This window comes from Sturnus vulgaris, unplaced genomic scaffold (genome assembly GCF_052056855.1).
Source record: "Sturnus vulgaris isolate bStuVul1 unplaced genomic scaffold, bStuVul1.hap1 Scaffold_817, whole genome shotgun sequence".
Classification (NCBI taxonomy): Eukaryota; Metazoa; Chordata; class Aves; order Passeriformes; family Sturnidae; genus Sturnus; species Sturnus vulgaris.
In genome coordinates, this window is record NW_028276709.1 from 8 (window position 1) to 69320 (window position 69313).

A 69313-nucleotide genomic window follows, 5' to 3' on the forward strand; every position below is an offset into this window, starting at 1 on the left:
GAATATTCAGGTTCCAGTGGGATGGACTGGTTTGTTTCCTTGGGGTGTGAATGGCTGGAAGAGAGAAGAGTCACAGTCAGAGCCCGGATCTGTGGGAATCCAAGTAGACCTTCCTGCCAAGGGCAGCCCACTCAGCTCCTGCAATGGCCAGCAGAGAGGAGTTGCCAACGGGATCGGCTGCAAGGTGCAGGCCAAGAATCCCGCCTGTGTCCCAATAAAACACTCGGAGCTCTGCCCACGCCACCCTTCATCCACACAGGGAGCAAAGCCCTCCGCAGCCGGGACAGGGATTGCAACTCCACCTGCCAGCCCCCGCTGCCAGCCCGCTGCCCTCACTCACCCGCACTGAGCACCTGGAGCTCATTCTTCTACTTCCTCATGCGTGCCCCGGCGATCCCTGGGAACACAGAGCCCGTCACGGCTCTGTCCAGCGGCACAGCTCCCTGCCAGCGGCGCTGCCAGCCCTGTGGCCACACGCCCTCGTGGCCCGGCAGGGCTCAGCCCGGGCCCTTGCCGCATCCTGACGCCCAAGGGCACGGCTGCGACACAGGGCGGCAGCAGCCCCGAGGGCAGCCGGGGCTCCACGGCGCCGGGCCCGGATGCCGCGCTGCCGGGGCCGCAGGCGGGGCTGGGGCCGAGCTGCGGCGGGGCGGGGAGGGGAGGGGAGGGGAGGGGAGGGAGCCCGGGCTCACCCATGAACCTGATGGCCGCTAATTGGACGGACTGCTGTGGGCTCTGCAGGTACGGCAGGGCCTGGCGCAGGTGCTCGGCCGCTCGGCTCCTGTCGTCTGCCAGCTGGAGAGAGCGGCGGGAGGGAAGGGTCGGGCCGGGCTTTGTGCCCCTTTGCCAGGCGCTCCCCGCTTTGGCCGGCCCCGGCCTCCCCTGCCCGCACAGCCCTGAGGCGCGGCCAGCAGCCGCTGGGCCGGGGCTCCGTCGGCGCCCGGCTCGGGCCCACAGGAGCCTGGAGAAGAGCCCGTGCGGCTCCTGCGTGCAGCCCTGGGCAGGGCCACAGCTGCCAAGCGCACACAGTGAGCACCGCGCTCAGGGGGCTTGTCCAGGCTGAGCCTGGCGCTTCCAGGCCCTCCTTACCAGGCACTCGGCAAACATCCACAGCTCTTCTGTCTGCAGCGCCTGTTGGAGATCCGTCTTCTTCAAGAACCCCGCCGCACAAAGCAGCGTTTCTCGAGAGGCCTGGAGAGCAGCAGAGATGTGCAGATGGCACCGCAGCTCAGGGCACAGGAGCCGCGTCCCTGTGCCAAGGCGTGCAGGAGGCTGCAGCCCGGGAGGTGCCAGGACCTGCAGGAGGCAGCCGAGCCCCTTCCAGACATCCACCAGCATCACACAAAACTTTACCTTTGCCAGCTCCTGGTTCTCATCATGGCAGTGGAAGAAGAGTGGGAGCAGGCTCTGGCTCACAATTCTCTCCAGGGCCGTTTTTCCCTTGTCCACTACCAAGTCCATCACCTTGCAGAAGAGGTGAACGGAAAGCTGCTGCACATGACTGCTATCCTGGAGGAAAGAAGGAGGAAAAGACCTCAGAAGCAACTTGTACAGCCCACCTGGGCGAAGGCCCAAACATCAGGAAGGCACAAAGTTTCGGGGCAGCAGCCAGTGCTCATGGCTGGGGGCACAGAGCCTTACATTTTCCAGTAGTGACAGGAGTGGCACAGCCAGCTTTGTAGCAGCAGTGCTAGATATCATGAGGTGTTTTTCCTGGAAGATATTTATGAAGACAGAGAGGGACATGCCAATCACCTCTCTCTGTGCATCACCCAGCAGCTCCAGGAGGCTTCAAGACAGGCTGCGTATACGTTTGGCCTGTGTAGAAGACAAGGCTGTGCTGTGAAGCCAAGAACGGCTACAGTGCCACCACTGCCGTGCTGGCACTGCAACCCCACCCTGCTGCCACAGGGCCCAGAGGCCAAAGGCCTGTCGTGATGAACTCAGGGAGGTGAGGCAGGAGAGCTGGGAGCATCTGCTGCAGCTCCTGAAGCCCAGGCAGCCCGAGGGGCAGCTTTCCCCAGCACAGCTTCAGCCGCTGCCCCCTTCTCACCATCGAGGGATCCTTGCTGAGCACCACAAGGCATCTGAGTGCCAGGCGACGTCTCTCCCTGTACTTGCTCTGCAGGTTCCTTGACATGATCTCCAGGATGCTGTCAGCACATTGAGTGAAATCCAAGCAGTCCAGGACCTGAAAGGCACAGGGCAGTGACAGCGGGCCCGGCCGGCAGGAGCGCGCAACCACACAGGGCTGGGCTGAGAGATCAGCACAGGGCACGGGCAGTGTCCCAGGCAGCTGTGGTGACGAGAGGACAGAGAGCTGGGAGGGAGCTCTGGCCAAGAGGCTCACCTCCACAGTGAATGCCAGGAAAGGCAGATCCCAGCGTGGCTCCTGTGTGCTGAGCAGCTGGAGTAGGTGGAGTGCGACATGGGTACACAAGGGCATCAAGCCACGACGCATCAACCTAGCAGGGGGAAAAAGGGAGTAAGACCCTGAGGTGGGGGGAGGGTGCAATAATCTCCCAAGAGTGACTCACAGAGATGCAGTCTTTCCCCAGCATCCCTGGAGGTGATGTGGGCACTTTGGGAGGCTGCCCCTTGTGGGCACCTCCTCTCCCAGCCTGTTCCAGTCTGCTTGGCCGTCCCTCGGTGACAAGGCTCTCTGGCCCATGACCACAGGGACTGTGTGGGGCACGCCAGGCACACAGTGCAAATGTCGGGGGCAGAGGGGAAACAGGGGGTCTCACCTGGCCAGCAGACCCATGGCATAGTGCTGGGTGCCAGCAGAGAGCAGCGTGTCCCAGCCACGCTTGCGCTCCATGGCCATCACCTCAGGGTCATACTGCAGACAGAAGAGCAGAGCCTTCATGGTCTGCACTGCAAACCTGTGTGCAGAGCAAAGCCCAGGTCACACTGGGAGCACTGGCGCTGGCCACAAGGGCATGGGAAGGACAGGAGGACCAGGACCTGTTGGGCTTGCTGGGAAGGTGGTGATCCTCCCGGCACACTCTCCAGAAGTTATCAACTGCCTCTGGCATCTGCTGTGTGGTGATGATGACATGGAAGAGCAGAGCCGTAACCAGAGCGTTGGAAGAATGCATCATGGCCTCATGGCACTGAGGCACCCGGATAATCACCCAGAGCACCAGAGTTGCCTGCAAAAGAAGCAGCCCCAGACAGCGCTCAGTGCCGAGGTGTCCATGGGGCAGGGCCCGAGGGGAGAGGCAGGGGGAGCAGTGGGCCTGGTGCTGCCTGAGCCTGTCCCTAGCCCAGCGCCTGAGGCACAGAGAGGATGGATGGAGATCTGCTGGAGAGGCTACTGGGGAGGAAACCAAGGCCAGTTCCAGAAACTCACAGCCAGGGCAAAAACGTCCTTGTTGTCCCCATCAGAGGTGCACATGCTGTGCAGGGGCCAGGCCTCCATCACACACAGCAGAGTTGGCAGCACCTTCTCCACTGTTGATCCCGATGAGCCTATGGCTCTCCACATCATTGCAGCAGCTCTGTGGGATCAGAGCTCTGTGTCAGGGGTGTCTCAGTCACAGTCCAGTGCCCTGTGCAGCTGTAGGGCCCAGGTGACAGAGCCCCGGTGCCCTGAGGGCCAGGCAGGGAGCGTGGCAGCAGTCTCAGGAGACAGAGGGGCCTGAGGGTCCTGGGCCTGTCTGCCTGTCTGGCAGAGCCCATTGGACAGGCTGTACAGGGCGGTGGGCCCTAAAGGCTGGTGGGCCCTAAAGGCTGTTGAGCCCTGAGCTCTCAAGGCACGTGGGCCTCGTACCTGTCACACGTTGGGGCACAGCGCAGGAGGGTCAGCACCACGTCAGCAGGGTGTTCTCCAGCCAGCCTCAGAATGTCAGTGCACAGACTGACACCCACAGTGGCACAGGACACGAGACTCTGGTGAATGCTTTTCACCATGGCTGGCACCTGGAAGAGGCGTGACGAGGACTTGGAGTGCTGTCCAAGGGACCAGCTTCCCCCAAGAAGTGCTTCCCTTCCTGTGGAGGGAGCAGAAAACATTCATAAAGAAGAAAGTCTCCCTGCATCCTCAGAACAAACTCCTTGGAAAACCATAGCTTAAAGATAAGAAATGGCTTGTGAAATGATGAATACAAAAAGGAATCCAGTTCCCGCCCTTGGTAGATCCTTCGATCTCCAGTATTAGTGGCTCATTCTCTTTTAGTATCCGCAGGCCAGCTTTGAATGTAAAATCCCTCAGGGATTGGTTAGAATGTAGAATTCCCTTGATAATTGGTGCAAACTGTAAAACTCCCAAAAGCTATAAAAACCCCTGTAAAACAATAACCGTTGGTATATGCTAGATTGGATGCCTTCATAGAATAAACTATGGATTTGTGGCTTTCTACATATCCTGGTTTATTTACCCCGCTGGTCTAAGAGCTCACCGCGAGCCAAATTTCTATCTGGGCAAGGCTCGGGAACGTGCTCTGTCGCTGAGGGCTGCAGAAGCGGTCTCAGAGATCCCAAAGGGAGCCCAAAAACCCAGCCAGCGACACCTTCCCACCACACTCTTCTGGCCTCAAAGACCAAGGAGGCACAGTGGCCGTTCCTTGAGGGGATGCACGATCACATGATCCTGGGAGGGCACCAGCCCTGGCCCCAGACTGCTAACCTGCAGCTCAGATGAAACAACACTCTTCTCAACAAAATCGGTGGTGGGAGCATGAATGACAGCGGGAGTGGTGTCAGTATTTGTGATGCCCTGAGTCTCTCCGGTGTCAGCGTTTGTCATGGCCACGTCCTCCGTCACTGCCATGTCAGCCTTTGCCCTGTCATCATTCACTGCTGTGTTGAAGTGGTCTGAGCACTCAGCCAAATCTGGGCTGACATCGGGCTCTGCCTGGAGCTCGCTCAGCCTGGAGTCAGGCTCGGCTGTGCTCTCTGTTGCTGTGCTGCTGGTCTTTCTACGGCGAAGGGGCACAAACTCGCGGAACATCTGCAGGAGAACAAAGGACAGGGAAGAGAGGCAAGTTCCATGGCATGCTCCAAGCGCTGTGCTGGGCTGAGCAGTGACAGCAGGCCCAGCCCAGGTGGGGATGGCTGCAGGTACCTTCAGTGTTCTGCGGAAGCGGCCACGGGTGGGTTTCTGCTCTTGTGTCGGCTCCATGGCTGCAGCACCTGGCAAAGAGCGAGCGCAGCCAGAGCTGAGGGGCTGCGGGAGAGGCCGGAGAACACAGCCCAGCCCTGCATTCCCCAGGCAGGGACAGCCCCGGGATGCCCCAGGGGATGCCAGCACGGCCGCTGCAGGGTGTCTGCCCGGCCCCTCTTCTGTCCTGTCCCTGGGCATGTCCACAGTGGGTGGGCTGGACTGAGACGAGATGAGACGGGATGGGATGGGACGGACGGGATGGGACGGGACGGGACGGGGCCAAGCTGGATGCATGCACCAGCCCTGAGACCCAGGTGTGCCACTCACCATCCTGCATTGGCTGGAACGGCTCTGACTCTTCGGGCTCTTGAGGAGCTGGGGCAACTCTAGAGCCTCTCCTTTTTATTGCCCTGAACACTTTGAACAGATTGAGAAATCTGCCCGCCATGCCGGAGTCTGGCCTCGAGGGCACCTTCTAGAGAGATGTTTTGGGAAAGTTACAAGGCAACAAGTTGTGCAGCTGTGCCTTAAAGGCACCTGCGACAGAGAAGCCTCAGGAAGGCTGCAGGACAGCAAGTCCTGCACTTGAGGCCTCCTGCCACAAGGGCAGCAGACTCCTCGTAAATGATTCAGATCACCACACCCCAAGGTCTGGCTACTAGTGCACCAGCCACAGGGATCAGAGATACCTCAGGAAAGCTCCAAGTCACCAAGTCCTGCAGTCTTTCCACGAGGTCACCTGCAGGAATAACGCCTCGGAAAAGCTCGGGGTCAGGCACGAACGAGTGTGCTGTGCGGGGGCTCCTCACAGCACCGCTCTGGCGCCTCCTGTCCCGTCGCGTGCTCCGAGCACTCTGGTGTGCCCGTGTCACCACCAGCCCCCATGTCACCACATGTCACAAAGGGTCCTTAGACACGGTTCCATGCCACGGTGACCAGGCTGCACTGCATCACAAAGGGCCCTTGCACACACTGACACCTGCCCTGGGGACACCCTGAGCCCACCCAAAGTGGCCCAGGTTGGAAGGAATCCCTTGGCCCAAATATCTAAGAGAGCCCGACAGGAATGTTAGGAATGGCTCAAATCCTATCCAAGGGCTCCGGGCATTTAAGAGCCCTCAATTCAGGAAAGCCTTCCTTCCCCAAATTCACTGGCATGGCCAGAGAGTGTGACAGATTTGGACGTTTGCTTCCCATCTCAAAGCAGCAACTCATTTGCCTTCATTTGTCATCCATTGGAGAGTCACTTTACAAAAGAACACTACACAGAGGCGAATAAAGGCCATTCTTTGCTTTGCAAATGGTTTTCAATGAAGAGATGATAATATCCTAATTCTAGGAAGGAATAAAAGCTCACAAGGAGTGGAAGTGCACTCAGTGTTAGCAAATTAGCCCAAACAAATGAGAAGATTGCAAAATGGCTAATCCTCCTCCTGGTACAGATAGCTAAGTGGCTCTTTGTCCTGGGGTACAATGCAAAAATGTGTATTCTATCACCATCTGTTAAAATGTGGGAGGGGTGGTGATCCTTATCTCTGTGGGAGATATCCTCTGCTGATGTGCCATCTGATAAGATGGGGGGATGATCATCGTTATCTATTCACAACCCATCCTTCCTCCAGAAGATATATTCCGTTAATGGGCCATTAAGTCCTATTGTGTGACTGATAAGATTACATCACCCCATTGGGAGATGCCCCAGCTGGGGCAGGAGCCAAGCCTTTCCTACCTAGATAAAATACTGGGGTTTGGGACCCGAGGGCAGACCTTTCAACTGGATCCCAGAGGAAAGTCGGACCTTTTTCCACATCATTGCTGGATCTTCGGAGGAAAACTGCACCTTCTACAGGAGCACCGCTTCAACAGAACCACATCTGTCATCCAGGAGGACTGCAGCCACCATTTATATGGACTGCTACCAACACCCTGACTGACAGGGTGTCAGGTTGTATTTCTGACTGTGTTGGTGGTTGTTTCTTTTATATTATTGCATGTATTTTATTTTTTTCTCTTTTCTCCTATTAAATTGTATTACTGACTTGGAGTCTCGCACTGGTTTTACTTTCAAACCAACACACTCTTAAAGTACAGCTCTCCCCTCCTCTTCCCTGCAGGAAGATCAGGACCCCTAACAAAAAATCACAGCTAGTGCTTTGGCCCTGCTCCATAACCAAAGCTGTGCCAAAGCACAGATGCTGCCTTCAAGCTGACTCCAATTCCAGCCTAGACCTCTCACCTTCCACACAGCTCCTTCTCCAAGACGCCCACCAACACCAACCCACCTAATCAGCCACACACAAGCCCCCAACAGCCCGCCAGGATCCCCAGCTATCCCCATCCCTCCGCAGAGCTTTCCCAGCCTCCAGCAGACCCCTGGTTCCCTGCACGTGCCATGGGATGGCACTCGGGAGGATCTGCTCCAAGGCCTTTCCCGGTAGCAAGCTCAGGCTGCCAGGCCTATGGTTCCTGGATCATCCTTCCCACCAACTCTCCCTGTGCACGGCTGCTCCATTTGCACATTGGTGCTCAGCTCAGAGTTCTGCACTTGAGCAGCACTGCTGAGAAAGGATGGAGAGCGGCCTGGCAAGCTCTTTCTCCAGCTCCCTCTTGACTCTTGGGGGAGGTAGAACATTCCACAGGAAAGCACCTGGTGCTACAAGGAGTGGGTGACATCAGACAGCTGTGAGGGGAAGCCTCAGGACTGCTGTAATTCTGAGGGAACACCGTTGGCCTTGACCTGTATGCACCTGCAGAAGCTTAAATCCTCAGCTCCCAGGACCTCTCTTGGCCAGCACCCTGATGTGCACGCAGGACTGCTGCGAGGCACTGCTGGGACCCAGCGGGACAGGAGCTGCTGTCTCGTGTCCACCCAGCACCCCCGACAGAGCCAGGGTCACCCCAAAAGCAGACAAACGATCTGGTGTCGGCAGAGAGGAGCAAGGAGCACTGGGCTGCCTCCTCTCAGGGTATCTCAGCTGGCCCTGGGCCAAAACACGCCCCCGTTTTAAGGCCTGCTAATGCCCAGCTGCCAGAAATGCCGACCTTCTTCTCTCCAAGGCGCACAGGAAGAGCCAATGAGCAGGATGCCTTGGGAGGCAAACCTTCCCGGCCTTTGCTGAGGCCAGGGACACACCAAGATCAGCCAAGACTCTGCAGATTGCCTGGCCCGCACAGCCCAGCTCTTTGCTGGCCCTGGCCCGCAGCAGCTTCCACCAAGCGAGAGGCAATTGCATATTGCCAAGAGCCGAAACACAGCAGGCGGGTGAGATGTGAACAGTGTGTGCATCAAGGCCTTTTAATTCACAGCTCTCAAAGAGAGCTTTGGGGCTCGCAGCTGGACAGAGATGCTCCTGCTCACACCTCTGGCCAAAAGGGGGTAACACAGCGTGCTGCAGGTGCTTGGGTTGGTCTCCACAGCTCCAGGCAGATGCCAAACCTGCTCTTCACAGCCTTCTCCCTTCCCCTGCCCCTGTGCCCAGGGCAGCGGGCCTCAAGGACTCAAAGGACCACAGGGAGCCAAAGGGAATGTTACGAAGGGAGAGGGGAGATGAAACAAGTCTTGCCTCTGCCCAGGCCTCTGGCAGTAGTCATTGGCTTTATTGAGGTGGGCAGCACCCCAAAACCGCTCTTGCTCACAAGTTCTTCATAATGGTTGTTTAAGTCTATTACAAAATGAATTGTTTATTTAATAGACACAATTTTAACAAACAAAAGACTTTAATCTATTTCTTTTGACAAAGGATAAACAAAGAACCACTAGTAGGAGATAATATACTTTGCAAAGCAAAGGAATGAGGTGGAAGGGAAAACAGGGATTGGCGTGGTCTGAGGGCTAGAGGGAGAGAGCTATGTACAGGCAGGGAGAGGGCTGAAGCCATGCGAGCTTCCCACAGGTTCAGCTGTGCCAATCATCAGCTGTGCCTGGAGCTCCAGTGAGATATGCATGTGGTGTCCTCTTCAGTGTCTCCTGGTGCTGTTCTTGGGACACTGGTTCACTGTGTCGCTCAGAGGAACCTAATTCTTCAGCTCTGTTGGCAAACTGGTCTTGAATATTCAGGTTCCAGTGGGATGGACTGGTTTGTTTCCTTGGGGTGTGAATGGCTGGAAGAGAGAAGAGTCACAGTCAGAGCCCGGATCTGTGGGAATCCAAGTAGACCTTCCTGCCAAGGGCAGCCCACTCAGCTCCTGCAATGGCCAGCAGAGAGGAGTTGCCAACGGGATCGGCTGCAAGGTGCAGGCCAAGAATCCCGCCTGTGTCCCAATAAAACACTCGGAGCTCTGCCCACGCCACCCTTCATCCACACAGGGAGCAAAGCCCTCCGCAGCCGGGACAGGGATTGCAACTCCACCTGCCAGCCCCCGCTGCCAGCCCGCTGCCCTCACTCACCCGCACTGAGCACCTGGAGCTCATTCTTCTACTTCCTCATGCGTGCCCCGGCGATCCCTGGGAACACAGAGCCCGTCACGGCTCTGTCCAGCGGCACAGCTCCCTGCCAGCGGCGCTGCCAGCCCTGTGGCCACACGCCCTCGTGGCCCGGCAGGGCTCAGCCCGGGCCCTTGCCGCATCCTGACGCCCAAGGGCACGGCTGCGACACAGGGCGGCAGCAGCCCCGAGGGCAGCCGGGGCTCCACGGCGCCGGGCCCGGATGCCGCGCTGCCGGGGCCGCAGGCGGGGCTGGGGCCGAGCTGCGGCGGGGCGGGGAGGGGAGGGGAGGGGAGGGGAGGGAGCCCGGGCTCACCCATGAACCTGATGGCCGCTAATTGGACGGACTGCTGTGGGCTCTGCAGGTACGGCAGGGCCTGGCGCAGGTGCTCGGCCGCTCGGCTCCTGTCGTCTGCCAGCTGGAGAGAGCGGCGGGAGGGAAGGGTCGGGCCGGGCTTTGTGCCCCTTTGCCAGGCGCTCCCCGCTTTGGCCGGCCCCGGCCTCCCCTGCCCGCACAGCCCTGAGGCGCGGCCAGCAGCCGCTGGGCCGGGGCTCCGTCGGCGCCCGGCTCGGGCCCACAGGAGCCTGGAGAAGAGCCCGTGCGGCTCCTGCGTGCAGCCCTGGGCAGGGCCACAGCTGCCAAGCGCACACAGTGAGCACCGCGCTCAGGGGGCTTGTCCAGGCTGAGCCTGGCGCTTCCAGGCCCTCCTTACCAGGCACTCGGCAAACATCCACAGCTCTTCTGTCTGCAGCGCCTGTTGGAGATCCGTCTTCTTCAAGAACCCCGCCGCACAAAGCAGCGTTTCTCGAGAGGCCTGGAGAGCAGCAGAGATGTGCAGATGGCACCGCAGCTCAGGGCACAGGAGCCGCGTCCCTGTGCCAAGGCGTGCAGGAGGCTGCAGCCCGGGAGGTGCCAGGACCTGCAGGAGGCAGCCGAGCCCCTTCCAGACATCCACCAGCATCACACAAAACTTTACCTTTGCCAGCTCCTGGTTCTCATCATGGCAGTGGAAGAAGAGTGGGAGCAGGCTCTGGCTCACAATTCTCTCCAGGGCCGTTTTTCCCTTGTCCACTACCAAGTCCATCACCTTGCAGAAGAGGTGAACGGAAAGCTGCTGCACATGACTGCTATCCTGGAGGAAAGAAGGAGGAAAAGACCTCAGAAGCAACTTGTACAGCCCACCTGGGCGAAGGCCCAAACATCAGGAAGGCACAAAGTTTCGGGGCAGCAGCCAGTGCTCATGGCTGGGGGCACAGAGCCTTACATTTTCCAGTAGTGACAGGAGTGGCACAGCCAGCTTTGTAGCAGCAGTGCTAGATATCATGAGGTGTTTTTCCTGGAAGATATTTATGAAGACAGAGAGGGACATGCCAATCACCTCTCTCTGTGCATCACCCAGCAGCTCCAGGAGGCTTCGAGACAGGCTGCGTATACGTTTGGCCTGTGTAGAAGACAAGGCTGTGCTGTGAAGCCAAGAACGGCTACAGTGCCACCACTGCCGTGCTGGCACTGCAACCCCACCCTGCTGCCACAGGGCCCAGAGGCCAAAGGCCTGTCGTGATGAACTCAGGGAGGTGAGGCAGGAGAGCTGGGAGCATCTGCTGCAGCTCCTGAAGCCCAGGCAGCCCGAGGGGCAGCTTTCCCCAGCACAGCTTCAGCCGCTGCCCCCTTCTCACCATCGAGGGATCCTTGCTGAGCACCACAAGGCATCTGAGTGCCAGGCGACGTCTCTCCCTGTACTTGCTCTGCAGGTTCCTTGACATGATCTCCAGGATGCTGTCAGCACATTGAGTGAAATCCAAGCAGTCCAGGACCTGAAAGGCACAGGGCAGTGACAGCGGACCCGGCCGGCAGGAGCGCGCAACCACACAGGGCTGGGCTGAGAGATCAGCACAGGGCACGGGCAGTGTCCCAGGCAGCTGTGGTGACGAGAGGACAGAGAGCTGGGAGGGAGCTCTGGCCAAGAGGCTCACCTCCACAGTGAATGCCAGGAAAGGCAGATCCCAGCGTGGCTCCTGTGTGCTGAGCAGCTGGAGTAGGTGGAGTGCGACATGGGTACACAAGGGCATCAAGCCACGACGCATCAACCTAGCAGGGGGAAAAAGGGAGTAAGACCCTGAGGTGGGGGGAGGGTGCAATAATCTCCCAAGAGTGACTCACAGAGATGCAGTCTTTCCCCAGCATCCCTGGAGGTGATGTGGGCACTTTGGGAGGCTGCCCCTTGTGGGCACCTCCTCTCCCAGCCTTTTGCAGTCTGCTTGGCCGTCCCTCGGTGACAAGGCTCTCTGGCCCATGACCACAGGGACTGTGTGGGGCACGCCAGGCACACAGTGCAAATGTCGGGGGCAGAGGGGAAACAGGGGGTCTCACCTGGCCAGCAGACCCATGGCATAGTGCTGGGTGCCAGCAGAGAGCAGCGTGTCCCAGCCACGCTTGCGCTCCATGGCCATCACCTCAGGGTCATACTGCAGACAGAAGAGCAGAGCCTTCATGGTCTGCACTGCAAACCTGTGTGCAGAGCAAAGCCCAGGTCACACTGGGAGCACTGGCGCTGGCCACAAGGGCATGGGAAGGACAGGAGGACCAGGACCTGTTGGGCTTGCTGGGAAGGTGGTGATCCTCCCGGCACGCTCTCCAGAAGTTATCAACTGCCTCTGGCATCTGCTGTGTGGTGATGATGACATGGAAGAGCAGAGCCGTAACCAGAGCGTTGGAAGAATGCATCATGGCCTCATGGCACTGAGGCACCCGGATAATCACCCAGAGCACCAGAGTTGCCTGCAAAAGAAGCAGCCCCAGACAGCGCTCAGTGCCGAGGTGTCCATGGGGCAGGGCCCGAGGGGAGAGGCAGGGGGAGCAGTGGGCCTGGTGCTGCCTGAGCCTGTCCCTAGCCCAGCGCCTGAGGCACAGAGAGGATGGATGGAGATCTGCTGGAGAGGCTACTGGCGAGGAAACCAAGGCCAGTTCCAGAAACTCACAGCCAGGGCAAAAACGTCCTTGTTGTCCCCATCAGAGGTGCACATGCTGTGCAGGGGCCAGGCCTCCATCACACACAGCAGAGTTGGCAGCACCTTCTCCACTGTTGATCCCGATGAGCCTATGGCTCTCCACATCCTTGCAGCAGCTCTGTGGGATCAGAGCTCTGTGTCAGGGGTGTCTCAGTCACAGTCCAGTGCCCTGTGCAGCTGTAGGGCCCAGGTGACAGAGCCCCGGTGCCCTGAGGGCCAGGCAGGGAGCGTGGCAGCAGTCTCAGGAGACAGAGGGGCCTGAGGGTCCTGGGCCTGTCTGCCTGTCTGGCAGAGCCCATTGGACAGGCTGTACAGGGCGGTGGGCCCTAAAGGCTGGTGGGCCCTAAAGGCTGTTGAGCCCTGAGCTCTCAAGGCACGTGGGCCTCGTACCTGTCACACGTTGGGGCACAGCGCAGGAGGGTCAGCACCACGTCAGCAGGGTGTTCTCCAGCCAGCCTCAGAATGTCAGTGCGCAGACTGACACCCACAGTGGCACAGGACACGAGACTCTGGTGAATGCTTTTCACCATGGCTGGCACCTGGAAGAGGCGTGACGAGGACTTGGAGTGCTGTCCAAGGGACCAGCTTCCCCCAAGAAGTGCTTCCCTTCCTGTGGAGGGAGCAGAAAACATTCATAAAGAAGAAAGTCTCCCTGCATCCTCAGAACAAACTCCTTGGAAAACCATAGCTTAAAGATAAGAAATGGCTTGTGAAATGATGAATACAAAAAGGAATCCAGTTCCCGCCCTTGGTAGATCCTTCGATCTCCAGTATTAGTGGCTCATTCTCTTTTAGTATCCGCAGGCCAGCTTTGAATGTAAAATCCCTCAGGGATTGGTTAGAATGTAGAATTCCCTTGATAATTGGTGCAAACTGTAAAACTCCCAAAAGCTATAAAAACCCCTGTAAAACAATAACCGTTGGTATATGCTAGATTGGATGCCTTCATAGAATAAACTATGGATTTGTGGCTTTCTACATATCCTGGTTTATTTACCCCGCTGGTCTAAGAGCTCACCGCGAGCCAAATTTCTATCTGGGCAAGGCTCGGGAACGTGCTCTGTCGCTGAGGGCTGCAGAAGCGGTCTCAGAGATCCCAAAGGGAGCCCAAAAACCCAGCCAGCGACACCTTCCCACCACACTCTTCTGGCCTCAAAGACCAAGGAGGCACAGTGGCCGTTCCTTGAGGGGATGCACGATCACATGATCCTGGGAGGGCACCAGCCCTGGCCCCAGACTGCTAACCTGCAGCTCAGATGAAACAACACTCTTCTCAACAAAATCGGTGGTGGGAGCATGAATGACAGCGGGAGTGGTGTCAGTATTTGTGATGCCCTGAGTCTCTCCGGTGTCAGCGTTTGTCATGGCCACGTCCTCCGTCACTGCCATGTCAGCCTTTGCCCTGTCATCATTCACTGCTGTGTTGAAGTGGTCTGAGCACTCAGCCAAATCTGGGCTGACATCGGGCTCTGCCTGGAGCTCGCTCAGCCTGGAGTCAGGCTCGGCTGTGCTCTCTGTTGCTGTGCTGCTGGTCTTTCTACGGCGAAGGGGCACAAACTCGCGGAACATCTGCAGGAGAACAAAGGACAGGGAAGAGAGGCAAGTTCCATGGCATGCTCCAAGCGCTGTGCTGGGCTGAGCAGTGACAGCAGGCCCAGCCCAGGTGGGGATGGCTGCAGGTACCTTCAGTGTTCTGCGGAAGCGGCCACGGGTGGGTTTCTGCTCTTGTGTCGGCTCCATGGCTGCAGCACCTGGCAAAGAGCGAGCGCAGCCAGAGCTGAGGGGCTGCGGGAGAGGCCGGAGAACACAGCCCAGCCCTGCATTCCCCAGGCAGGGACAGCCCCGGGATGCCCCAGGGGATGCCAGCACGGCCGCTGCAGGGTGTCTGCCCGGCCCCTCTTCTGTCCTGTCCCTGGGCATGTCCACAGTGGGTGGGCTGGACTGAGACGAGATGAGACGGGATGGGATGGGACGGACGGGATGGGACGGGACGGGACGGGGCCAAGCTGGATGCATGCACCAGCCCTGAGACCCAGGTGTGCCACTCACCATCCTGCATTGGCTGGAACGGCTCTGACTCTTCGGGCTCTTGAGGAGCTGGGGCAACTCTAGAGCCTCTCCTTTTTATTGCCCTGAACACTTTGAACAGATTGAGAAATCTGCCCGCCATGCCGGAGTCTGGCCTCGAGGGCACCTTCTAGAGAGATGCTTTGGGAAAGTTACAAGGCAACAAGTTGTGCAGCTGTGCCTTAAAGGCACCTGCGACAGAGAAGCCTCAGGAAGGCTGCAGGACAGCAAGTCCTGCACTTGAGGCCTCCTGCCACAAGGGCAGCAGACTCCTCGTAAATGATTCAGATCACCACACCCCAAGGTCTGGCTACTAGTGCACCAGCCACAGGGATCAGAGATACCTCAGGAAAGCTCCAAGTCACCAAGTCCTGCAGTCTTTCCACGAGGTCACCTGCAGGAATAACGCCTCGGAAAAGCTCGGGGTCAGGCACGAACGAGTGTGCTGTGCGGGGGCTCCTCACAGCACCGCTCTGGCGCCTCCTGTCCCGTCGCGTGCTCCGAGCACTCTGGTGTGCCCGTGTCACCACCAGCCCCCATGTCACCACATGTCACAAAGGGTCCTTAGACACGGTTCCATGCCACGGTGACCAGGCTGCACTGCATCACAAAGGGCCCTTGCACACACTGACACCTGCCCTGGGGACACCCTGAGCCCACCCAAAGTGGCCCAGGTTGGAAGGAATCCCTTGGCCCAAATATCTAAGAGAGCCCGACAGGAATGTTAGGAATGGCTCAAATCCTATCCAAGGGCTCCGGGCATTTAAGAGCCCTCAATTCAGGAAAGCCTTCCTTCCCCAAATTCACTGGCATGGCCAGAGAGTGTGACAGATTTGGACGTTTGCTTCCCATCTCAAAGCAGCAACTCATTTGCCTTCATTTGTCATCCATTGGAGAGTCACTTTACAAAAGAACACTACACAGAGGCGAATAAAGGCCATTCTTTGCTTTGCAAATGGTTTTCAATGAAGAGATGATAATATCCTAATTCTAGGAAGGAATAAAAGCTCACAAGGAGTGGAAGTGCACTCAGTGTTAGCAAATTAGCCCAAACAAATGAGAAGATTGCAAAATGGCTAATCCTCCTCCTGGTACAGATAGCTAAGTGGCTCTTTGTCCTGGGGTACAATGCAAAAATGTGTATTCTATCACCATCTGTTAAAATGTGGGAGGGGTGGTGATCCTTATCTCTGTGGGAGATATCCTCTGCTGATGTGCCATCTGATAAGATGGGGGGATGATCATCGTTATCTATTCACAACCCATCCTTCCTCCAGAAGATATATTCCGTTAATGGGCCATTAAGTCCTATTGTGTGACTGATAAGATTACATCACCCCATTGGGAGATGCCCCAGCTGGGGCAGGAGCCAAGCCTTTCCTACCTAGATAAAATACTGGGGTTTGGGACCCGAGGGCAGACCTTTCAACTGGATCCCAGAGGAAAGTCGGACCTTTTTCCACATCATTGCTGGATCTTCGGAGGAAAACTGCACCTTCTACAGGAGCACCGCTTCAACAGAACCACATCTGTCATCCAGGAGGACTGCAGCCACCATTTATATGGACTGCTACCAACACCCTGACTGACAGGGTGTCAGGTTGTATTTCTGACTGTGTTGGTGGTTGTTTCTTTTATATTATTGCATGTATTTTATTTTTTTCTCTTTTCTCCTATTAAATTGTATTACTGACTTGGAGTCTCGCACTGGTTTTACTTTCAAACCAACACACTCTTAAAGTACAGCTCTCCCCTCCTCTTCCCTGCAGGAAGATCAGGACCCCTAACAAAAAATCACAGCTAGTGCTTTGGCCCTGCTCCATAACCAAAGCTGTGCCAAAGCACAGATGCTGCCTTCAAGCTGACTCCAATTCCAGCCTAGACCTCTCACCTTCCACACAGCTCCTTCTCCAAGACGCCCACCAACACCAACCCACCTAATCAGCCACACACAAGCCCCCAACAGCCCGCCAGGATCCCCAGCTATCCCCATCCCTCCGCAGAGCTTTCCCAGCCTCCAGCAGACCCCTGGTTCCCTGCACGTGCCATGGGATGGCACTCGGGAGGATCTGCTCCAAGGCCTTTCCCGGTAGCAAGCTCAGGCTGCCAGGCCTATGGTTCCTGGATCATCCTTCCCACCAACTCTCCCTGTGCACGGCTGCTCCATTTGCACATTGGTGCTCAGCTCAGAGTTCTGCACTTGAGCAGCACTGCTGAGAAAGGATGGAGAGCGGCCTGGCAAGCTCTTTCTCCAGCTCCCTCTTGACTCTTGGGGGAGGTAGAACATTCCACAGGAAAGCACCTGGTGCTACAAGGAGTGGGTGACATCAGACAGCTGTGAGGGGAAGCCTCAGGACTGCTGTAATTCTGAGGGAACACCGTTGGCCTTGACCTGTATGCACCTGCAGAAGCTTAAATCCTCAGCTCCCAGGACCTCTCTTGGCCAGCACCCTGATGTGCACGCAGGACTGCTGCGAGGCACTGCTGGGACCCAGCGGGACAGGAGCTGCTGTCTCGTGTCCACCCAGCACCCCCGACAGAGCCAGGGTCACCCCAAAAGCAGACAAACGATCTGGTGTCGGCAGAGAGGAGCAAGGAGCACTGGGCTGCCTCCTCTCAGGGTATCTCAGCTGGCCCTGGGCCAAAACACGCCCCCGTTTTAAGGCCTGCTAATGCCCAGCTGCCAGAAATGCCGACCTTCTTCTCTCCAAGGCGCACAGGAAGAGCCAATGAGCAGGATGCCTTGGGAGGCAAACCTTCCCGGCCTTTGCTGAGGCCAGGGACACACCAAGATCAGCCAAGACTCTGCAGATTGCCTGGCCCGCACAGCCCAGCTCTTTGCTGGCCCTGGCCCGCAGCAGCTTCCACCAAGCGAGAGGCAATTGCATATTGCCAAGAGCCGAAACACAGCAGGCGGGTGAGATGTGAACAGTGTGCGCATCAAGGCCTTTTAATTCACAGCTCTCAAAGAGAGCTTTGGGGCTCGCAGCTGGACAGAGATGCTCCTGCTCACACCTCTGGCCAAAAGGGGGTAACACAGCGTGCTGCAGGTGCTTGGGTTGGTCTCCACAGCTCCAGGCAGATGCCAAACCTGCTCTTCACAGCCTTCTCCCTTCCCCTGCCCCTGTGCCCAGGGCAGCGGGCCTCAAGGACTCAAAGGACCACAGGGAGCCAAAGGGAATGTTACGAAGGGAGAGGGGAGATGAAACAAGTCTTGCCTCTGCCCAGGCCTCTGGCAGTAGTCATTGGCTTTATTGAGGTGGGCAGCACCCCAAAACCGCTCTTGCTCACAAGTTCTTCATAATGGTTGTTTAAGTCTATTACAAAATGAATTGTTTATTTAATAGACACAATTTTAACAAACAAAAGACTTTAATCTATTTCTTTTGACAAAGGATAAACAAAGAACCACTAGTAGGAGATAATATACTTTGCAAAGCAAAGGAATGAGGTGGAAGGGAAAACAGGGATTGGCGTGGTCTGAGGGCTAGAGGGAGAGAGCTATGTACAGGCAGGGAGAGGGCTGAAGCCATGCGAGCTTCCCACAGGTTCAGCTGTGCCAATCATCAGCTGTGCCTGGAGCTCCAGTGAGATATGCATGTGGTGTCCTCTTCAGTGTCTCCTGGTGCTGTTCTTGGGACACTGGTTCACTGTGTCGCTCAGAGGAACCTAATTCTTCAGCTCTGTTGGCAAACTGGTCTTGAATATTCAGGTTCCAGTGGGATGGACTGGTTTGTTTCCTTGGGGTGTGAATGGCTGGAAGAGAGAAGAGTCACAGTCAGAGCCCGGATCTGTGGGAATCCAAGTAGACCTTCCTGCCAAGGGCAGCCCACTCAGCTCCTGCAATGGCCAGCAGAGAGGAGTTGCCAACGGGATCGGCTGCAAGGTGCAGGCCAAGAATCCCGCCTGTGTCCCAATAAAACACTCGGAGCTCTGCCCACGCCACCCTTCATCCACACAGGGAGCAAAGCCCTCCGCAGCCGGGACAGGGATTGCAACTCCACCTGCCAGCCCCCGCTGCCAGCCCGCTGCCCTCACTCACCCGCACTGAGCACCTGGAGCTCATTCTTCTACTTCCTCATGCGTGCCCCGGCGATCCCTGGGAACACAGAGCCCGTCACGGCTCTGTCCAGCGGCACAGCTCCCTGCCAGCGGCGCTGCCAGCCCTGTGGCCACACGCCCTCGTGGCCCGGCAGGGCTCAGCCCGGGCCCTTGCTGCATCCTGACGCCCAAGGGCACGGCTGCGACACAGGGCGGCAGCAGCCCCGAGGGCAGCCGGGGCTCCACGGCGCCGGGCCCGGATGCCGCGCTGCCGGGGCCGCAGGCGGGGCTGGGGCCGAGCTGCGGCGGGGCGGGGAGGGGAGGGGAGGGGAGGGGAGGGAGCCCGGGCTCACCCATGAACCTGATGGCCGCTAATTGGACGGACTGCTGTGGGCTCTGCAGGTACGGCAGGGCCTGGCGCAGGTGCTCGGCCGCTCGGCTCCTGTCGTCTGCCAGCTGGAGAGAGCGGCGGGAGGGAAGGGTCGGGCCGGGCTTTGTGCCCCTTTGCCAGGCGCTCCCCGCTTTGGCCGGCCCCGGCCTCCCCTGCCCGCACAGCCCTGAGGCGCGGCCAGCAGCCGCTGGGCCGGGGCTCCGTCGGCGCCCGGCTCGGGCCCACAGGAGCCTGGAGAAGAGCCCGTGCGGCTCCTGCGTGCAGCCCTGGGCAGGGCCACAGCTGCCAAGCGCACACAGTGAGCACCGCGCTCAGGGGGCTTGTCCAGGCTGAGCCTGGCGCTTCCAGGCCCTCCTTACCAGGCACTCGGCAAACATCCACAGCTCTTCTGTCTGCAGCGCCTGTTGGAGATCCGTCTTCTTCAAGAACCCGGCCGCACAAAGCAGCGTTTCTCGAGAGGCCTGGAGAGCAGCAGAGATGTGCAGATGGCACCGCAGCTCAGGGCACAGGAGCCGCGTCCCTGTGCCAAGGCGTGCAGGAGGCTGCAGCCCGGGAGGTGCCAGGACCTGCAGGAGGCAGCCGAGCCCCTTCCAGACATCCACCAGCATCACACAAAACTTTACCTTTGCCAGCTCCTGGTTCTCATCATGGCAGTGGAAGAAGAGTGGGAGCAGGCTCTGGCTCACAATTCTCTCCAGGGCCGTTTTTCCCTTGTCCACTACCAAGTCCATCACCTTGCAGAAGAGGTGAACGGAAAGCTGCTGCACATGACTGCTATCCTGGAGGAAAGAAGGAGGAAAAGACCTCAGAAGCAACTTGTACAGCCCACCTGGGCGAAGGCCCAAACATCAGGAAGGCACAAAGTTTCGGGGCAGCAGCCAGTGCTCATGGCTGGGGGCACAGAGCCTTACATTTTCCAGTAGTGACAGGAGTGGCACAGCCAGCTTTGTAGCAGCAGTGCTAGATATCATGAGGTGTTTTTCCTGGAAGATATTTATGAAGACAGAGAGGGACATGCCAATCACCTCTCTCTGTGCATCACCCAGCAGCTCCAGGAGGCTTCGAGACAGGCTGCGTATACGTTTGGCCTGTGTAGAAGACAAGGCTGTGCTGTGAAGCCAAGAACGGCTACAGTGCCACCACTGCCGTGCTGGCACTGCAACCCCACCCTGCTGCCACAGGGCCCAGAGGCCAAAGGCCTGTCGTGATGAACTCAGGGAGGTGAGGCAGGAGAGCTGGGAGCATCTGCTGCAGCTCCTGAAGCCCAGGCAGCCCGAGGGGCAGCTTTCCCCAGCACAGCTTCAGCCGCTGCCCCCTTCTCACCATCGAGGGATCCTTGCTGAGCACCACAAGGCATCTGAGTGCCAGGCGACGTCTCTCCCTGTACTTGCTCTGCAGGTTCCTTGACATGATCTCCAGGATGCTGTCAGCACATTGAGTGAAATCCAAGCAGTCCAGGACCTGAAAGGCACAGGGCAGTGACAGCGGACCCGGCCGGCAGGAGCGCGCAACCACACAGGGCTGGGCTGAGAGATCAGCACAGGGCACGGGCAGTGTCCCAGGCAGCTGTGGTGACGAGAGGACAGAGAGCTGGGAGGGAGCTCTGGCCAAGAGGCTCACCTCCACAGTGAATGCCAGGAAAGGCAGATCCCAGCGTGGCTCCTGTGTGCTGAGCAGCTGGAGTAGGTGGAGTGCGACATGGGTACACAAGGGCATCAAGCCACGACGCATCAACCTAGCAGGGGGAAAAAGGGAGTAAGACCCTGAGGTGGGGGGAGGGTGCAATAATCTCCCAAGAGTGACTCACAGAGATGCAGTCTTTCCCCAGCATCCCTGGAGGTGATGTGGGCACTTTGGGAGGCTGCCCCTTGTGGGCACCTCCTCTCCCAGCCTTTTGCAGTCTGCTTGGCCGTCCCTCGGTGACAAGGCTCTCTGGCCCATGACCACAGGGACTGTGTGGGGCACGCCAGGCACACAGTGCAAATGTCGGGGGCAGAGGGGAAACAGGGGGTCTCACCTGGCCAGCAGACCCATGGCATAGTGCTGGGTGCCAGCAGAGAGCAGCGTGTCCCAGCCACGCTTGCGCTCCATGGCCATCACCTCAGGGTCATACTGCAGACAGAAGAGCAGAGCCTTCATGGTCTGCACTGCAAACCTGTGTGCAGAGCAAAGCCCAGGTCACACTGGGAGCATTGGCGCTGGCCACAAGGGCATGGGAAGGACAGGAGGACCAGGACCTGTTGGGCTTGCTGGGAAGGTGGTGATCCTCCCGGCACGCTCTCCAGAAGTTATCAACTGCCTCTGGCATCTGCTGTGTGGTGATGATGACATGGAAGAGCAGAGCCGTAACCAGAGCGTTGGAAGAATGCATCATGGCCTCATGGCACTGAGGCACCCGGATAATCACCCAGAGCACCAGAGTTGCCTGCAAAAGAAGCAGCCCCAGACAGCGCTCAGTGCCGAGGTGTCCATGGGGCAGGGCCCGAGGGGAGAGGCAGGGGGAGCAGTGGGCCTGGTGCTGCCTGAGCCTGTCCCTAGCCCAGCGCCTGAGGCACAGAGAGGATGGATGGAGATCTGCTGGAGAGGCTACTGGCGAGGAAACCAAGGCCAGTTCCAGAAACTCACAGCCAGGGCAAAAACGTCCTTGTTGTCCCCATCAGAGGTGCACATGCTGTGCAGGGGCCAGGCCTCCATCACACACAGCAGAGTTGGCAGCACCTTCTCCACTGTTGATCCCGATGAGCCTATGGCTCTCCACATCCTTGCAGCAGCTCTGTGGGATCAGAGCTCTGTGTCAGGGGTGTCTCAGTCACAGTCCAGTGCCCTGTGCAGCTGTAGGGCCCAGGTGACAGAGCCCCGGTGCCCTGAGGGCCAGGCAGGGAGCGTGGCAGCAGTCTCAGGAGACAGAGGGGCCTGAGGGTCCTGGGCCTGTCTGCCTGTCTGGCAGAGCCCATTGGACAGGCTGTACAGGGCGGTGGGCCCTAAAGGCTGGTGGGCCCTAAAGGCTGTTGAGCCCTGAGCTCTCAAGGCACGTGGGCCTCGTACCTGTCACACGTTGGGGCACAGCGCAGGAGGGTCAGCACCACGTCAGCAGGGTGTTCTCCAGCCAGCCTCAGAATGTCAGTGCGCAGACTGACACCCACAGTGGCACAGGACACGAGACTCTGGTGAATGCTTTTCACCATGGCTGGCACCTGGAAGAGGCGTGACGAGGACTTGGAGTGCTGTCCAAGGGACCAGCTTCCCCCAAGAAGTGCTTCCCTTCCTGTGGAGGGAGCAGAAAACATTCATAAAGAAGAAAGTCTCCCTGCATCCTCAGAACAAACTCCTTGGAAAACCATAGCTTAAAGATAAGAAATGGCTTGTGAAATGATGAATACAAAAAGGAATCCAGTTCCCGCCCTTGGTAGATCCTTCGATCTCCAGTATTAGTGGCTCATTCTCTTTTAGTATCCGCAGGCCAGCTTTGAATGTAAAATCCCTCAGGGATTGGTTAGAATGTAGAATTCCCTTGATAATTGGTGCAAACTGTAAAACTCCCAAAAGCTATAAAAACCCCTGTAAAACAATAACCGTTGGTATATGCTAGATTGGATGCCTTCATAGAATAAACTATGGATTTGTGGCTTTCTACATATCCTGGTTTATTTACCCCGCTGGTCTAAGAGCTCACCGCGAGCCAAATTTCTATCTGGGCAAGGCTCGGGAACGTGCTCTGTCGCTGAGGGCTGCAGAAGCGGTCTCAGAGATCCCAAAGGGAGCCCAAAAACCCAGCCAGCGACACCTTCCCACCACACTCTTCTGGCCTCAAAGACCAAGGAGGCACAGTGGCCGTTCCTTGAGGGGATGCACGATCACATGATCCTGGGAGGGCACCAGCCCTGGCCCCAGACTGCTAACCTGCAGCTCAGATGAAACAACACTCTTCTCAACAAAATCGGTGGTGGGAGCATGAATGACAGCGGGAGTGGTGTCAGTATTTGTGATGCCCTGAGTCTCTCCGGTGTCAGCGTTTGTCATGGCCACGTCCTCCGTCACTGCCATGTCAGCCTTTGCCCTGTCATCATTCACTGCTGTGTTGAAGTGGTCTGAGCACTCAGCCAAATCTGGGCTGACATCGGGCTCTGCCTGGAGCTCGCTCAGCCTGGAGTCAGGCTCGGCTGTGCTCTCTGTTGCTGTGCTGCTGGTCTTTCTACGGCGAAGGGGCACAAACTCGCGGAACATCTGCAGGAGAACAAAGGACAGGGAAGAGAGGCAAGTTCCATGGCATGCTCCAAGCGCTGTGCTGGGCTGAGCAGTGACAGCAGGCCCAGCCCAGGTGGGGATGGCTGCAGGTACCTTCAGTGTTCTGCGGAAGCGGCCACGGGTGGGTTTCTGCTCTTGTGTCGGCTCCATGGCTGCAGCACCTGGCAAAGAGCGAGCGCAGCCAGAGCTGAGGGGCTGCGGGAGAGGCCGGAGAACACAGCCCAGCCCTGCATTCCCCAGGCAGGGACAGCCCCGGGATGCCCCAGGGGATGCCAGCACGGCCGCTGCAGGGTGTCTGCCCGGCCCCTCTTCTGTCCTGTCCCTGGGCATGTCCACAGTGGGTGGGCTGGACTGAGACGAGATGAGACGGGATGGGATGGGACGGACGGGATGGGACGGGACGGGACGGGGCCAAGCTGGATGCATGCACCAGCCCTGAGACCCAGGTGTGCCACTCACCATCCTGCATTGGCTGGAACGGCTCTGACTCTTCGGGCTCTTGAGGAGCTGGGGCAACTCTAGAGCCTCTCCTTTTTATTGCCCTGAACACTTTGAACAGATTGAGAAATCTGCCCGCCATGCCGGAGTCTGGCCTCGAGGGCACCTTCTAGAGAGATGCTTTGGGAAAGTTACAAGGCAACAAGTTGTGCAGCTGTGCCTTAAAGGCACCTGCGACAGAGAAGCCTCAGGAAGGCTGCAGGACAGCAAGTCCTGCACTTGAGGCCTCCTGCCACAAGGGCAGCAGACTCCTCGTAAATGATTCAGATCACCACACCCCAAGGTCTGGCTACTAGTGCACCAGCCACAGGGATCAGAGATACCTCAGGAAAGCTCCAAGTCACCAAGTCCTGCAGTCTTTCCACGAGGTCACCTGCAGGAATAACGCCTCGGAAAAGCTCGGGGTCAGGCACGAACGAGTGTGCTGTGCGGGGGCTCCTCACAGCACCGCTCTGGCGCCTCCTGTCCCGTCGCGTGCTCCGAGCACTCTGGTGTGCCCGTGTCACCACCAGCCCCCATGTCACCACATGTCACAAAGGGTCCTTAGACACGGTTCCATGCCACGGTGACCAGGCTGCACTGCATCACAAAGGGCCCTTGCACACACTGACACCTGCCCTGGGGACACCCTGAGCCCACCCAAAGTGGCCCAGGTTGGAAGGAATCCCTTGGCCCAAATATCTAAGAGAGCCCGACAGGAATGTTAGGAATGGCTCAAATCCTATCCAACGCTGCTCTGCGGGCTCCGGGCATTTAAGAGCCCTCAATTCAGGAAAGCCTTCCTTCCCCAAATTCACTGGCATGGCCAGAGAGTGTGACAGATTTGGACGTTTGCTTCCCATCTCAAAGCAGCAACTCATTTGCCTTCATTTGTCATCCATTGGAGAGTCACTTTACAAAAGAACACTACACAGAGGCGAATAAAGGCCATTCTTTGCTTTGCAAATGGTTTTCAATGAAGAGATGATAATATCCTAATTCTAGGAAGGAATAAAAGCTCACAAGGAGTGGAAGTGCACTCAGTGTTAGCAAATTAGCCCAAACAAATGAGAAGATTGCAAAATGGCTAATCCTCCTCCTGGTACAGATAGCTAAGTGGCTCTTTGTCCTGGGGTACAATGCAAAAATGTGTATTCTATCACCATCTGTTAAAATGTGGGAGGGGTGGTGATCCTTATCTCTGTGGGAGATATCCTCTGCTGATGTGCCATCTGATAAGATGGGGGGATGATCATCGTTATCTATTCACAACCCATCCTTCCTCCAGAAGATATATTCCGTTAATGGGCCATTAAGTCCTATTGTGTGACTGATAAGATTACATCACCCCATTGGGAGATGCCCCAGCTGGGGCAGGAGCCAAGCCTTTCCTACCTAGATAAAATACTGGGGTTTGGGACCCGAGGGCAGACCTTTCAACTGGATCCCAGAGGAAAGTCGGACCTTTTTCCACATCATTGCTGGATCTTCGGAGGAAAACTGCACCTTCTACAGGAGCACCGCTTCAACAGAACCACATCTGTCATCCAGGAGGACTGCAGCCACCATTTATATGGACTGCTACCAACACCCTGACTGACAGGGTGTCAGGTTGTATTTCTGACTGTGTTGGTGGTTGTTTCTTTTATATTATTGCATGTATTTTATTTTTTTCTCTTTTCTCCTATTAAATTGTATTACTGACTTGGAGTCTCGCACTGGTTTTACTTTCAAACCAACACACTCTTAAAGTACAGCTCTCCCCTCCTCTTCCCTGCAGGAAGATCAGGACCCCTAACAAAAAATCACAGCTAGTGCTTTGGCCCTCCTCCAGAACCAAAGCTGTGCCAAAGCACAGATGCTGCCTTCAAGCTGACTCCAATTCCAGCCTAGACCTCTCACCTTCCACACAGCTCCTTCTCCAAGACGCCCACCAACACCAACCCCCCTAATCAGCCACACACAAGCCCCCAACAGCCCGCCGGGATCCCCAGCTAACCCCATCCCTCCGCAGAGCTTTCCCAGCCTCCAGCAGACCCCTGGTTCCCTGCACGTGCCATGGGATGGCACTCGGGAGGATCTGCTCCAAGGCCTTTCCCAGTAGCCAGCTCAGGCTGCCAGGCCTATGGTTCCTGGATCATCCTTCCCACCAACTCTCCCTGTGCACGGCTGCTCCATTTGCACATTGGTGCTCAGCTCAGAGTTCTGCACTTGAGCAGCACTGCTGAGAAAGGATGGAGAGCGGCCTGGCAAGCTCTTTCTCCAGCTCCCTCTTGACTCTTGGGGGAGGTAGAACATTCCACAGGAAAGCACCTGGTGCCACAAGGAGTGGGTGACATCAGACAGCTGTGAGGGGAAGCCTCAGGACTGCTGTATTCTGAGGGAACACCGTTGGCCTTGACCTGTATGCACCTGCGGAAGCTTAAATCCTCAGCTCCCAGGACCTCTCTTGGCCAGCACCCTGATGTGCACGCAGGACTGCTGCGAGGCACTGCTGGGACCCAGCGGGACAGGAGCTGCTGTCTCGTGTCCACCCAGCACCCCCGACAGAGCCAGGGTCACCCCAAAAGCAGACAAACGATCTGGTGTCGGCAGAGAGGAGCAAGGAGCACTGGGCTGCCTCCTCTCAGGGTATCTCAGCTGGCCCTGGGCCACAACACGCCCCCGTTTTAAGTCCTGCCTATGCCCAGCTGCCAGAAATGCCGACCTTCTTCTCTCCAAGGCGCACAGGAAGAGCCAATGAGCAGGATGCCTTGGGAGGCAAACCTTCCCGGCCTTTGCTGAGGCCAGGGACACACCAAGATCAGCCAAGACTCTGCAGATTGCCTGGCCCGCACAGCCCAGCTCTTTGCTGGCCCTGGCCCGCAGCAGCTTCCACCAAGCGAGAGGCAATTGCATATTGCCAAGAGCCGAAACACAGCAGGCAGGTGAGATGTGAACAGTGTGTGCATCAAGGACTTTTAATTCACAGCTCTCAAAGAGAGCTTTGGGGCTCGCAGCTGGACAGAGATGCTCCTGCTCACACCTCTGGCCAAAAGGGGGTAACACAGCGTGCTGCAGGTGCTTGGGTTGGTCTCCACAGCTCCAGGCAGATGCCAAACCTGCTCTTCACAGCCTTCTCCCTTCCCCTGCCCCTGTGCCCAGGGCAGCGGGCCTCAAGGACTCAAAGGACCACAGGGAGCCAAAGGGGGACGCTTGCACCTACCTCACTGCGATCTCCCTGTGAAGCACTTTCCTTAAGACGCAAGCCCCTTTTCTCCAAAGGCATTTTTCCAAATGCGTAGCTTTCCCCAGGTTCACCAACACATTCTTAAGAAGTCCTGGCAAGTCTCAATTCATTCTGGGCCTTTCAGAACTGGCACTCCAGCTCTAGCTTGTGTTCCCCCAAGTGTGTTTCCACGTGGAGGTTCTGACGTGCAGACCCAGGCCCTCTACAAACACAAGCTGCCCGCTGCCTCTTCGCCTGCCTCAACTCCTGCCTGCGGTCACGGCCACAAAACCAGGCTGTTCCCGGACAGAGACCAGAGCCCTGCTCCCACAGGATGCTCTTGCCAGCACCTCCCAGGACTCTGTGCTGTACACACAGCACTTTTCATGCCTGCTCTCAACCGGCTTGGGCACACAGAGCACCACCTGGCTGGCTCTGCCATCAGCACACCCCAAACACAGGCAGAGGAGGTAGAAGAAGCAGGGGCTCTTTTGCAGCCATGCCCAAGGGAGACTGGAAGGGTGCCCCCTCCGTCTGGTCTCACTTGCTTGGCTGACTGGCTCTGAGGCAGGGGCTCTGATTCCTCGCTTCTGGGGACCAGAACCGCACCCAGGGTCCCGGCACTGCCTGACTGCGCTCTGGACACTGGCACGGTCACGCGTCCGAGTCTCAGGCACTGTGCTGCTGCTTCATTTGCTCTTTTGGAACACCCAGAGCTCCCCAACAATGCCCTGTTGGTCTCTGGTTCTGCCCTCTTCCTGACCCAATGCTCCAGTGATGGAGCATTGCTGTGCTTTCAGGAAGCTATTCTTGAAACCTTCCAGCATTCCAAAGCTCCTTTGCCCTCCGTGGATGCTTGCTATGGAATCTCTCCGAGCTGCACTCAGAGCATACTCAGGTTGGTTCTTCTAAAACCCAGCGCCTTCAGGGTGCTCAGCAAGACCTTTAACTCCACAGTGTTGTGGAACTGGACGTTCAACACAGAGACCTTTCCAGGATGATCTGCCCTCGTTTCTGAGTGTCTACAGAAAGCACGGCACGGAAGAGAACAGCAGGAGAGGCCTGTGTGTGTTCCAGGGCTCTGGAATTGTGCCGCTTGAGCTCCACAGAGATGCAGGCAAAGTGAAGAAGCCAAACTGTTTATTGATGGAAGGCAAAGCAAAAGCATGAGCTGGAGGGGAAAAAAAGGGATGGGCACAATCTGAGGGCTGGAGGGAAGGAGCAGTCAAAAGGGAGGAATAGTCGAGGGAACAAGAAAGGATAGGCAGTGTCTGAAGGCTGGAGGGAGAGAGCTCTCTACAAGCAGGGAGAGGGCTGAAGCCATGCGAGCTTCCCACAGGCTCAGCTGTGCTAATCATCAGCTGTGCCTGCAGCTTCAGCTGGTCTCTTCTGGTCTCAAGGCAGCCTCAACTTCCATGGCATCTGGAGGTCTTAAAGGGACGCTGGTTCTTCTAAGCCGGCAGATGAGCATGGTTCTGCAAGCCTTTCACTGATCACCTCTTCCAGTAGTATATCGTATCTCTTCAAGGCTTGAAGGGCTGGAAGAGAGAGGAATAGAGCCACAGTGAGAGCCCGCATCTGTGGGAATCCAAGCAGACCTTCCTGACAGGGCCACATCCTTCCCAGCTCTTGCCATGGCCACAAGAGGGGCCAACGGGGTCAGCTGCAAGGTGCTGGCCACGAATCCCTCCACCTGCGTCCCTGAAATCTCTCGGAGCTCTGCCCACGCCATCCCCCCGTCCACACAGGGAGCAAAGCCCACCGCAGCCGGGGCAGGGATTGCAGCTCCCCCCGCCAACCCCGCTGACAGCCCGCTGCCCGCACTCACCCTCAATGAGAACGTCAATGTCTCCTGGCTGACCCGTCAGGTACCGCCCAGCGATCCCTGGGAACACAGAGCCTGTCACGGCTCTGTCCAGCGGCACAGCTCCCCGCCAGCGGCGCTGCCAGCCCTGTGTGTCACAGGGCGGCAGCAGCCCCGAGGGCAGCCGGGGCTCCACGGCGCCGGGCCCGGATGCCGCTTGCCGGGGCAGCGGGCGGGGCTGGGGCCGAGCTGCGGCGGGGCGGGGAGGGGAGGGGAGGGGAGGGGAGGGAGCCCGGGCTCACCCATGAACCTGATGGCCGCTAATTGCAGGGACTCCTTTGGGCTCTGCAGGTACAGCAGGGCCTGGCGCAGGTGCTCGGCCGCTCGGCTCCTGTCCTCTGCCAGCTGAAGAGAGCGGCGGGAGGGAAGGGTCGGGCCGGGCTTTGTGCCCCTTTGCCAGGCGCTCCCCGCTTTGGCCGGCCCCGGCCTCCCCTGCCCGCACAGCCCTGAGGCGCGGCCAGCAGCCGCTGGGCCGGGGCTCCGTCGGCGCCCGGCTCGGGCCCACAGGAGCCTGGAGAAGAGCCCGTGCGGCTCCTGCGTGCAGCCCTGGGCAGGGCCACAGCTGCCAAGCGCACACAGTGAGCACCGCGCTCAGGGGGCTTGTCCAGGCTGAGCCTGGCGCTTCCAGGCCCTCCTTACCAGGCACTCGGCAAACATCCACAGCTTCTCTGTCTTCACCAGTTGCATGAGATGCCTTCTCTTCAGGAACTCGGTCACACAAAGCAGTGTTTTCCGCGAGGCCTGGAGAGCAGCAGAGATGTGCAGATGGCACCGCAGCTCAGGGCACAGGAGCCGCGTCCCTGTGCCAAGGCGTGCAGGAGGCTGCAGCCCGGGAGGTGCCAGGACCTGCAGGAGGCAGCCGAGCCCCTTCCAGACATCCACCAGCATCACTCAAAACCTCACCTTCGCCACATGCTCATTCTCCTCATGGCAGTGCCAAAACAGCGGGAGTAGGCTCTGCCTCAAAATCTTCATCAGCGGCTTTTTTCCCTCATCTACCACCAACTCCATCATCTTGAAGAAGAGGTCGAGGGCAAACACCTGCACACGGCTGTTGTCCTGGAAGGGAAGAAGAGGATAGGATCTTAAGTGCAATTACTCCAGGCTCACCTGGACAAAGGTCCAAAAATCCATAGGGGAAAATGTTTCTGGGCATCCAGTGCCGATGCCTGGAGACACAGAGACTTACATTGTCAAGGAGCAGCAGGAGTGCCTCAGCCAGCTTTGGGGCGGTGGTGCTGGATATCAAGATGCCTTTGTCCTGGAGCACATTGGTGAACACACGGAGGGTCATGGCAACCACCTCTCCATCTGCATCACCCAGCAGCTCCAAAAGACATGGAGACAGGCTGCACATTTTTCTGGCCTGTGTGGAACACAAGGCTGTGCTGTGAAGCCATGAACGGCTGAAGCAGCACCACCACTGTGCTGGCACTGCAACCCCACCCTGCTGCCACAGGGCCCAGAGGCCAAAGGCCTGTCGTGATGAAGTCAGGGAGGTGAGGCAGGAGAGCTGGGAGCATTTGCTGCAGCTCTTGAAGCCCAGGCAGCCCGAGGGGCAGCTTTCCCCAGCACAGCTTCAGCCGCTGCCCCCTTCTCACCATCGAGGGATCCTTGCTGAGCACCACAAGGCATCTGAGCGCCAGGCGACGTCTCTCCCTGTACTTGCTCTGCAGGTTCCTTGACGTGATCTCAAGGAGGCTGTCACCACATTTAGTGAAATCCAAGCAGTCCAGGACCTGAAAGGCACAGGGTAGTGACAGGGGATCCAGCTGGCAGGAGCCCAGAACCTCACAGGGCTGGGCTGAGAGATCAGCACAGGGCACGGGCACTGTCCCAGGCAGCTGTGGCTACGACAGGACAGAGAGCTGGGAGGCAGTTCAGTGAGGCAGCGCTGGCCATCAGGCTCACCTCCACAAGGAATGCCAGGAAAGGCAGATCCCAGCGTGGCTCTTCCCTGCTGAGCCACCCAAGCAGGCGGCGGGCAATCCCAGAGCACAAGAAGACGGAGACACGGCGCATCTCCCTGGTGGGGGAAAAAGGCACCCAGATGCTGACGTGTGCAGGCAAACCTCTCTCAGAACTGACTCAGAGATGCAGTCTTTCCCCAGCATCCCTGGAGGTGATGTGGGCACTTTGGGAGGCTGCCCCTTGTGGGCACCTCCTCTCCCAGCCTTTTGCAGTCTGCTTGGCCGTCCCTCGGTGACAAGGCTCTCTGGCCCATGACCACAGGGACTGTGTGGGGCACGCCAGGCACACAGTGCAAATGTCGGGGGCAGAGGGGAAACAGGGGGTCTCACCTGGCCAGCAGACCCATGGCATAGTGCTGGGTGCCAGCAGAGAGCAGCGTGTCCCAGCCACGCTTGCGCTCCATGGCCATCACCTCAGGGTCATACTGCAGACAGAAGAGCAGAGCCTTCATGGTCTGCACTGCAAACCTGTGTGCAGAGCAAAGCCCAGGTCACACTGGGAGCACTGGCGCTGGCCACAAGGGCATGGGAAGGACAGGAGGACCAGGACCTGTTGGGCTTGCTGGGAAGGTGGTGATCCTCCCGGCACGCTCTCCAGAAGTTATCAACTGCCTCTGGCATCTGCTGTGTGGTGATGATGACATGGAAGAGCAGAGCCGTAACCAGAGCGTTGGAAGAATGCATCATGGCCTCATGGCACTGAGGCACCCGGATAATCACCCAGAGCACCAGAGTTGCCTGCAAAAGAAGCAGCCCCAGACAGCGCTCAGTGCCGAGGTGTCCATGGGGCAGGGCCCGAGGGGAGAGGCAGGGGGAGCAGTGGGCCTGGTGCTGCCTGAGCCTGTCCCTAGCCCAGCGCCTGAGGCACAGAGAGGATGGATGGAGATCTGCTGGAGAGGCTACTGGCGAGGAAACCAAGGCCAGTTCCAGAAACTCACAGCCAGGGCAAAAACGTCCTTGTTGTCCCCATCAGAGGTGCACATGCTGTGCAGGGGCCAGGCCTCCATCACACACAGCAGAGTTGGCAGCACCTTCTCCACTGTTGATCCCGATGAGCCTATGGCTCTCCACATCCTTGCAGCAGCTCTGTGGGATCAGAGCTCTGTGTCAGGGGTGTCTCAGTCACAGTCCAGTGCCCTGTGCAGCTGTAGGGCCCAGGTGACAGAGCCCCGGTGCCCTGAGGGCCAGGCAGGGAGCGTGGCAGCAGTCTCAGGAGACAGAGGGGCCTGAGGGTCCTGGGCCTGTCTGCCTGTCTGGCAGAGCCCATTGGACAGGCTGTACAGGGCGGTGGGCCCTAAAGGCTGGTGGGCCCTAAAGGCTGTTGAGCCCTGAGCTCTCAAGGCACGTGGGCCTCGTACCTGTCACACGTTGGGGCACAGCGCAGGAGGGTCAGCACCACGTCAGCAGGGTGTTCTCCAGCCAGCCTCAGAATGTCAGTGCGCAGACTGACACCCACAGTGGCACAGGACACGAGACTCTGGTGAATGCTTTTCACCATGGCTGGCACCTGGAAGAGGCGTGACGAGGACTTGGAGTGCTGTCCAAGGGACCAGCTTCCCCCAAGAAGTGCTTCCCTTCCTGTGGAGGGAGCAGAAAACATTCATAAAGAAGAAAGTCTCCCTGCATCCTCAGAACAAACTCCTTGGAAAACCATAGCTTAAAGATAAGAAATGGCTTGTGAAATGATGAATACAAAAAGGAATCCAGTTCCCGCCCTTGGTAGATCCTTCGATCTCCAGTATTAGTGGCTCATTCTCTTTTAGTATCCGCAGGCCAGCTTTGAATGTAAAATCCCTCAGGGATTGGTTAGAATGTAGAATTCCCTTGATAATTGGTGCAAACTGTAAAACTCCCAAAAGCTATAAAAACCCCTGTAAAACAATAACCGTTGGTATATGCTAGATTGGATGCCTTCATAGAATAAACTATGGATTTGTGGCTTTCTACATATCCTGGTTTATTTACCCCGCTGGTCTAAGAGCTCACCGCGAGCCAAATTTCTATCTGGGCAAGGCTCGGGAACGTGCTCTGTCGCTGAGGGCTGCAGAAGCGGTCTCAGAGATCCCAAAGGGAGCCCAAAAACCCAGCCAGCGACACCTTCCCACCACACTCTTCTGGCCTCAAAGACCAAGGAGGCACAGTGGCCGTTCCTTGAGGGGATGCACGATCACATGATCCTGGGAGGGCACCAGCCCTGGCCCCAGACTGCTAACCTGCAGCTCAGATGAAACAACACTCTTCTCAACAAAATCGGTGGTGGGAGCATGAATGACAGCGGGAGTGGTGTCAGTATTTGTGATGCCCTGAGTCTCTCCGGTGTCAGCGTTTGTCATGGCCACGTCCTCCGTCACTGCCATGTCAGCCTTTGCCCTGTCATCATTCACTGCTGTGTTGAAGTGGTCTGAGCACTCAGCCAAATCTGGGCTGACATCGGGCTCTGCCTGGAGCTCGCTCAGCCTGGAGTCAGGCTCGGCTGTGCTCTCTGTTGCTGTGCTGCTGGTCTTTCTACGGCGAAGGGGCACAAACTCGCGGAACATCTGCAGGAGAACAAAGGACAGGGAAGAGAGGCAAGTTCCATGGCATGCTCCAAGCGCTGTGCTGGGCTGAGCAGTGACAGCAGGCCCAGCCCAGGTGGGGATGGCTGCAGGTACCTTCAGTGTTCTGCGGAAGCGGCCACGGGTGGGTTTCTGCTCTTGTGTCGGCTCCATGGCTGCAGCACCTGGCAAAGAGCGAGCGCAGCCAGAGCTGAGGGGCTGCGGGAGAGGCCGGAGAACACAGCCCAGCCCTGCATTCCCCAGGCAGGGACAGCCCCGGGATGCCCCAGGGGATGCCAGCACGGCCGCTGCAGGGTGTCTGCCCGGCCCCTCTTCTGTCCTGTCCCTGGGCATGTCCACAGTGGGTGGGCTGGACTGAGACGAGATGAGACGGGATGGGATGGGACGGACGGGATGGGACGGGACGGGACGGGGCCAAGCTGGATGCATGCACCAGCCCTGAGACCCAGGTGTGCCACTCACCATCCTGCATTGGCTGGAACGGCTCTGACTCTTCGGGCTCTTGAGGAGCTGGGGCAACTCTAGAGCCTCTCCTTTTTATTGCCCTGAACACTTTGAACAGATTGAGAAATCTGCCCGCCATGCCGGAGTCTGGCCTCGAGGGCACCTTCTAGAGAGATGCTTTGGGAAAGTTACAAGGCAACAAGTTGTGCAGCTGTGCCTTAAAGGCACCTGCGACAGAGAAGCCTCAGGAAGGCTGCAGGACAGCAAGTCCTGCACTTGAGGCCTCCTGCCACAAGGGCAGCAGACTCCTCGTAAATGATTCAGATCACCACACCCCAAGGTCTGGCTACTAGTGCACCAGCCACAGGGATCAGAGATACCTCAGGAAAGCTCCAAGTCACCAAGTCCTGCAGTCTTTCCACGAGGTCACCTGCAGGAATAACGCCTCGGAAAAGCTCGGGGTCAGGCACGAACGAGTGTGCTGTGCGGGGGCTCCTCACAGCACCGCTCTGGCGCCTCCTGTCCCGTCGCGTGCTCCGAGCACTCTGGTGTGCCCGTGTCACCACCAGCCCCCATGTCACCACATGTCACAAAGGGTCCTTAGACACGGTTCCATGCCACGGTGACCAGGCTGCACTGCATCACAAAGGGCCCTTGCACACACTGACACCTGCCCTGGGGACACCCTGAGCCCACCCAAAGTGGCCCAGGTTGGAAGGAATCCCTTGGCCCAAATATCTAAGAGAGCCCGACAGGAATGTTAGGAATGGCTCAAATCCTATCCAAGGGCTCCGGGCATTTAAGAGCCCTCAATTCAGGAAAGCCTTCCTTCCCCAAATTCACTGGCATGGCCAGAGAGTGTGACAGATTTGGACGTTTGCTTCCCATCTCAAAGCAGCAACTCATTTGCCTTCATTTGTCATCCATTGGAGAGTCACTTTACAAAAGAACACTACACAGAGGCGAATAAAGGCCATTCTTTGCTTTGCAAATGGTTTTCAATGAAGAGATGATAATATCCTAATTCTAGGAAGGAATAAAAGCTCACAAGGAGTGGAAGTGCACTCAGTGTTAGCAAATTAGCCCAAACAAATGAGAAGATTGCAAAATGGCTAATCCTCCTCCTGGTACAGATAGCTAAGTGGCTCTTTGTCCTGGGGTACAATGCAAAAATGTGTATTCTATCACCATCTGTTAAAATGTGGGAGGGGTGGTGATCCTTATCTCTGTGGGAGATATCCTCTGCTGATGTGCCATCTGATAAGATGGGGGGATGATCATCGTTATCTATTCACAACCCATCCTTCCTCCAGAAGATATATTCCGTTAATGGGCCATTAAGTCCTATTGTGTGACTGATAAGATTACATCACCCCATTGGGAGATGCCCCAGCTGGGGCAGGAGCCAAGCCTTTCCTACCTAGATAAAATACTGGGGTTTGGGACCCGAGGGCAGACCTTTCAACTGGATCCCAGAGGAAAGTCGGACCTTTTTCCACATCATTGCTGGATCTTCGGAGGAAAACTGCACCTTCTACAGGAGCACCGCTTCAACAGAACCACATCTGTCATCCAGGAGGACTGCAGCCACCATTTATATGGACTGCTACCAACACCCTGACTGACAGGGTGTCAGGTTGTATTTCTGACTGTGTTGGTGGTTGTTTCTTTTATATTATTGCATGTATTTTATTTTTTTCTCTTTTCTCCTATTAAATTGTATTACTGACTTGGAGTCTCGCACTGGTTTTACTTTCAAACCAACACACTCTTAAAGTACAGCTCTCCCCTCCTCTTCCCTGCAGGAAGATCAGGACCCCTAACAAAAAATCACAGCTAGTGCTTTGGCCCTGCTCCATAACCAAAGCTGTGCCAAAGCACAGATGCTGCCTTCAAGCTGACTCCAATTCCAGCCTAGACCTCTCACCTTCCACACAGCTCCTTCTCCAAGACGCCCACCAACACCAACCCACCTAATCAGCCACACACAAGCCCCCAACAGCCCGCCAGGATCCCCAGCTATCCCCATCCCTCCGCAGAGCTTTCCCAGCCTCCAGCAGACCCCTGGTTCCCTGCACGTGCCATGGGATGGCACTCGGGAGGATCTGCTCCAAGGCCTTTCCCGGTAGCAAGCTCAGGCTGCCAGGCCTATGGTTCCTGGATCATCCTTCCCACCAACTCTCCCTGTGCACGGCTGCTCCATTTGCACATTGGTGCTCAGCTCAGAGTTCTGCACTTGAGCAGCACTGCTGAGAAAGGATGGAGAGCGGCCTGGCAAGCTCTTTCTCCAGCTCCCTCTTGACTCTTGGGGGAGGTAGAACATTCCACAGGAAAGCACCTGGTGCTACAAGGAGTGGGTGACATCAGACAGCTGTGAGGGGAAGCCTCAGGACTGCTGTATTCTGAGGGAACACCGTTGGCCTTGACCTGTATGCACCTGCAGAAGCTTAAATCCTCAGCTCCCAGGACCTCTCTTGGCCAGCACCCTGATGTGCACGCAGGACTGCTGCGAGGCACTGCTGGGACCCAGCGGGACAGGAGCTGCTGTCTCGTGTCCACCCAGCACCCCCGACAGAGCCAGGGTCACCCCAAAAGCAGACAAACGATCTGGTGTCGGCAGAGAGGAGCAAGGAGCACTGGGCTGCCTCCTCTCAGGGTATCTCAGCTGGCCCTGGGCCAAAACACGCCCCCGTTTTAAGGCCTGCTAATGCCCAGCTGCCAGAAATGCCGACCTTCTTCTCTCCAAGGCGCACAGGAAGAGCCAATGAGCAGGATGCCTTGGGAGGCAAACCTTCCCGGCCTTTGCTGAGGCCAGGGACACACCAAGATCAGCCAAGACTCTGCAGATTGCCTGGCCCGCACAGCCCAGCTCTTTGCTGGCCCTGGCCCGCAGCAGCTTCCACCAAGCGAGAGGCAATTGCATATTGCCAAGAGCCGAAACACAGCAGGCGGGTGAGATGTGAACAGTGTGCGCATCAAGGCCTTTTAATTCACAGCTCTCAAAGAGAGCTTTGGGGCTCGCAGCTGGACAGAGATGCTCCTGCTCACACCTCTGGCCAAAAGGGGGTAACACAGCGTGCTGCAGGTGCTTGGGTTGGTCTCCACAGCTCCAGGCAGATGCCAAACCTGCTCTTCACAGCCTTCTCCCTTCCCCTGCCCCTGTGCCCAGGGCAGCGGGCCTCAAGGACTCAAAGGACCACAGGGAGCCAAAGGGAATGTTACGAAGGGAGAGGGGAGATGAAACAAGTCTTGCCTCTGCCCAGGCCTCTGGCAGTAGTGATTGGCTTTATTGAGGTGGGCAGCACCCCAAAACCGCTCTTGCTCACAAGTTCTTCATAATGGTTGTTTAAGTCTATTACAAAATGAATTGTTTATTTAATAGACACAATTTTAACAAACAAAAGACTTTAATCTATTTCTTTTGACAAAGGATAAACAAAGAACCACTAGTAGGAGATAATATACTTTGCAAAGCAAAGGAATGAGGTGGAAGGGAAAACAGGGATTGGCGTGGTCTGAGGGCTAGAGGGAGAGAGCTATGTACAGGCAGGGAGAGGGCTGAAGCCATGCGAGCTTCCCACAGGTTCAGCTGTGCCAATCATCAGCTGTGCCTGGAGCTCCAGTGAGATATGCATGTGGTGTCCTCTTCAGTGTCTCCTGGTGCTGTTCTTGGGACACTGGTTCACTGTGTCGCTCAGAGGAACCTAATTCTTCAGCTCTGTTGGCAAACTGGTCTTGAATATTCAGGTTCCAGTGGGATGGACTGGTTTGTTTCCTTGGGGTGTGAATGGCTGGAAGAGAGAAGAGTCACAGTCAGAGCCCGGATCTGTGGGAATCCAAGTAGACCTTCCTGCCAAGGGCAGCCCACTCAGCTCCTGCAATGGCCAGCAGAGAGGAGTTGCCAACGGGATCGGCTGCAAGGTGCAGGCCAAGAATCCCGCCTGTGTCCCAATAAAACACTCGGAGCTCTGCCCACGCCACCCTTCATCCACACAGGGAGCAAAGCCCTCCGCAGCCGGGACAGGGATTGCAACTCCACCTGCCAGCCCCCGCTGCCAGCCCGCTGCCCTCACTCACCCGCACTGAGCACCTGGAGCTCATTCTTCTACTTCCTCATGCGTGCCCCGGCGATCCCTGGGAACACAGAGCCCGTCACGGCTCTGTCCAGCGGCACAGCTCCCTGCCAGCGGCGCTGCCAGCCCTGTGGCCACACGCCCTCGTGGCCCGGCAGGGCTCAGCCCGGGCCCTTGCTGCATCCTGACGCCCAAGGGCACGGCTGCGACACAGGGCGGCAGCAGCCCCGAGGGCAGCCGGGGCTCCACGGCGCCGGGCCCGGATGCCGCGCTGCCGGGGCCGCAGGCGGGGCTGGGGCCGAGCTGCGGCGGGGCGGGGAGGGGAGGGGAGGGGAGGGGAGGGAGCCCGGGCTCACCCATGAACCTGATGGCCGCTAATTGGACGGACTGCTGTGGGCTCTGCAGGTACGGCAGGGCCTGGCGCAGGTGCTCGGCCGCTCGGCTCCTGTCGTCTGCCAGCTGGAGAGAGCGGCGGGAGGGAAGGGTCGGGCCGGGCTTTGTGCCCCTTTGCCAGGCGCTCCCCGCTTTGGCCGGCCCCGGCCTCCCCTGCCCGCACAGCCCTGAGGCGCGGCCAGCAGCCGCTGGGCCGGGGCTCCGTCGGCGCCCGGCTCGGGCCCACAGGAGCCTGGAGAAGAGCCCGTGCGGCTCCTGCGTGCAGCCCTGGGCAGGGCCACAGCTGCCAAGCGCACACAGTGAGCACCGCGCTCAGGGGGCTTGTCCAGGCTGAGCCTGGCGCTTCCAGGCCCTCCTTACCAGGCACTCGGCAAACATCCACAGCTCTTCTGTCTGCAGCGCCTGTTGGAGATCCGTCTTCTTCAAGAACCCGGCCGCACAAAGCAGCGTTTCTCGAGAGGCCTGGAGAGCAGCAGAGATGTGCAGATGGCACCGCAGCTCAGGGCACAGGAGCCGCGTCCCTGTGCCAAGGCGTGCAGGAGGCTGCAGCCCGGGAGGTGCCAGGACCTGCAGGAGGCAGCCGAGCCCCTTCCAGACATCCACCAGCATCACACAAAACTTTACCTTTGCCAGCTCCTGGTTCTCATCATGGCAGTGGAAGAAGAGTGGGAGCAGGCTCTGGCTCACAATTCTCTCCAGGGCCGTTTTTCCCTTGTCCACTACCAAGTCCATCACCTTGCAGAAGAGGTGAACGGAAAGCTGCTGCACATGACTGCTATCCTGGAGGAAAGAAGGAGGAAAAGACCTCAGAAGCAACTTGTACAGCCCACCTGGGCGAAGGCCCAAACATCAGGAAGGCACAAAGTTTCGGGGCAGCAGCCAGTGCTCATGGCTGGGGGCACAGAGCCTTACATTTTCCAGTAGTGACAGGAGTGGCACAGCCAGCTTTGTAGCAGCAGTGCTAGATATCATGAGGTGTTTTTCCTGGAAGATATTTATGAAGACAGAGAGGGACATGCCAATCACCTCTCTCTGTGCATCACCCAGCAGCTCCAGGAGGCTTCGAGACAGGCTGCGTATACGTTTGGCCTGTGTAGAAGACAAGGCTGTGCTGTGAAGCCAAGAACGGCTACAGTGCCACCACTGCCGTGCTGGCACTGCAACCCCACCCTGCTGCCACAGGGCCCAGAGGCCAAAGGCCTGTCGTGATGAACTCAGGGAGGTGAGGCAGGAGAGCTGGGAGCATCTGCTGCAGCTCCTGAAGCCCAGGCAGCCCGAGGGGCAGCTTTCCCCAGCACAGCTTCAGCCGCTGCCCCCTTCTCACCATCGAGGGATCCTTGCTGAGCACCACAAGGCATCTGAGTGCCAGGCGACGTCTCTCCCTGTACTTGCTCTGCAGGTTCCTTGACATGATCTCCAGGATGCTGTCAGCACATTGAGTGAAATCCAAGCAGTCCAGGACCTGAAAGGCACAGGGCAGTGACAGCGGACCCGGCCGGCAGGAGCGCGCAACCACACAGGGCTGGGCTGAGAGATCAGCACAGGGCACGGGCAGTGTCCCAGGCAGCTGTGGTGACGAGAGGACAGAGAGCTGGGAGGGAGCTCTGGCCAAGAGGCTCACCTCCACAGTGAATGCCAGGAAAGGCAGATCCCAGCGTGGCTCCTGTGTGCTGAGCAGCTGGAGTAGGTGGAGTGCGACATGGGTACACAAGGGCATCAAGCCACGACGCATCAACCTAGCAGGGGGAAAAAGGGAGTAAGACCCTGAGGTGGGGGGAGGGTGCAATAATCTCCCAAGAGTGACTCACAGAGATGCAGTCTTTCCCCAGCATCCCTGGAGGTGATGTGGGCACTTTGGGAGGCTGCCCCTTGTGGGCACCTCCTCTCCCAGCCTTTTGCAGTCTGCTTGGCCGTCCCTCGGTGACAAGGCTCTCTGGCCCATGACCACAGGGACTGTGTGGGGCACGCCAGGCACACAGTGCAAATGTCGGGGGCAGAGGGGAAACAGGGGGTCTCACCTGGCCAGCAGACCCATGGCATAGTGCTGGGTGCCAGCAGAGAGCAGCGTGTCCCAGCCACGCTTGCGCTCCATGGCCATCACCTCAGGGTCATACTGCAGACAGAAGAGCAGAGCCTTCATGGTCTGCACTGCAAACCTGTGTGCAGAGCAAAGCCCAGGTCACACTGGGAGCATTGGCGCTGGCCACAAGGGCATGGGAAGGACAGGAGGACCAGGACCTGTTGGGCTTGCTGGGAAGGTGGTGATCCTCCCGGCACGCTCTCCAGAAGTTATCAACTGCCTCTGGCATCTGCTGTGTGGTGATGATGACATGGAAGAGCAGAGCCGTAACCAGAGCGTTGGAAGAATGCATCATGGCCTCATGGCACTGAGGCACCCGGATAATCACCCAGAGCACCAGAGTTGCCTGCAAAAGAAGCAGCCCAAGACAGCGCTCAGTGCCGAGGTGTCCATGGGGCAGGGCCCGAGGGGAGAGGCAGGGGGAGCAGTGGGCCTGGTGCTGCCTGAGCCTGTCCCTAGCCCAGCGCCTGAGGCACAGAGAGGATGGATGGAGATCTGCTGGAGAGGCTACTGGCGAGGAAACCAAGGCCAGTTCCAGAAACTCACAGCCAGGGCAAAAACGTCCTTGTTGTCCCCATCAGAGGTGCACATGCTGTGCAGGGGCCAGGCCTCCATCACACACAGCAGAGTTGGCAGCACCTTCTCCACTGTTGATCCCGATGAGCCTATGGCTCTCCACATCCTTGCAGCAGCTCTGTGGGATCAGAGCTCTGTGTCAGGGGTGTCTCAGTCACAGTCCAGTGCCCTGTGCAGCTGTAGGGCCCAGGTGACAGAGCCCCGGTGCCCTGAGGGCCAGGCAGGGAGCGTGGCAGCAGTCTCAGGAGACAGAGGGGCCTGAGGGTCCTGGGCCTGTCTGCCTGTCTGGCAGAGCCCATTGGACAGGCTGTACAGGGCGGTGGGCCCTAAAGGCTGGTGGGCCCTAAAGGCTGTTGAGCCCTGAGCTCTCAAGGCACGTGGGCCTCGTACCTGTCACACGTTGGGGCACAGCGCAGGAGGGTCAGCACCACGTCAGCAGGGTGTTCTCCAGCCAGCCTCAGAATGTCAGTGCGCAGACTGACACCCACAGTGGCACAGGACACGAGACTCTGGTGAATGCTTTTCACCATGGCTGGCACCTGGAAGAGGCGTGACGAGGACTTGGAGTGCTGTCCAAGGGACCAGCTTCCCCCAAGAAGTGCTTCCCTTCCTGTGGAGGGAGCAGAAAACATTCATAAAGAAGAAAGTCTCCCTGCATCCTCAGAACAAACTCCTTGGAAAACCATAGCTTAAAGATAAGAAATGGCTTGTGAAATGATGAATACAAAAAGGAATCCAGTTCCCGCCCTTGGTAGATCCTTCGATCTCCAGTATTAGTGGCTCATTCTCTTTTAGTATCCGCAGGCCAGCTTTGAATGTAAAATCCCTCAGGGATTGGTTAGAATGTAGAATTCCCTTGATAATTGGTGCAAACTGTAAAACTCCCAAAAGCTATAAAAACCCCTGTAAAACAATAACCGTTGGTATATGCTAGATTGGATGCCTTCATAGAATAAACTATGGATTTGTGGCTTTCTACATATCCTGGTTTATTTACCCCGCTGGTCTAAGAGCTCACCGCGAGCCAAATTTCTATCTGGGCAAGGCTCGGGAACGTGCTCTGTCGCTGAGGGCTGCAGAAGCGGTCTCAGAGATCCCAAAGGGAGCCCAAAAACCCAGCCAGCGACACCTTCCCACCACACTCTTCTGGCCTCAAAGACCAAGGAGGCACAGTGGCCGTTCCTTGAGGGGATGCACGATCACATGATCCTGGGAGGGCACCAGCCCTGGCCCCAGACTGCTAACCTGCAGCTCAGATGAAACAACACTCTTCTCAACAAAATCGGTGGTGGGAGCATGAATGACAGCGGGAGTGGTGTCAGTATTTGTGATGCCCTGAGTCTCTCCGGTGTCAGCGTTTGTCATGGCCACGTCCTCCGTCACTGCCATGTCAGCCTTTGCCCTGTCATCATTCACTGCTGTGTTGAAGTGGTCTGAGCACTCAGCCAAATCTGGGCTGACATCGGGCTCTGCCTGGAGCTCGCTCAGCCTGGAGTCAGGCTCGGCTGTGCTCTCTGTTGCTGTGCTGCTGGTCTTTCTACGGCGAAGGGGCACAAACTCGCGGAACATCTGCAGGAGAACAAAGGACAGGGAAGAGAGGCAAGTTCCATGGCATGCTCCAAGCGCTGTGCTGGGCTGAGCAGTGACAGCAGGCCCAGCCCAGGTGGGGATGGCTGCAGGTACCTTCAGTGTTCTGCGGAAGCGGCCACGGGTGGGTTTCTGCTCTTGTGTCGGCTCCATGGCTGCAGCACCTGGCAAAGAGCGAGCGCAGCCAGAGCTGAGGGGCTGCGGGAGAGGCCGGAGAACACAGCCCAGCCCTGCATTCCCCAGGCAGGGACAGCCCCGGGATGCCCCAGGGGATGCCAGCACGGCCGCTGCAGGGTGTCTGCCCGGCCCCTCTTCTGTCCTGTCCCTGGGCATGTCCACAGTGGGTGGGCTGGACTGAGACGAGATGAGACGGGATGGGATGGGACGGACGGGATGGGACGGGACGGGACGGGGCCAAGCTGGATGCATGCACCAGCCCTGAGACCCAGGTGTGCCACTCACCATCCTGCATTGGCTGGAACGGCTCTGACTCTTCGGGCTCTTGAGGAGCTGGGGCAACTCTAGAGCCTCTCCTTTTTATTGCCCTGAACACTTTGAACAGATTGAGAAATCTGCCCGCCATGCCGGAGTCTGGCCTCGAGGGCACCTTCTAGAGAGATGCTTTGGGAAAGTTACAAGGCAACAAGTTGTGCAGCTGTGCCTTAAAGGCACCTGCGACAGAGAAGCCTCAGGAAGGCTGCAGGACAGCAAGTCCTGCACTTGAGGCCTCCTGCCACAAGGGCAGCAGACTCCTCGTAAATGATTCAGATCACCACACCCCAAGGTCTGGCTACTAGTGCACCAGCCACAGGGATCAGAGATACCTCAGGAAAGCTCCAAGTCACCAAGTCCTGCAGTCTTTCCACGAGGTCACCTGCAGGAATAACGCCTCGGAAAAGCTCGGGGTCAGGCACGAACGAGTGTGCTGTGCGGGGGCTCCTCACAGCACCGCTCTGGCGCCTCCTGTCCCGTCGCGTGCTCCGAGCACTCTGGTGTGCCCGTGTCACCACCAGCCCCCATGTCACCACATGTCACAAAGGGTCCTTAGACACGGTTCCATGCCACGGTGACCAGGCTGCACTGCATCACAAAGGGCCCTTGCACACACTGACACCTGCCCTGGGGACACCCTGAGCCCACCCAAAGTGGCCCAGGTTGGAAGGAATCCCTTGGCCCAAATATCTAAGAGAGCCCGACAGGAATGTTAGGAATGGCTCAAATCCTATCCAACGCTGCTCTGCGGGCTCCGGGCATTTAAGAGCCCTCAATTCAGGAAAGCCTTCCTTCCCCAAATTCACTGGCATGGCCAGAGAGTGTGACAGATTTGGACGTTTGCTTCCCATCTCAAAGCAGCAACTCATTTGCCTTCATTTGTCATCCATTGGAGAGTCACTTTACAAAAGAACACTACACAGAGGCGAATAAAGGCCATTCTTTGCTTTGCAAATGGTTTTCAATGAAGAGATGATAATATCCTAATTCTAGGAAGGAATAAAAGCTCACAAGGAGTGGAAGTGCACTCAGTGTTAGCAAATTAGCCCAAACAAATGAGAAGATTGCAAAATGGCTAATCCTCCTCCTGGTACAGATAGCTAAGTGGCTCTTTGTCCTGGGGTACAATGCAAAAATGTGTATTCTATCACCATCTGTTAAAATGTGGGAGGGGTGGTGATCCTTATCTCTGTGGGAGATATCCTCTGCTGATGTGCCATCTGATAAGATGGGGGGATGATCATCGTTATCTATTCACAACCCATCCTTCCTCCAGAAGATATATTCCGTTAATGGGCCATTAAGTCCTATTGTGTGACTGATAAGATTACATCACCCCATTGGGAGATGCCCCAGCTGGGGCAGGAGCCAAGCCTTTCCTACCTAGATAAAATACTGGGGTTTGGGACCCGAGGGCAGACCTTTCAACTGGATCCCAGAGGAAAGTCGGACCTTTTTCCACATCATTGCTGGATCTTCGGAGGAAAACTGCACCTTCTACAGGAGCACCGCTTCAACAGAACCACATCTGTCATCCAGGAGGACTGCAGCCACCATTTATATGGACTGCTACCAACACCCTGACTGACAGGGTGTCAGGTTGTATTTCTGACTGTGTTGGTGGTTGTTTCTTTTATATTATTGCATGTATTTTATTTTTTTCTCTTTTCTCCTATTAAATTGTATTACTGACTTGGAGTCTCGCACTGGTTTTACTTTCAAACCAACACACTCTTAAAGTACAGCTCTCCCCTCCTCTTCCCTGCAGGAAGATCAGGACCCCTAACAAAAAATCACAGCTAGTGCTTTGGCCCTCCTCCAGAACCAAAGCTGTGCCAAAGCACAGATGCTGCCTTCAAGCTGACTCCAATTCCAGCCTAGACCTCTCACCTTCCACACAGCTCCTTCTCCAAGACGCCCACCAACACCAACCCCCCTAATCAGCCACACACAAGCCCCCAACAGCCCGCCGGGATCCCCAGCTAACCCCATCCCTCCGCAGAGCTTTCCCAGCCTCCAGCAGACCCCTGGTTCCCTGCACGTGCCATGGGATGGCACTCGGGAGGATCTGCTCCAAGGCCTTTCCCAGTAGCCAGCTCAGGCTGCCAGGCCTATGGTTCCTGGATCATCCTTCCCACCAACTCTCCCTGTGCACGGCTGCTCCATTTGCACATTGGTGCTCAGCTCAGAGTTCTGCACTTGAGCAGCACTGCTGAGAAAGGATGGAGAGCGGCCTGGCAAGCTCTTTCTCCAGCTCCCTCTTGACTCTTGGGGGAGGTAGAACATTCCACAGGAAAGCACCTGGTGCCACAAGGAGTGGGTGACATCAGACAGCTGTGAGGGGAAGCCTCAGGACTGCTGTATTCTGAGGGAACACCGTTGGCCTTGACCTGTATGCACCTGCGGAAGCTTAAATCCTCAGCTCCCAGGACCTCTCTTGGCCAGCACCCTGATGTGCACGCAGGACTGCTGCGAGGCACTGCTGGGACCCAGCGGGACAGGAGCTGCTGTCTCGTGTCCACCCAGCACCCCCGACAGAGCCAGGGTCACCCCAAAAGCAGACAAACGATCTGGTGTCGGCAGAGAGGAGCAAGGAGCACTGGGCTGCCTCCTCTCAGGGTATCTCAGCTGGCCCTGGGCCACAACACGCCCCCGTTTTAAGTCCTGCCTATGCCCAGCTGCCAGAAATGCCGACCTTCTTCTCTCCAAGGCGCACAGGAAGAGCCAATGAGCAGGATGCCTTGGGAGGCAAACCTTCCCGGCCTTTGCTGAGGCCAGGGACACACCAAGATCAGCCAAGACTCTGCAGATTGCCTGGCCCGCACAGCCCAGCTCTTTGCTGGCCCTGGCCCGCAGCAGCTTCCACCAAGCGAGAGGCAATTGCATATTGCCAAGAGCCGAAACACAGCAGGCAGGTGAGATGTGAACAGTGTGTGCATCAAGGACTTTTAATTCACAGCTCTCAAAGAGAGCTTTGGGGCTCGCAGCTGGACAGAGATGCTCCTGCTCACACCTCTGGCCAAAAGGGGGTAACACAGCGTGCTGCAGGTGCTTGGGTTGGTCTCCACAGCTCCAGGCAGATGCCAAACCTGCTCTTCACAGCCTTCTCCCTTCCCCTGCCCCTGTGCCCAGGGCAGCGGGCCTCAAGGACTCAAAGGACCACAGGGAGCCAAAGGGGGACGCTTGCACCTACCTCACTGCGATCTCCCTGTGAAGCACTTTCCTTAAGACGCAAGCCCCTTTTCTCCAAAGGCATTTTTCCAAATGCGTAGCTTTCCCCAGGTTCACCAACACATTCTTAAGAAGTCCTGGCAAGTCTCAATTCCTTCTGGGCCTTTCAGAACTGGCACTCCAGCTCTAGCTTGTGTTCCCCCAAGTGTGTTTCCACGTGGAGGTTCTGACGTGCAGACCCAGGCCCTCTACAAACACAAGCTGCCCGCTGCCTCTTCGCCTGCCTCAACTCCTGCCTGCGGTCACGGCCACAAAACCAGGCTGTTCCCGGACAGAGACCAGAGCCCTGCTCCCACAGGATGCTCTTGCCAGCACCTCCCAGGACTCTGTGCTGTACACACAGCACTTTTCATGCCTGCTCTCAACCGGCTTGGGCACACAGAGCACCACCTGGCTGGCTCTGCCATCAGCACACCCCAAACACAGGCAGAGGAGGTAGAAGAAGCAGGGGCTCTTTTGCAGCCATGCCCAAGGGAGACTGGAAGGGTGCCCCCTCCGTCTGGTCTCACTTGCTTGGCTGACTGGCTCTGAGGCAGGGGCTCTGATTCCTCGCTTCTGGGGACCAGAACCGCACCCAGGGTCCCGGCACTGCCTGACTGCGCTCTGGACACTGGCACGGTCACGCGTCCGAGTCTCAGGCACTGTGCTGCTGCTTCATTTGCTCTTTTGGAACACCCAGAGCTCCCCAACAATGCCCTGTTGGTCTCTGGTTCTGCCCTCTTCCTGACCCAATGCTCCAGTGATGGAGCATTGCTGTGCTTTCAGGAAGCTATTCTTGAAACCTTCCAGCATTCCAAAGCTCCTTTGCCCTCCGTGGATGCTTGCTATGGAATCTCTCCGAGCTGCACTCAGAGCATACTCAGGTTGGTTCTTCTAAAACCCAGCGCCTTCAGGGTGCTCAGCAAGACCTTTAACTCCACAGTGTTGTGGAACTGGACGTTCAACACAGAGACCTTTCCAGGATGATCTGCCCTCGTTTCTGAGTGTCTACAGAAAGCACGGCACGGAAGAGAACAGCAGGAGAGGCCTGTGTGTGTTCCAGGGCTCTGGAATTGTGCCGCTTGAGCTCCACAGAGATGCAGGCAAAGTGAAGAAGCCAAACTGTTTATTGATGGAAGGCAAAGCAAAAGCATGAGCTGGAGGGGAAAAAAAGGGATGGGCACAATCTGAGGGCTGGAGGGAAGGAGCAGTCAAAAGGGAGGAATAGTCGAGGGAACAAGAAAGGATAGGCAGTGTCTGAAGGCTGGAGGGAGAGAGCTCTCTACAAGCAGGGAGAGGGCTGAAGCCATGCGAGCTTCCCACAGGCTCAGCTGTGCTAATCATCAGCTGTGCCTGCAGCTTCAGCTGGTCTCTTCTGGTCTCAAGGCAGCCTCAACTTCCATGGCATCTGGAGGTCTTAAAGGGACGCTGGTTCTTCTAAGCCGGCAGATGAGCATGGTTCTGCAAGCCTTTCACTGATCACCTCTTCCAGTAGTATATCGTATCTCTTCAAGGCTTGAAGGGCTGGAAGAGAGAGGAATAGAGCCACAGTGAGAGCCCGCATCTGTGGGAATCCAAGCAGACCTTCCTGACAGGGCCACATCCTTCCCAGCTCTTGCCATGGCCACAAGAGGGGCCAACGGGGTCAGCTGCAAGGTGCTGGCCACGAATCCCTCCACCTGCGTCCCTGAAATCTCTCGGAGCTCTGCCCACGCCATCCCCCCGTCCACACAGGGAGCAAAGCCCACCGCAGCCGGGGCAGGGATTGCAGCTCCCCCCGCCAACCCCGCTGACAGCCCGCTGCCCGCACTCACCCTCAATGAGAACGTCAATGTCTCCTGGCTGACCCGTCAGGTACCGCCCAGCGATCCCTGGGAACACAGAGCCTGTCACGGCTCTGTCCAGCGGCACAGCTCCCCGCCAGCGGCGCTGCCAGCCCTGTGTGTCACAGGGCGGCAGCAGCCCCGAGGGCAGCCGGGGCTCCACGGCGCCGGGCCCGGATGCCGCTTGCCGGGGCAGCGGGCGGGGCTGGGGCCGAGCTGCGGCGGGGCGGGGAGGGGAGGGGAGGGGAGGGGAGGGAGCCCGGGCTCACCCATGAACCTGATGGCCGCTAATTGCAGGGACTCCTTTGGGCTCTGCAGGTACAGCAGGGCCTGGCGCAGGTGCTCGGCCGCTCGGCTCCTGTCCTCTGCCAGCTGAAGAGAGCGGCGGGAGGGAAGGGTCGGGCCGGGCTTTGTGCCCCTTTGCCAGGCGCTCCCCGCTTTGGCCGGCCCCGGCCTCCCCTGCCCGCACAGCCCTGAGGCGCGGCCAGCAGCCGCTGGGCCGGGGCTCCGTCGGCGCCCGGCTCGGGCCCACAGGAGCCTGGAGAAGAGCCCGTGCGGCTCCTGCGTGCAGCCCTGGGCAGGGCCACAGCTGCCAAGCGCACACAGTGAGCACCGCGCTCAGGGGGCTTGTCCAGGCTGAGCCTGGCGCTTCCAGGCCCTCCTTACCAGGCACTCGGCAAACATCCACAGCTTCTCTGTCTTCACCAGTTGCATGAGATGCCTTCTCTTCAGGAACTCGGTCACACAAAGCAGTGTTTTCCGCGAGGCCTGGAGAGCAGCAGAGATGTGCAGATGGCACCGCAGCTCAGGGCACAGGAGCCGCGTCCCTGTGCCAAGGCGTGCAGGAGGCTGCAGCCCGGGAGGTGCCAGGACCTGCAGGAGGCAGCCGAGCCCCTTCCAGACATCCACCAGCATCACTCAAAACCTCACCTTCGCCACATGCTCATTCTCCTCATGGCAGTGCCAAAACAGCGGGAGTAGGCTCTGCCTCAAAATCTTCATCAGCGGCTTTTTTCCCTCATCTACCACCAACTCCATCATCTTGAAGAAGAGGTCGAGGGCAAACACCTGCACACGGCTGTTGTCCTGGAAGGGAAGAAGAGGATAGGATCTTAAGTGCAATTACTCCAGGCTCACCTGGACAAAGGTCCAAAAATCCATAGGGGAAAATGTTTCTGGGCATCCAGTGCCGATGCCTGGAGACACAGAGACTTACATTGTCAAGGAGCAGCAGGAGTGCCTCAGCCAGCTTTGGGGCGGTGGTGCTGGATATCAAGATGCCTTTGTCCTGGAGCACATTGGTGAACACACGGAGGGTCATGGCAACCACCTCTCCATCTGCATCACCCAGCAGCTCCAAAAGACATGGAGACAGGCTGCACATTTTTCTGGCCTGTGTGGAACACAAGGCTGTGCTGTGAAGCCATGAACGGCTGAAGCAGCACCACCACTGTGCTGGCACTGCAACCCCACCCTGCTGCCACAGGGCCCAGAGGCCAAAGGCCTGTCGTGATGAAGTCAGGGAGGTGAGGCAGGAGAGCTGGGAGCATTTGCTGCAGCTCTTGAAGCCCAGGCAGCCCGAGGGGCAGCTTTCCCCAGCACAGCTTCAGCCGCTGCCCCCTTCTCACCATCGAGGGATCCTTGCTGAGCACCACAAGGCATCTGAGCGCCAGGCGACGTCTCTCCCTGTACTTGCTCTGCAGGTTCCTTGACGTGATCTCAAGGAGGCTGTCACCACATTTAGTGAAATCCAAGCAGTCCAGGACCTGAAAGGCACAGGGTAGTGACAGGGGATCCAGCTGGCAGGAGCCCAGAACCTCACAGGGCTGGGCTGAGAGATCAGCACAGGGCACGGGCACTGTCCCAGGCAGCTGTGGCTACGACAGGACAGAGAGCTGGGAGGCAGTTCAGTGAGGCAGCGCTGGCCATCAGGCTCACCTCCACAAGGAATGCCAGGAAAGGCAGATCCCAGCGTGGCTCTTCCCTGCTGAGCCACCCAAGCAGGCGGCGGGCAATCCCAGAGCACAAGAAGACGGAGACACGGCGCATCTCCCTGGTGGGGGAAAAAGGCACCCAGATGCTGACGTGTGCAGGCAAACCTCTCTCAGAACTGACTCAGAGATGCAGTCTTTCCCCAGCATCCCTGGAGGTGATGTGGGCACTTTGGGAGGCTGCCCCTTGTGGGCACCTCCTCTCCCAGCCTTTTGCAGTCTGCTTGGCCGTCCCTCGGTGACAAGGCTCTCTGGCCCATGACCACAGGGACTGTGTGGGGCACGCCAGGCACACAGTGCAAATGTCGGGGGCAGAGGGGAAACAGGGGGTCTCACCTGGCCAGCAGACCCATGGCATAGTGCTGGGTGCCAGCAGAGAGCAGCGTGTCCCAGCCACGCTTGCGCTCCATGGCCATCACCTCAGGGTCATACTGCAGACAGAAGAGCAGAGCCTTCATGGTCTGCACTGCAAACCTGTGTGCAGAGCAAAGCCCAGGTCACACTGGGAGCACTGGCGCTGGCCACAAGGGCATGGGAAGGACAGGAGGACCAGGACCTGTTGGGCGTGATGGGAAGGCGGTGATCCTCCCGGCACGCTCTCCAGAAGTTATCAACGGCCTCTGGCATCTGCTGTGTGGTGATGACAATATGGAAGAGCAGAGCCACAAAGAGGCGGGAGGAATAAAACATCATTGCCTTGGGGCACTGAGGCGCTATTAGCCAGATCACCAGAGTTGCCTGCAAAAGAAGCAGCCCAAGACAGCGCTCAGTGCCGAGGTGTCCATGGGGCAGAGGGAGCAGTGGGCCTGGTGCCACCTGAGCCTGTCCCTAGCCCAGGTTTCAACCCAGCACCTGAGGCACCGAGAGGACGGAGAGCTTCTGGAGAAGCGACTGGGGAGCGAGCAAAGCCAGTTCCAGAAACTCACAGCCAGGGCAAAAACGTCCTTGTTGTCCCCATCAGAGGTGCACATGCTGTGCAGGGGCCAGGCCTCCATCACACACAGCAGAGTTGGCAGCACCTTCTCCACTGTTGGTCCCGATGAGCCTATGGCTGTCCACATCCTTGCAGCAGCTCTGTGGGATCAGAGCTCTGTGTCAGGGGTGTCTCAGTCACAGTCCAGTGCCCTGTGCAGCTGTAGGGCCCAGGTGACAGAGCCCCGGTGCCCTGAGGGCCAGGCAGGGAGCGTGGCAGCAGTCTCAGGAGACAGAGGGGCCTGAGGGTCCTGAGCCTGTCTGCCTGTCTGGCAGAGCCCATTGGACAGGCTGTACAGGGCGGTGGGCCCTAAAGGCTGGTGGGCCCTTAGCTCTCAAGGCATGTGGTTCCTGTACCTGTCACACGTTGGGGCACAGCGCAGGAGGGTCAGCACCACGTCAGCAGGGTGTTCTCCAGCCAGCCTCAGAATGTCAGTGCGCAGACTGACACCCACAGTGGCATTGGACATGAGACTCTGGTGAATGCTTTTCACCATGGCTGGCACCTGGAGGGCGTGGGGAAGACTTGGAGCGCTGTCCAAGGGAGCAACTCCCCAGCTTCCCCCAGGACGTGTTTCCCTCCCCGCCACAATGTGGTTCCCTCAAAGACTGAGGGAGCCCAGTGACCATGGCGTGAGTGGGCACACAACCCTGTGAGGCCTCGAGCCTTGGCCCCAGGCTGCTTACGTGCTGCTGAGAAGAAACGCAAGGGTCCGTGAAGTAGTCCACAATAAGGTCCTGGCTCAGAGTGGGAGTGGGAGTGGGAGTGGTGTCAGTATTTGTGATGCCCTGAGTCTCTCCGGTGTCAGCGTTTGTCATGGCCACGTCCTCAGTCACTGCCATGTCAGCCTTTGCCCTGTCATCATTCATTGCTGTGTTGAGGTCGTCTGAGTGCTCAATCTGGGCCAAATCTGGGCTGACATCGGGCTCTGCCTGGAGCTCGCTCAGCCTGGAGTCAGGCTCGGCTGTGCTCTCTGTTGCTGTGCTGCTGGTCTTTCTACGGCGAAGGGGCACAAACTTGCGGAACATCTGCAGGAGAACAAAGGACAGGGAAGAGAGGCAAGTTCCATGGCATGCTCCAAGCACTATGCTCAGCTGAGCGGTGACAGCAGGCCCAGCCCAGGTGGGGATGGCTGCAGGTACCTTCAGTGTTCTGCGGAAGCGGCCACGGGTGGGTTTCTGCTCTTGTGTCGGCTCCATGGCTGCAGCACCTGGCAAAGAGCGAGCGCAGCCAGAGCTGAGGGGCTGCGGGAGAGGCCGGAGAACACAGCCCAGCCCTGCATTCCCCAGGCAGGGACAGCCCCGGGATGCCCCAGGGGATGCAGCATGGCCGCTGCGGGGTGTCTGCCCGGCCCCTCTTCTGTCCTGTCCCTGGGCATGTCCACAGTGGGTGGGCTGGGATGGGACGGACGGGATGGGACGGGACGGGATGGGGCCAAGCTGGATGCTTGCACCAGCCCTGAGGCCCAGGTGTGCCACTCACCATCCTGCATTGGCTGGAATGGCTCTGACTCTTCAGGCTCTTGAGCTGGGGCAACTCTAGAGCCTCTCCTTTTTATTCCCCCGAACACTTTGAACAGGTTGAGAAATCTGCCCGCCATGCCGGAGTCTGGCCTCGAGGGCACCTTCTAGAGAGATGCTTTGGGAAAGTTACAAGGCAACAAGTCGTGCAGCTGTGCCTTAAAGGCACCTGCGACAGAGAAGCCTCAGGAAGGCTGCAGGACAACAAGTCCTGCACTTGAGGCCTCCTGCCACAAGGGCAGCAGACTCCTCGTAAATGATTCAGGTCACCAAGTCCTGCAGTCTGGCCGGGAGTGAACCTGGAAAAGAAAATCCTCGGGAAGGCCACGGGCCACCAAGTCCCGCAGTCTTTCCACGAGGTCACCTGCAGGAATAACGCCTCGGAAAAGCTCGGGGTCAGGCACGAACGAGTGTGCTGTGCGGGGGCTCCTCACAGCACCGCTCTGGCGCCTCCTGTCCCGTCGCGTGCTCCGAGCACTCTGGTGTGCCCGTGTCACCACCAGCCCCCATGTCACCACATGTCACAAAGGGTCCATTGACGCCGTTCCATGCCACGGTGACCGTGCTGCACTGCATCACAAAGGGCTCTTGCACACACTGACACCTGCCCTGGGGACACCCTGAGCCCACCCAAAGTGGCCCAGGTTGGAAGGAATCCCTTGGCCCAAATGTCTAAGAGAGCCCGACAGGAATGTTAGGAATGGCTCAAATCCTATCCAACGCTGCTCTGCGGGCTCCGGGCATTTAAGAGCCCTCAATTCAGGAAAGCCTTCCTTCCCCAAATTCACTGGCGTGGCCAGAGAGTGTGACAGATTTGGACGTTTGCTTCCCATCTCAAAGCAGCAACTCATTTGCCTTCATTTGTCATCCATTGGAGAGTCACTTTACAAAAGAACACTACACAGAGGCGAATAAAGGCCATTCTTTGCTTTGCAAATGGTTTTCAATGAAGAGATGATAATATCCTAATTCTAGGAAGGAATAAAAGCTCACAAGGAGTGGAAGTGCACTCAGTGTTAGCAAATTAGCCCAAACAAATGAGAAGATTGCAAAATGGCTAATCCTCCTCCTGGTACAGATAGCTAAGTGGCTCTTTGTCCTGGGGTACAATGCAAAAATGTGTATTCTATCACCATCTGTTAAAATGTGGGAGGGGTGGTGATCCTTATCTCTGTGGGAGATATCCTCTGCTGATGTGCCATCTGATAAGATGGGGGGATGATCATCGTTATCTATTCACAACCCATCCTTCCTCCAGAAGATATATTCCGTTAATGGGCCATTAAGTCCTATTGTGTGACTGATAAGATTACATCACCCCATTGGGAGATGCCCCAGCTGGGGCAGGAGCCAAGCCTTTCCTACCTAGATAAAATACTGGGGTTTGGGACCCGAGGGCAGACCTTTCAACTGGATCCCAGAGGAAAGTCGGACCTTTTTCCACATCATTGCTGGATCTTCGGAGGAAAACTGCACCTTCTACAGGAGCACCGCTTCAACAGAACCACATCTGTCATCCAGGAGGACTGCAGCCACCATTTATATGGACTGCTACCAACACCCTGACTGACAGGGTGTCAGGTTGTATTTCTGACTGTGTTGGTGGTTGTTTCTTTTATATTATTGCATGTATTTTATTTTTTTCTCTTTTCTCCTATTAAATTGTATTACTGACTTGGAGTCTCGCACTGGTTTTACTTTCAAACCAACACACTCTTAAAGTACAGCTCTCCCCTCCTCTTCCCTGCAGGAAGATCAGGACCCCTAACAAAAAATCACAGCTAGTGCTTTGGCCCTGCTCCATAACCAAAGCTGTGCCAAAGCACAGATGCTGCCTTCAAGCTGACTCCAATTCCAGCCTAGACCTCTCACCTTCCACACAGCTCCTTCTCCAAGACGCCCACCAACACCAACCCACCTAATCAGCCACACACAAGCCCCCAACAGCCCGCCAGGATCCCCAGCTATCCCCATCCCTCCGCAGAGCTTTCCCAGCCTCCAGCAGACCCCTGGTTCCCTGCACGTGCCATGGGATGGCACTCGGGAGGATCTGCTCCAAGGCCTTTCCCGGTAGCAAGCTCAGGCTGCCAGGCCTATGGTTCCTGGATCATCCTTCCCACCAACTCTCCCTGTGCACGGCTGCTCCATTTGCACATTGGTGCTCAGCTCAGAGTTCTGCACTTGAGCAGCACTGCTGAGAAAGGATGGAGAGCGGCCTGGCAAGCTCTTTCTCCAGCTCCCTCTTGACTCTTGGGGGAGGTAGAACATTCCACAGGAAAGCACCTGGTGCTACAAGGAGTGGGTGACATCAGACAGCTGTGAGGGGAAGCCTCAGGACTGCTGTAATTCTGAGGGAACACCGTTGGCCTTGACCTGTATGCACCTGCAGAAGCTTAAATCCTCAGCTCCCAGGACCTCTCTTGGCCAGCACCCTGATGTGCACGCAGGACTGCTGCGAGGCACTGCTGGGACCCAGCGGGACAGGAGCTGCTGTCTCGTGTCCACCCAGCACCCCCGACAGAGCCAGGGTCACCCCAAAAGCAGACAAACGATCTGGTGTCGGCAGAGAGGAGCAAGGAGCACTGGGCTGCCTCCTCTCAGGGTATCTCAGCTGGCCCTGGGCCAAAACACGCCCCCGTTTTAAGGCCTGCTAATGCCCAGCTGCCAGAAATGCCGACCTTCTTCTCTCCAAGGCGCACAGGAAGAGCCAATGAGCAGGATGCCTTGGGAGGCAAACCTTCCCGGCCTTTGCTGAGGCCAGGGACACACCAAGATCAGCCAAGACTCTGCAGATTGCCTGGCCCGCACAGCCCAGCTCTTTGCTGGCCCTGGCCCGCAGCAGCTTCCACCAAGCGAGAGGCAATTGCATATTGCCAAGAGCCGAAACACAGCAGGCGGGTGAGATGTGAACAGTGTGCGCATCAAGGCCTTTTAATTCACAGCTCTCAAAGAGAGCTTTGGGGCTCGCAGCTGGACAGAGATGCTCCTGCTCACACCTCTGGCCAAAAGGGGGTAACACAGCGTGCTGCAGGTGCTTGGGTTGGTCTCCACAGCTCCAGGCAGATGCCAAACCTGCTCTTCACAGCCTTCTCCCTTCCCCTGCCCCTGTGCCCAGGGCAGCGGGCCTCAAGGACTCAAAGGACCACAGGGAGCCAAAGGGAATGTTACGAAGGGAGAGGGGAGATGAAACAAGTCTTGCCTCTGCCCAGGCCTCTGGCAGTAGTCATTGGCTTTATTGAGGTGGGCAGCACCCCAAAACCGCTCTTGCTCACAAGTTCTTCATAATGGTTGTTTAAGTCTATTACAAAATGAATTGTTTATTTAATAGACACAATTTTAACAAACAAAAGACTTTAATCTATTTCTTTTGACAAAGGATAAACAAAGAACCACTAGTAGGAGATAATATACTTTGCAAAGCAAAGGAATGAGGTGGAAGGGAAAACAGGGATTGGCGTGGTCTGAGGGCTAGAGGGAGAGAGCTATGTACAGGCAGGGAGAGGGCTGAAGCCATGCGAGCTTCCCACAGGTTCAGCTGTGCCAATCATCAGCTGTGCCTGGAGCTCCAGTGAGATATGCATGTGGTGTCCTCTTCAGTGTCTCCTGGTGCTGTTCTTGGGACACTGGTTCACTGTGTCGCTCAGAGGAACCTAATTCTTCAGCTCTGTTGGCAAACTGGTCTTGAATATTCAGGTTCCAGTGGGATGGACTGGTTTGTTTCCTTGGGGTGTGAATGGCTGGAAGAGAGAAGAGTCACAGTCAGAGCCCGGATCTGTGGGAATCCAAGTAGACCTTCCTGCCAAGGGCAGCCCACTCAGCTCCTGCAATGGCCAGCAGAGAGGAGTTGCCAACGGGATCGGCTGCAAGGTGCAGGCCAAGAATCCCGCCTGTGTCCCAATAAAACACTCGGAGCTCTGCCCACGCCACCCTTCATCCACACAGGGAGCAAAGCCCTCCGCAGCCGGGACAGGGATTGCAACTCCACCTGCCAGCCCCCGCTGCCAGCCCGCTGCCCTCACTCACCCGCACTGAGCACCTGGAGCTCATTCTTCTACTTCCTCATGCGTGCCCCGGCGATCCCTGGGAACACAGAGCCCGTCACGGCTCTGTCCAGCGGCACAGCTCCCTGCCAGCGGCGCTGCCAGCCCTGTGGCCACACGCCCTCGTGGCCCGGCAGGGCTCAGCCCGGGCCCTTGCTGCATCCTGACGCCCAAGGGCACGGCTGCGACACAGGGCGGCAGCAGCCCCGAGGGCAGCCGGGGCTCCACGGCGCCGGGCCCGGATGCCGCGCTGCCGGGGCCGCAGGCGGGGCTGGGGCCGAGCTGCGGCGGGGCGGGGAGGGGAGGGGAGGGGAGGGGAGGGAGCCCGGGCTCACCCATGAACCTGATGGCCGCTAATTGGACGGACTGCTGTGGGCTCTGCAGGTACGGCAGGGCCTGGCGCAGGTGCTCGGCCGCTCGGCTCCTGTCGTCTGCCAGCTGGAGAGAGCGGCGGGAGGGAAGGGTCGGGCCGGGCTTTGTGCCCCTTTGCCAGGCGCTCCCCGCTTTGGCCGGCCCCGGCCTCCCCTGCCCGCACAGCCCTGAGGCGCGGCCAGCAGCCGCTGGGCCGGGGCTCCGTCGGCGCCCGGCTCGGGCCCACAGGAGCCTGGAGAAGAGCCCGTGCGGCTCCTGCGTGCAGCCCTGGGCAGGGCCACAGCTGCCAAGCGCACACAGTGAGCACCGCGCTCAGGGGGCTTGTCCAGGCTGAGCCTGGCGCTTCCAGGCCCTCCTTACCAGGCACTCGGCAAACATCCACAGCTCTTCTGTCTGCAGCGCCTGTTGGAGATCCGTCTTCTTCAAGAACCCGGCCGCACAAAGCAGCGTTTCTCGAGAGGCCTGGAGAGCAGCAGAGATGTGCAGATGGCACCGCAGCTCAGGGCACAGGAGCCGCGTCCCTGTGCCAAGGCGTGCAGGAGGCTGCAGCCCGGGAGGTGCCAGGACCTGCAGGAGGCAGCCGAGCCCCTTCCAGACATCCACCAGCATCACACAAAACTTTACCTTTGCCAGCTCCTGGTTCTCATCATGGCAGTGGAAGAAGAGTGGGAGCAGGCTCTGGCTCACAATTCTCTCCAGGGCCGTTTTTCCCTTGTCCACTACCAAGTCCATCACCTTGCAGAAGAGGTGAACGGAAAGCTGCTGCACATGACTGCTATCCTGGAGGAAAGAAGGAGGAAAAGACCTCAGAAGCAACTTGTACAGCCCACCTGGGCGAAGGCCCAAACATCAGGAAGGCACAAAGTTTCGGGGCAGCAGCCAGTGCTCATGGCTGGGGGCACAGAGCCTTACATTTTCCAGTAGTGACAGGAGTGGCACAGCCAGCTTTGTAGCAGCAGTGCTAGATATCATGAGGTGTTTTTCCTGGAAGATATTTATGAAGACAGAGAGGGACATGCCAATCACCTCTCTCTGTGCATCACCCAGCAGCTCCAGGAGGCTTCGAGACAGGCTGCGTATACGTTTGGCCTGTGTAGAAGACAAGGCTGTGCTGTGAAGCCAAGAACGGCTACAGTGCCACCACTGCCGTGCTGGCACTGCAACCCCACCCTGCTGCCACAGGGCCCAGAGGCCAAAGGCCTGTCGTGATGAACTCAGGGAGGTGAGGCAGGAGAGCTGGGAGCATCTGCTGCAGCTCCTGAAGCCCAGGCAGCCCGAGGGGCAGCTTTCCCCAGCACAGCTTCAGCCGCTGCCCCCTTCTCACCATCGAGGGATCCTTGCTGAGCACCACAAGGCATCTGAGTGCCAGGCGACGTCTCTCCCTGTACTTGCTCTGCAGGTTCCTTGACATGATCTCCAGGATGCTGTCAGCACATTGAGTGAAATCCAAGCAGTCCAGGACCTGAAAGGCACAGGGCAGTGACAGCGGACCCGGCCGGCAGGAGCGCGCAACCACACAGGGCTGGGCTGAGAGATCAGCACAGGGCACGGGCAGTGTCCCAGGCAGCTGTGGTGACGAGAGGACAGAGAGCTGGGAGGGAGCTCTGGCCAAGAGGCTCACCTCCACAGTGAATGCCAGGAAAGGCAGATCCCAGCGTGGCTCCTGTGTGCTGAGCAGCTGGAGTAGGTGGAGTGCGACATGGGTACACAAGGGCATCAAGCCACGACGCATCAACCTAGCAGGGGGAAAAAGGGAGTAAGACCCTGAGGTGGGGGGAGGGTGCAATAATCTCCCAAGAGTGACTCACAGAGATGCAGTCTTTCCCCAGCATCCCTGGAGGTGATGTGGGCACTTTGGGAGGCTGCCCCTTGTGGGCACCTCCTCTCCCAGCCTTTTGCAGTCTGCTTGGCCGTCCCTCGGTGACAAGGCTCTCTGGCCCATGACCACAGGGACTGTGTGGGGCACGCCAGGCACACAGTGCAAATGTCGGGGGCAGAGGGGAAACAGGGGGTCTCACCTGGCCAGCAGACCCATGGCATAGTGCTGGGTGCCAGCAGAGAGCAGCGTGTCCCAGCCACGCTTGCGCTCCATGGCCATCACCTCAGGGTCATACTGCAGACAGAAGAGCAGAGCCTTCATGGTCTGCACTGCAAACCTGTGTGCAGAGCAAAGCCCAGGTCACACTGGGAGCATTGGCGCTGGCCACAAGGGCATGGGAAGGACAGGAGGACCAGGACCTGTTGGGCTTGCTGGGAAGGTGGTGATCCTCCCGGCACGCTCTCCAGAAGTTATCAACTGCCTCTGGCATCTGCTGTGTGGTGATGATGACATGGAAGAGCAGAGCCGTAACCAGAGCGTTGGAAGAATGCATCATGGCCTCATGGCACTGAGGCACCCGGATAATCACCCAGAGCACCAGAGTTGCCTGCAAAAGAAGCAGCCCCAGACAGCGCTCAGTGCCGAGGTGTCCATGGGGCAGGGCCCGAGGGGAGAGGCAGGGGGAGCAGTGGGCCTGGTGCTGCCTGAGCCTGTCCCTAGCCCAGCGCCTGAGGCACAGAGAGGATGGATGGAGATCTGCTGGAGAGGCTACTGGCGAGGAAACCAAGGCCAGTTCCAGAAACTCACAGCCAGGGCAAAAACGTCCTTGTTGTCCCCATCAGAGGTGCACATGCTGTGCAGGGGCCAGGCCTCCATCACACACAGCAGAGTTGGCAGCACCTTCTCCACTGTTGATCCCGATGAGCCTATGGCTCTCCACATCCTTGCAGCAGCTCTGTGGGATCAGAGCTCTGTGTCAGGGGTGTCTCAGTCACAGTCCAGTGCCCTGTGCAGCTGTAGGGCCCAGGTGACAGAGCCCCGGTGCCCTGAGGGCCAGGCAGGGAGCGTGGCAGCAGTCTCAGGAGACAGAGGGGCCTGAGGGTCCTGGGCCTGTCTGCCTGTCTGGCAGAGCCCATTGGACAGGCTGTACAGGGCGGTGGGCCCTAAAGGCTGGTGGGCCCTAAAGGCTGTTGAGCCCTGAGCTCTCAAGGCACGTGGGCCTCGTACCTGTCACACGTTGGGGCACAGCGCAGGAGGGTCAGCACCACGTCAGCAGGGTGTTCTCCAGCCAGCCTCAGAATGTCAGTGCGCAGACTGACACCCACAGTGGCACAGGACACGAGACTCTGGTGAATGCTTTTCACCATGGCTGGCACCTGGAAGAGGCGTGACGAGGACTTGGAGTGCTGTCCAAGGGACCAGCTTCCCCCAAGAAGTGCTTCCCTTCCTGTGGAGGGAGCAGAAAACATTCATAAAGAAGAAAGTCTCCCTGCATCCTCAGAACAAACTCCTTGGAAAACCATAGCTTAAAGATAAGAAATGGCTTGTGAAATGATGAATACAAAAAGGAATCCAGTTCCCGCCCTTGGTAGATCCTTCGATCTCCAGTATTAGTGGCTCATTCTCTTTTAGTATCCGCAGGCCAGCTTTGAATGTAAAATCCCTCAGGGATTGGTTAGAATGTAGAATTCCCTTGATAATTGGTGCAAACTGTAAAACTCCCAAAAGCTATAAAAACCCCTGTAAAACAATAACCGTTGGTATATGCTAGATTGGATGCCTTCATAGAATAAACTATGGATTTGTGGCTTTCTACATATCCTGGTTTATTTACCCCGCTGGTCTAAGAGCTCACCGCGAGCCAAATTTCTATCTGGGCAAGGCTCGGGAACGTGCTCTGTCGCTGAGGGCTGCAGAAGCGGTCTCAGAGATCCCAAAGGGAGCCCAAAAACCCAGCCAGCGACACCTTCCCACCACACTCTTCTGGCCTCAAAGACCAAGGAGGCACAGTGGCCGTTCCTTGAGGGGATGCACGATCACATGATCCTGGGAGGGCACCAGCCCTGGCCCCAGACTGCTAACCTGCAGCTCAGATGAAACAACACTCTTCTCAACAAAATCGGTGGTGGGAGCATGAATGACAGCGGGAGTGGTGTCAGTATTTGTGATGCCCTGAGTCTCTCCGGTGTCAGCGTTTGTCATGGCCACGTCCTCCGTCACTGCCATGTCAGCCTTTGCCCTGTCATCATTCACTGCTGTGTTGAAGTGGTCTGAGCACTCAGCCAAATCTGGGCTGACATCGGGCTCTGCCTGGAGCTCGCTCAGCCTGGAGTCAGGCTCGGCTGTGCTCTCTGTTGCTGTGCTGCTGGTCTTTCTACGGCGAAGGGGCACAAACTCGCGGAACATCTGCAGGAGAACAAAGGACAGGGAAGAGAGGCAAGTTCCATGGCATGCTCCAAGCGCTGTGCTGGGCTGAGCAGTGACAGCAGGCCCAGCCCAGGTGGGGATGGCTGCAGGTACCTTCAGTGTTCTGCGGAAGCGGCCACGGGTGGGTTTCTGCTCTTGTGTCGGCTCCATGGCTGCAGCACCTGGCAAAGAGCGAGCGCAGCCAGAGCTGAGGGGCTGCGGGAGAGGCCGGAGAACACAGCCCAGCCCTGCATTCCCCAGGCAGGGACAGCCCCGGGATGCCCCAGGGGATGCCAGCACGGCCGCTGCAGGGTGTCTGCCCGGCCCCTCTTCTGTCCTGTCCCTGGGCATGTCCACAGTGGGTGGGCTGGACTGAGACGAGATGAGACGGGATGGGATGGGACGGACGGGATGGGACGGGACGGGACGGGGCCAAGCTGGATGCATGCACCAGCCCTGAGACCCAGGTGTGCCACTCACCATCCTGCATTGGCTGGAACGGCTCTGACTCTTCGGGCTCTTGAGGAGCTGGGGCAACTCTAGAGCCTCTCCTTTTTATTGCCCTGAACACTTTGAACAGATTGAGAAATCTGCCCGCCATGCCGGAGTCTGGCCTCGAGGGCACCTTCTAGAGAGATGCTTTGGGAAAGTTACAAGGCAACAAGTTGTGCAGCTGTGCCTTAAAGGCACCTGCGACAGAGAAGCCTCAGGAAGGCTGCAGGACAGCAAGTCCTGCACTTGAGGCCTCCTGCCACAAGGGCAGCAGACTCCTCGTAAATGATTCAGATCACCACACCCCAAGGTCTGGCTACTAGTGCACCAGCCACAGGGATCAGAGATACCTCAGGAAAGCTCCAAGTCACCAAGTCCTGCAGTCTTTCCACGAGGTCACCTGCAGGAATAACGCCTCGGAAAAGCTCGGGGTCAGGCACGAACGAGTGTGCTGTGCGGGGGCTCCTCACAGCACCGCTCTGGCGCCTCCTGTCCCGTCGCGTGCTCCGAGCACTCTGGTGTGCCCGTGTCACCACCAGCCCCCATGTCACCACATGTCACAAAGGGTCCTTAGACACGGTTCCATGCCACGGTGACCAGGCTGCACTGCATCACAAAGGGCCCTTGCACACACTGACACCTGCCCTGGGGACACCCTGAGCCCACCCAAAGTGGCCCAGGTTGGAAGGAATCCCTTGGCCCAAATATCTAAGAGAGCCCGACAGGAATGTTAGGAATGGCTCAAATCCTATCCAACGCTGCTCTGCGGGCTCCGGGCATTTAAGAGCCCTCAATTCAGGAAAGCCTTCCTTCCCCAAATTCACTGGCATGGCCAGAGAGTGTGACAGATTTGGACGTTTGCTTCCCATCTCAAAGCAGCAACTCATTTGCCTTCATTTGTCATCCATTGGAGAGTCACTTTACAAAAGAACACTACACAGAGGCGAATAAAGGCCATTCTTTGCTTTGCAAATGGTTTTCAATGAAGAGATGATAATATCCTAATTCTAGGAAGGAATAAAAGCTCACAAGGAGTGGAAGTGCACTCAGTGTTAGCAAATTAGCCCAAACAAATGAGAAGATTGCAAAATGGCTAATCCTCCTCCTGGTACAGATAGCTAAGTGGCTCTTTGTCCTGGGGTACAATGCAAAAATGTGTATTCTATCACCATCTGTTAAAATGTGGGAGGGGTGGTGATCCTTATCTCTGTGGGAGATATCCTCTGCTGATGTGCCATCTGATAAGATGGGGGGATGATCATCGTTATCTATTCACAACCCATCCTTCCTCCAGAAGATATATTCCGTTAATGGGCCATTAAGTCCTATTGTGTGACTGATAAGATTACATCACCCCATTGGGAGATGCCCCAGCTGGGGCAGGAGCCAAGCCTTTCCTACCTAGATAAAATACTGGGGTTTGGGACCCGAGGGCAGACCTTTCAACTGGATCCCAGAGGAAAGTCGGACCTTTTTCCACATCATTGCTGGATCTTCGGAGGAAAACTGCACCTTCTACAGGAGCACCGCTTCAACAGAACCACATCTGTCATCCAGGAGGACTGCAGCCACCATTTATATGGACTGCTACCAACACCCTGACTGACAGGGTGTCAGGTTGTATTTCTGACTGTGTTGGTGGTTGTTTCTTTTATATTATTGCATGTATTTTATTTTTTTCTCTTTTCTCCTATTAAATTGTATTACTGACTTGGAGTCTCGCACTGGTTTTACTTTCAAACCAACACACTCTTAAAGTACAGCTCTCCCCTCCTCTTCCCTGCAGGAAGATCAGGACCCCTAACAAAAAATCACAGCTAGTGCTTTGGCCCTCCTCCAGAACCAAAGCTGTGCCAAAGCACAGATGCTGCCTTCAAGCTGACTCCAATTCCAGCCTAGACCTCTCACCTTCCACACAGCTCCTTCTCCAAGACGCCCACCAACACCAACCCCCCTAATCAGCCACACACAAGCCCCCAACAGCCCGCCGGGATCCCCAGCTAACCCCATCCCTCCGCAGAGCTTTCCCAGCCTCCAGCAGACCCCTGGTTCCCTGCACGTGCCATGGGATGGCACTCGGGAGGATCTGCTCCAAGGCCTTTCCCAGTAGCCAGCTCAGGCTGCCAGGCCTATGGTTCCTGGATCATCCTTCCCACCAACTCTCCCTGTGCACGGCTGCTCCATTTGCACATTGGTGCTCAGCTCAGAGTTCTGCACTTGAGCAGCACTGCTGAGAAAGGATGGAGAGCGGCCTGGCAAGCTCTTTCTCCAGCTCCCTCTTGACTCTTGGGGGAGGTAGAACATTCCACAGGAAAGCACCTGGTGCCACAAGGAGTGGGTGACATCAGACAGCTGTGAGGGGAAGCCTCAGGACTGCTGTATTCTGAGGGAACACCGTTGGCCTTGACCTGTATGCACCTGCGGAAGCTTAAATCCTCAGCTCCCAGGACCTCTCTTGGCCAGCACCCTGATGTGCACGCAGGACTGCTGCGAGGCACTGCTGGGACCCAGCGGGACAGGAGCTGCTGTCTCGTGTCCACCCAGCACCCCCGACAGAGCCAGGGTCACCCCAAAAGCAGACAAACGATCTGGTGTCGGCAGAGAGGAGCAAGGAGCACTGGGCTGCCTCCTCTCAGGGTATCTCAGCTGGCCCTGGGCCACAACACGCCCCCGTTTTAAGTCCTGCCTATGCCCAGCTGCCAGAAATGCCGACCTTCTTCTCTCCAAGGCGCACAGGAAGAGCCAATGAGCAGGATGCCTTGGGAGGCAAACCTTCCCGGCCTTTGCTGAGGCCAGGGACACACCAAGATCAGCCAAGACTCTGCAGATTGCCTGGCCCGCACAGCCCAGCTCTTTGCTGGCCCTGGCCCGCAGCAGCTTCCACCAAGCGAGAGGCAATTGCATATTGCCAAGAGCCGAAACACAGCAGGCAGGTGAGATGTGAACAGTGTGTGCATCAAGGACTTTTAATTCACAGCTCTCAAAGAGAGCTTTGGGGCTCGCAGCTGGACAGAGATGCTCCTGCTCACACCTCTGGCCAAAAGGGGGTAACACAGCGTGCTGCAGGTGCTTGGGTTGGTCTCCACAGCTCCAGGCAGATGCCAAACCTGCTCTTCACAGCCTTCTCCCTTCCCCTGCCCCTGTGCCCAGGGCAGCGGGCCTCAAGGACTCAAAGGACCACAGGGAGCCAAAGGGGGACGCTTGCACCTACCTCACTGCGATCTCCCTGTGAAGCACTTTCCTTAAGACGCAAGCCCCTTTTCTCCAAAGGCATTTTTCCAAATGCGTAGCTTTCCCCAGGTTCACCAACACATTCTTAAGAAGTCCTGGCAAGTCTCAATTCATTCTGGGCCTTTCAGAACTGGCACTCCAGCTCTAGCTTGTGTTCCCCCAAGTGTGTTTCCACGTGGAGGTTCTGACGTGCAGACCCAGGCCCTCTACAAACACAAGCTGCCCGCTGCCTCTTCGCCTGCCTCAACTCCTGCCTGCGGTCACGGCCACAAAACCAGGCTGTTCCCGGACAGAGACCAGAGCCCTGCTCCCACAGGATGCTCTTGCCAGCACCTCCCAGGACTCTGTGCTGTACACACAGCACTTTTCATGCCTGCTCTCAACCGGCTTGGGCACACAGAGCACCACCTGGCTGGCTCTGCCATCAGCACACCCCAAACACAGGCAGAGGAGGTAGAAGAAGCAGGGGCTCTTTTGCAGCCATGCCCAAGGGAGACTGGAAGGGTGCCCCCTCCGTCTGGTCTCACTTGCTTGGCTGACTGGCTCTGAGGCAGGGGCTCTGATTCCTCGCTTCTGGGGACCAGAACCGCACCCAGGGTCCCGGCACTGCCTGACTGCGCTCTGGACACTGGCACGGTCACGCGTCCGAGTCTCAGGCACTGTGCTGCTGCTTCATTTGCTCTTTTGGAACACCCAGAGCTCCCCAACAATGCCCTGTTGGTCTCTGGTTCTGCCCTCTTCCTGACCCAATGCTCCAGTGATGGAGCATTGCTGTGCTTTCAGGAAGCTATTCTTGAAACCTTCCAGCATTCCAAAGCTCCTTTGCCCTCCGTGGATGCTTGCTATGGAATCTCTCCGAGCTGCACTCAGAGCATACTCAGGTTGGTTCTTCTAAAACCCAGCGCCTTCAGGGTGCTCAGCAAGACCTTTAACTCCACAGTGTTGTGGAACTGGACGTTCAACACAGAGACCTTTCCAGGATGATCTGCCCTCGTTTCTGAGTGTCTACAGAAAGCACGGCACGGAAGAGAACAGCAGGAGAGGCCTGTGTGTGTTCCAGGGCTCTGGAATTGTGCCGCTTGAGCTCCACAGAGATGCAGGCAAAGTGAAGAAGCCAAACTGTTTATTGATGGAAGGCAAAGCAAAAGCATGAGCTGGAGGGGAAAAAAAGGGATGGGCACAATCTGAGGGCTGGAGGGAAGGAGCAGTCAAAAGGGAGGAATAGTCGAGGGAACAAGAAAGGATAGGCAGTGTCTGAAGGCTGGAGGGAGAGAGCTCTCTACAAGCAGGGAGAGGGCTGAAGCCATGCGAGCTTCCCACAGGCTCAGCTGTGCTAATCATCAGCTGTGCCTGCAGCTTCAGCTGGTCTCTTCTGGTCTCAAGGCAGCCTCAACTTCCATGGCATCTGGAGGTCTTAAAGGGACGCTGGTTCTTCTAAGCCGGCAGATGAGCATGGTTCTGCAAGCCTTTCACTGATCACCTCTTCCAGTAGTATATCGTATCTCTTCAAGGCTTGAAGGGCTGGAAGAGAGAGGAATAGAGCCACAGTGAGAGCCCGCATCTGTGGGAATCCAAGCAGACCTTCCTGACAGGGCCACATCCTTCCCAGCTCTTGCCATGGCCACAAGAGGGGCCAACGGGGTCAGCTGCAAGGTGCTGGCCACGAATCCCTCCACCTGCGTCCCTGAAATCTCTCGGAGCTCTGCCCACGCCATCCCCCCGTCCACACAGGGAGCAAAGCCCACCGCAGCCGGGGCAGGGATTGCAGCTCCCCCCGCCAACCCCGCTGACAGCCCGCTGCCCGCACTCACCCTCAATGAGAACGTCAATGTCTCCTGGCTGACCCGTCAGGTACCGCCCAGCGATCCCTGGGAACACAGAGCCTGTCACGGCTCTGTCCAGCGGCACAGCTCCCCGCCAGCGGCGCTGCCAGCCCTGTGTGTCACAGGGCGGCAGCAGCCCCGAGGGCAGCCGGGGCTCCACGGCGCCGGGCCCGGATGCCGCTTGCCGGGGCAGCGGGCGGGGCTGGGGCCGAGCTGCGGCGGGGCGGGGAGGGGAGGGGAGGGGAGGGGAGGGAGCCCGGGCTCACCCATGAACCTGATGGCCGCTAATTGCAGGGACTCCTTTGGGCTCTGCAGGTACAGCAGGGCCTGGCGCAGGTGCTCGGCCGCTCGGCTCCTGTCCTCTGCCAGCTGAAGAGAGCGGCGGGAGGGAAGGGTCGGGCCGGGCTTTGTGCCCCTTTGCCAGGCGCTCCCCGCTTTGGCCGGCCCCGGCCTCCCCTGCCCGCACAGCCCTGAGGCGCGGCCAGCAGCCGCTGGGCCGGGGCTCCGTCGGCGCCCGGCTCGGGCCCACAGGAGCCTGGAGAAGAGCCCGTGCGGCTCCTGCGTGCAGCCCTGGGCAGGGCCACAGCTGCCAAGCGCACACAGTGAGCACCGCGCTCAGGGGGCTTGTCCAGGCTGAGCCTGGCGCTTCCAGGCCCTCCTTACCAGGCACTCGGCAAACATCCACAGCTTCTCTGTCTTCACCAGTTGCATGAGATGCCTTCTCTTCAGGAACTCGGTCACACAAAGCAGTGTTTTCCGCGAGGCCTGGAGAGCAGCAGAGATGTGCAGATGGCACCGCAGCTCAGGGCACAGGAGCCGCGTCCCTGTGCCAAGGCGTGCAGGAGGCTGCAGCCCGGGAGGTGCCAGGACCTGCAGGAGGCAGCCGAGCCCCTTCCAGACATCCACCAGCATCACTCAAAACCTCACCTTCGCCACATGCTCATTCTCCTCATGGCAGTGCCAAAACAGCGGGAGTAGGCTCTGCCTCAAAATCTTCATCAGCGGCTTTTTTCCCTCATCTACCACCAACTCCATCATCTTGAAGAAGAGGTCGAGGGCAAACACCTGCACACGGCTGTTGTCCTGGAAGGGAAGAAGAGGATAGGATCTTAAGTGCAATTACTCCAGGCTCACCTGGACAAAGGTCCAAAAATCCATAGGGGAAAATGTTTCTGGGCATCCAGTGCCGATGCCTGGAGACACAGAGACTTACATTGTCAAGGAGCAGCAGGAGTGCCTCAGCCAGCTTTGGGGCGGTGGTGCTGGATATCAAGATGCCTTTGTCCTGGAGCACATTGGTGAACACACGGAGGGTCATGGCAACCACCTCTCCATCTGCATCACCCAGCAGCTCCAAAAGACATGGAGACAGGCTGCACATTTTTCTGGCCTGTGTGGAACACAAGGCTGTGCTGTGAAGCCATGAACGGCTGAAGCAGCACCACCACTGTGCTGGCACTGCAACCCCACCCTGCTGCCACAGGGCCCAGAGGCCAAAGGCCTGTCGTGATGAAGTCAGGGAGGTGAGGCAGGAGAGCTGGGAGCATTTGCTGCAGCTCTTGAAGCCCAGGCAGCCCGAGGGGCAGCTTTCCCCAGCACAGCTTCAGCCGCTGCCCCCTTCTCACCATCGAGGGATCCTTGCTGAGCACCACAAGGCATCTGAGCGCCAGGCGACGTCTCTCCCTGTACTTGCTCTGCAGGTTCCTTGACGTGATCTCAAGGAGGCTGTCACCACATTTAGTGAAATCCAAGCAGTCCAGGACCTGAAAGGCACAGGGTAGTGACAGGGGATCCAGCTGGCAGGAGCCCAGAACCTCACAGGGCTGGGCTGAGAGATCAGCACAGGGCACGGGCACTGTCCCAGGCAGCTGTGGCTACGACAGGACAGAGAGCTGGGAGGCAGTTCAGTGAGGCAGCGCTGGCCATCAGGCTCACCTCCACAAGGAATGCCAGGAAAGGCAGATCCCAGCGTGGCTCTTCCCTGCTGAGCCACCCAAGCAGGCGGCGGGCAATCCCAGAGCACAAGAAGACGGAGACACGGCGCATCTCCCTGGTGGGGGAAAAAGGCACCCAGATGCTGACGTGTGCAGGCAAACCTCTCTCAGAACTGACTCAGAGATGCAGTCTTTCCCCAGCATCCCTGGAGGTGATGTGGGCACTTTGGGAGGCTGCCCCTTGTGGGCACCTCCTCTCCCAGCCTTTTGCAGTCTGCTTGGCCGTCCCTCGGTGACAAGGCTCTCTGGCCCATGACCACAGGGACTGTGTGGGGCACGCCAGGCACACAGTGCAAATGTCGGGGGCAGAGGGGAAACAGGGGGTCTCACCTGGCCAGCAGACCCATGGCATAGTGCTGGGTGCCAGCAGAGAGCAGCGTGTCCCAGCCACGCTTGCGCTCCATGGCCATCACCTCAGGGTCATACTGCAGACAGAAGAGCAGAGCCTTCATGGTCTGCACTGCAAACCTGTGTGCAGAGCAAAGCCCAGGTCACACTGGGAGCACTGGCGCTGGCCACAAGGGCATGGGAAGGACAGGAGGACCAGGACCTGTTGGGCTTGCTGGGAAGGTGGTGATCCTCCCGGCACGCTCTCCAGAAGTTATCAACTGCCTCTG

The 69313-nt window shown here is 57.7% G+C and overlaps 1 protein-coding gene and 4 long non-coding RNA genes across 5 annotated transcripts; all 5 read right to left on the reverse strand.

The window, feature by feature from the left end:
* Nucleotides 1-692: 692 nt before the first annotated feature.
* Nucleotides 693-10696, reverse strand: LOC148217479 (uncharacterized; the record flags this gene model as incomplete). Its single annotated transcript, XM_088158592.1, has 6 exons — nt 10508-10696; nt 10244-10345; nt 9847-9949; nt 1354-1559; nt 1090-1191; nt 693-795 (listed from the first exon to the last, which is right to left on the reverse strand). Coding segments are annotated over exons 1-6 (724 nt in total), but the record flags the coding sequence as incomplete, so codon positions are not given.
* Nucleotides 10697-10842: 146 nt separating this feature from the next.
* Nucleotides 10843-11624, reverse strand: LOC148217480 (uncharacterized). Its single transcript, XR_015801053.1, has 3 exons — nt 11505-11624; nt 11208-11345; nt 10843-10972 (listed from the first exon to the last, which is right to left on the reverse strand). It is a non-coding gene; the product is annotated as an uncharacterized LOC148217480 (long non-coding RNA).
* Nucleotides 11625-19996: 8372 nt separating this feature from the next.
* On the reverse strand, nt 19997-20778 carry LOC148217481 (uncharacterized). Its single transcript, XR_015801052.1, has 3 exons — nt 20659-20778; nt 20362-20499; nt 19997-20126 (listed from the first exon to the last, which is right to left on the reverse strand). It is a non-coding gene; the product is annotated as an uncharacterized LOC148217481 (long non-coding RNA).
* Nucleotides 20779-39226: 18448 nt separating this feature from the next.
* Nucleotides 39227-40008, reverse strand: LOC148217482 (uncharacterized). Its single transcript, XR_015801049.1, has 3 exons — nt 39889-40008; nt 39592-39729; nt 39227-39356 (listed from the first exon to the last, which is right to left on the reverse strand). It is a non-coding gene; the product is annotated as an uncharacterized LOC148217482 (long non-coding RNA).
* Nucleotides 40009-57890: 17882 nt separating this feature from the next.
* Nucleotides 57891-58672, reverse strand: LOC148217483 (uncharacterized). The gene is made up of 3 exons (XR_015801048.1): nt 58553-58672; nt 58256-58393; nt 57891-58020 (listed from the first exon to the last, which is right to left on the reverse strand). It is a non-coding gene; the product is annotated as an uncharacterized LOC148217483 (long non-coding RNA).
* Nucleotides 58673-69313: the final 10641 nt, after the last annotated feature.